Source organism: Sander vitreus, chromosome 7 (genome assembly GCF_031162955.1).
Source record: "Sander vitreus isolate 19-12246 chromosome 7, sanVit1, whole genome shotgun sequence".
Lineage (NCBI taxonomy): Eukaryota > Metazoa > Chordata > Actinopteri > Perciformes > Percidae > Sander > Sander vitreus.
In genome coordinates, this window is record NC_135861.1 from 21,041,544 (window position 1) to 21,100,934 (window position 59,391).

Below are 59,391 nucleotides of genomic sequence, written 5' to 3' on the forward strand. Positions count from 1 at the left end.
GCTTTCTTACCCACAAATTCTGCTTTTTTGTTAAACCTATTGTTGGTCATTATAAAGACAGATTTTTTTAAATATGAAAAACTATTATGATACATCTCATCTTATTTTGTGTCAGAGAGCAAATCAGCATATTACCCCAAAATGTTGGAGTATTCCTTTAAGTAGAATTGATTTGTTCCCTGTCAGCCATTAATCATTCACCTGAGAGAGAGAGAGAGAGAGAGAGAGAGAGAGAGAGAGAGAGAGAGAGAGAGAGAGAGCTGGCGCAACTCTGCTAAATAAAAAGCAATTTAGTCAAAACGATGCTGTTGGAACTGATTAGTTTCAGTAACATGCGCTGACTGATATATCCCACATACCCAGCCTGGGGGTCGGGACCCCCACTAAGGGTCAGAAGATAAATCTGAGGGGGTCATAAAATGATCAACAAGTTTATAGGAGAGCAGAAAGAAATAAACATATTTCTGCTACACAAAATTACATTTGTTGAGACTTTCTTATAATCTTTGATTTCATTCTTGTGTATTACTGGACAATTAGATAAAGTTAAGAGTGAGAGAGGGGCAGAGCTGTCAACCGATCACCATCTGGTGGTGAGTTGGGTCAGGGGGTGGGGGAAGACTCTGGACAGACCTGGTAAGCCCAAATGGGTAGTGCGGGTAAATTGAGAACGTCTGGAGGAGGCCCCTGTCTGACAGACTTTCAACTCACACCTCCGGCAGAGCTTTCGCGCATCCCTGTGGAGGCTGGGGGCATTGAATCCGAGTGGACGATGTTCAAAGTTTCCATTGCTGAAGCTGCGGTGAGGAGCTGTGGTTTTAGGGTCTTAGGTGCCTCAAGGGGCAATAACCCACGAACACCGGGGTGGACACCGGTGGTCAGGGAAGCCGTCCAACTGAAGGAGTCTTTCCAGGATATGTTATCCCGAAGGACTCCAGAGGCAGTTGCAGGGTACCAAAGGGCCCGAAGAGCTGCAGCCTCTGCCGTGAAAGAGGCAAAGCAGCGGGTGTGGGAGAAGTTCGGAGAAGAGAGGGAGAAGGACTTTTGGTTGGCACCAAGGTGCTTCTGGAAAACCGTTCGCCACCTCAGGAGGGGGAAGTGGTGAACAATCCAAGCTGTGTACAGTAAGGATGGGACGCTGTTGACCTCAACTGAGGAAGTAATAGGGCGGTGGAAGGAGCACTTTGAGGAACTCCTAAATCCGACTAATACGCCCTCTATGGTAGAGGCAGAGCTGGAGGATGATGGGGGATTGTCGTCAATTTCCCTCGTGGAAGTCGCTGAGGTAGTCAAACAACTCCACAGTGGCAAAGCCCCAGGGATTGATGAGATCCGTCCAGAAATGCTTAAAGCTCTGGGTGTGGAGGGGTTGTCTTGGTTGACACGCCTCTTCAACATTGCGTGGAAGTCTGGGACGGTGCCTAAGGAGTGGCAGACCGGGGTGGTGGTTCCCCTTTTTCAAAAAGGGGGGACCAGAGGGTGTGTGCCAATTACAGGGGTATCACACTTCTCAGCCTCCCCTGGTAAAGTCTACTCCAAGGTGCTGGAAAGGAGGGTTCGGTCGATAGTCGAACCTCAGGGTTGAAGAGGAACAATGCGGATTCCGTCCTGGTCGTGGAACAACGGACCAGATCTTTACTCTCGCAAGGATCCTGGAGGGAGCCTGGGAGTATGCCCAACCGGTCTACATGTGTTTTGTGGATCTGGAGAAAGGCGTATGACCGGGTCCCCCGGGAGATACTGTGGGAGGTGCTGCGGGAGTATGGGGTGAGGGGGGTCCCTTCTCAGGGCCATCCAATCTCTGTACGACCAAAGCGAGAGCTGTGTCCGGGTTCTCGGCAGTAAGTCGGACTCGTTTCAGGTGAGAGTTGGCCTCCGCCAGGGCTGCGCTTTGTCACCAATCCTGTTTGTAGTATTTATGGACAGGATATCGAGGCGTAGTCGGGGTGGGGAGGGGTTGCAGTTCGGTGGGCTGGGGATCTCATCGCTGCTTTTTGCAGATGATGTGGTCCTGATGGCATCATCGGCCTGTGACCTTCAGCACTCACTGGATCGGTCCGCAGCCGAGTGTGAAGCGGCTGGGATGAGGATCAGCACCTCTAAATCTGAGGCCATGGTTCTCAGCAGGAAACCGATGGAGTGCCTTCTCCAGGTAGGGAATGAGTCCTTACCCCAAGTGAAGGAGTTCAAGAACCTTGGGGTCTTGTTCGCGAGTGGGGGGACAATGGAACGGGAGATTGGTCGGAGAGTCGGCCCAGTGGGTGTGGTGTTACATTCCATTTATCCCACCGTTGTGATGAAAAGAGAGCTGAGCCAGAAGGCAAAGCTCTCGATCTACCGGTCAATTTTTGTTCCTACCCTCACCTATGGTCATGAAGGCTGAGTCATGACCGAAAGAACGAGATCCAGGGTACAAGTGGCCAAAATGGGTTTCCTCAGGAGGGTGGCTGGTGTCTCCCTTAGAGATAGGGTGAGAAGCTCAGTCATCCGTGAGGAGCTCGGAGTAGAGCCGCTACTCCTTTGTGTCGAAAGGAGCCAGTTGAGGTGGTTTGGGCATCTGGTAAGGATGCCCCCTGGGCGCCTCCCTAGGGAGGTGTGCCAGGCACGTCCAGCTGGGAGGAGGCCTCGGGGAAGACCCAGGACTAGGTGGAGGATTATATCTCAAACCTGGCATGGGAACCCCTCGGGATCCCCCAGTCAGAGCTGGTTAATGTGTCTCGGGAAAGGGAAGTTTGGGGTCCCCTGCTGGAGCTGCTGCCCCCGCGACCCAACCCTGGATAAGCGGACGAAGATGGATGGATAGATAAAGTTAATCCTGCTGACTATGGTGACCCCCTGACTTTTCCTCAGGTGTTATCATGAATTTGAAGTTGTTGATTATTGTTGTTTTTGTGTTGTTTATTTGCTAAACTGAAATTAACAAACTACACTACTTAACATTGACTGGCACATTTCTGTATCTCCTGGACGTTTGAAGCAGTTTGCGATAAGCACAGCCAAAAGCATATTCCTTTCTTGTTGAGTATTGTGAGTGTCTTATACTGTATGTGTGCATGCCCCTTCAACCAAGGTTTAATCTCTTCCAGTCTAAACAGCCAGAGGGCAATTCCAGACCATCTGCCCCCCAGAGCTCATATTAATTTATACAGTGTAAACACTGAAACACTGTTATCCGTCTAGCAGCTGAAAACAGAGAAATGTCTGGCTGAGTCGAATAGTGTGTAGAGGTCTGTATGATTATACTGTAGCAGCCTGGTGTCGTTTCAGGCGATTTAATGAAGGTAAACAGCGAACGGCCGTGTGTAACTGCGCTCTGGTGTGGTACTGGCTCCAGACTCAACCTCCCACGCCTCTTTTTTGGGGGATCAAGCAAAATAAGGGCTTTACCAGTAGCATGGTATAGTCAAAATTCATATAGAGCAAATTCATACTGGTGTACCTTCTATAGCGTTTATACCACCCACCCCTATGTTTTAATTAAAGATTTTTCTGCATGTCCAAAGCCACAAAGAAGTTGTTGATTTGGCTGCTTTAATATACACTTTTAATATTGCATGTCATCTGTTTTCTGTTTGCATCTTTCTGCATGTGTATTCATTTTGATCTATCAGCTCTAGTAATAAAATCCTAAACTCTGACCCTGTATGACTCACACATGGTGTCATTACATACTTTTATGTAAACGGCCACAAATTTGACATTGATATGATGATCAGCTACACCAGCTCCTCCAGATGATACAAGCAATATTTTGGTGGCTACAGTTCTATTGTGACAACAGTACTGTAAACATGAGGTGAATGACTACTGTTTCAGATACTTAACTGTTGGTTTGATGCCTTACTCAAGGACACTTTGACAACTAGGGTGAATTGAATTGTATTAAAATGTGTTCCTTCTGCATCCAATTATTTATACTTTCCTTGAGTATTTCCATCATGCAACTATATGTTTCACTCCACTAGATTTCAGGAGGTTGTATTGCACTTTTTTCTTCACTTCATTTATTTGACAGCTAAAGTTACTAGTTACTTTTCAGATTTGAATTGTCATAGATTCAACTAACTAACAGTATATAAAGTAGTTAACATTAGCCCCACTGACAGCACTAATATTACAATAATAAACATATGATAAATGGTGCCATTACAAGTACTTTAACTTTTGACACTTTGATACTTCTAATACTTAAATATGTTTATTTAAGTGACATTTTGAACTTGTAACGGGGTTTATTTATATTGCTATTTTCACTGCAGTAAAAGATGACAATTCAACTCCCACCAATTTGCAGTCCAACACAACAGCACCATTAACAGCCTCAGAAAAAACCAGAATGTTGACATAGTCTCAACAAAAACTGAATATAAGCTTCTCAACGAAAACTGAATATAAGTTTCACAAAGGTAGGACATATTTGTATTAAATTGCATTACACTGTAGAGATGTACCTGATAAACTGGTCAGCGGGCGGAAATGCCACTCTACCAGAAACATCTCTAAATGCACAGAAGGGCACAAATTCTAGAGATTAACATCTTCTGATATTAAATTAGTTAAAATTGCTTTAATATCAGCGTAGGAAAAAACAATTGTTGACTATCTTTCAATTGTTGATATACAGTGGGTATGGAAAGTATTCAGACCCCTTTACATTTTTCACTCTTTGTTTCATTGCAGCCATTTGCTAAAATCAAAAAAGTTCATTTTATTTCTCATTAATGTACACTCAGCACCCCATCTTGACAGAAAAAAACAGAAATGTAGAAAGTTTTGCAAATTTATTAAAAAAGAAAAACTGAAATATCACATGGTCATAAGTATTCAGACCCTTTGCTGTGACACTCATATTTAACTCACATGCTGTTCATTTCTTCTGCTCCTCCTTGAGATGGTTCTACTCCTTCATTGGAGTCCTGCTGTGTTTAATTAAACTGATTGGACTTGATTAGGAAAGGCACACACCTGTCTATATAAGACCTTACAGCTCACAGTGCATGTCAGCGCAAATGAGAATCATGAGGTCGAAGGAGCTGCCCAAGGAGCTCAGAGACAGAATTGTGGCAAGGCACAGATCTGACCAAGGTTACAAAAGAATTTCTGCAGCACTCAAGGTTCCTAAGAGCACAGTGGCCTCCATAATCCTTGCATGGAAGAAGTTTGGGATGACCAGAGCTCTTCCTAGACCTGGCCGTCCAGCCAAACTGAGCAATCGTGGGAGAAGAGCCTTGGTGAGAGAGGTAAAGAAGAACCCAAATATCACTGTGGCTGAGCTCCAGAGATGCAGTAGGGAGATGGGAGAAAGTTCCACAAAGTCAACTATCACTGCAGCCCTCCACCGGTCTGGGCTTTATGGCAGAGTGGCCCGACGGAAGCCTCTCCTCAGTGCAAGACATATGAACGCCCGCATAGAGTTTGCCAAAAAACACATGAAGGACTCCCAGACTATGAGAAATAAGATTCTCTGGTCTGATGAGACCAAGATTGAACTTTTTGGCGTTAATTCTAAGCGGTATGTGTGGAGAAAACCAGGCACTGCTCATCACCTGCCCAATACAATCCCAACAGTGAAACATGGTGGTGGCAGCATCATGCTATGGGGGTGTTTTCAGCTGCAGGGACAGGACGACTGGTTGCAATTGAAGGAAAGATGAATGTGGCCAAGTACAGAGATATCCTGGAAGAAAACCTCATCCAGAGTGCTCAGGACCTCAGACTGGGCCGAAGGTTCACCTTCCAACAAGACAATGACACTAAGCACACAGCTAAAATAACAAAGGAGTGGCTTCGGAACAACTCTGTGACCATTCTTGACTGGCCCAGCCAGAGCCCTGACCTAAACCCAATTGAGCATCTCTGGAGAGACCTGAGAATGGCTGTCCACCAACGTTCACCATCCAACCTGACGGAACTGGAGAGGATCTGCAAGGAAGAATGGCAGAGGATCCCCAAATCCAGGTGTGAAAAACTTGCATCATTCCCAAGAAGACTCATGGCTGTACTAGCTCAAAAGGGTGCTTCTACTCAATACTGAGCAAAGGGTCTGAATACTTATGACCATGTGATATTTCAGTTATTCTTTTTTAATACATTTGCAAACATTTAGACATTTCTGTTTGTTTTCTGTCAAGATGGGGTGCTGAGTGTACATTAATGAGAAACAAAATGAACTTTTTTGATTTTAGCAAATGGCTGCAATGAAACAGAGTGAAAAATTTAAAGGGGTCTGAATACTTTCCGTACCCACTGTACTATTCGATTGCCGCACAAGCCTACCTCAAAGATGAAGAAAAAAAAAGTTGACTGCTGTTTTTAGCGAAGGGACATCAATTTTTAAATTTAAATGATTAAACATGAGGAAGCCCCCACACATACTATACTGCTACTCATCAGTTTTTAAAGCCTTGACTGTATGTTGATAATTTTCTTTTCTAAATGGATAGTCCACAATTTTTGAAACATATAAAAAGGAATTTAAAATTTAAATTTTTAACAGAAAACAAAATGAAATGTTTTAAGAGCAAACCTGCACCAGGATTAAACCATCTGTGACAAATTCCTCTTTTCATGTCAGAATCACTCCTGCTGAGCATATTGATTAGATAACATCCATTTTTATTGCCAGTGGACAGCGTGCAGCCTCCAGGGATCTCATAAATCCATCATCTTGTCCATTCTCTTAAAACAGTCAGCGATATAATGAGATGGTATTTCCAGTCATTAGTACACTGTTCTTTGTACTCTGTTCTTAGCGAGATCACACTCCAGTGTACCATGAATGCCACCTCAGTATTCACCCCTGTGGTGTTATGGTGTAGCTCAAGCAAAAGGTCATTGTCCCTCTGTTGTGCAGTCTAATGCACACAAGGAGTAGAAATTCCTGGCACATACAGTATCTGCCTTACGCAACCGTACATGTATATTGTCGTAGTTGTACTTTGTGTTTAGTGCTTATTATTAGCAGATGTTAGCATGCTAACAAGCCAAACTAGGATAGTAAACATGCAAATACCTGCTAAACATCAGTATGATAGCATGATGATGTTAGCATTCAGTTCTATGTCTATTACAGCCTCACAGAGCCGCTAGGGTGATTGTTTATTTTTTTCTGACATCTCAAAGGGAGAGGGTAAATTATTATAAGTATAAGTATTCATGGGCAGTGATAAAAAAAATGTACATTAACAATGAATGATTGTTCTTGCAATAATTGTTATGTGTATTGTTAGTCTTTTGGAGATTGGTATGTAACAGTTGTGATTAATATATTTGGTACACAAAGAAATAACATGTGGCCCCAACCTGGCCCCCTCGTTAGAAATGGTCTAGAACCGCCACTAGAGGTACCCCAGGGACATTTACACGGACAATCTTGCAATGTCTTGATTAATGTGCACTTTTTTGTCTCAAATATGTTCTGCAGAGTTCAACTGAGTCAGGGTCACATGGATACACATTCTGGGATTTTTATGGAAGATAGAACACAGCTTTTATTAGACTATAATGGCAGCTAATGTTAGCAAACTGACTTACTGAGCCAGATTGCTGACTTTGACGCCAATCTACTTGTGTTATTGTTTCATTACATTTGATCAATTATCCAATTACCTCGCTTGATGCACACCTGTGCTTTATGACTGCTGTGAAAAGGGCCTATGCAACATTATCTTTTAGGGAGTGTGCAGGCTTTAGAAAAAACAAAAAACACTTCACCCTCTTACAGAAGGCTAAAGGTGAACAGCCTCAAACCTCTACTTTTAATGTGTAACATAATAAAATCTACTGAGAAATTATCACCAGGTAGATGGTAGACCATGCAAGATAATTAAATGTTTTCTGGGGCAACCATGTTTTTTGTTTTATTGTTATATTTCGCCTAAAACCAAACACTAGTGTGTGTGTGTGTGTGTGTGTGTATTGCCTACTAGTTTCAGTATACTTCCCCTTGAGACGGTGTGAATGTGTCAAAGCTAAGTGGCTCATTGAAGACAGATTTTCCACTCAATATAATGTAATTGTTTTTGTAATCCAATGTTCTGCTTTATTACATGTAGTTTTAAACAAAAGGCTTCGGGAGGGAATGCCAAGTCAGCCAGTTGATAAAATATAAACAGAATAAAATCCTCCAGTGGGAGAAAGAATTGTTTTGGTGCACATGTGTGGATTATCAAACGGATCCCATTCTGTAATGTGCGAAAAAAACAACAAAAAAAAACAAGCCAAAACCAGTCAAGATCTCAACAAACTCAAGGGATCTCACTATATGATGTTAAAATGTCTCACTTACAGTCACAAACAAGAACTAGCAATGGAGCAAGTTATTCTTTCCAACTTCTTTATCAAGATACACACAAGGACTGTGAAATGGTGTAAGCAGCATGGAAGTGTTATTTCGTACTACAAGTACAGAAACTGAGACAATATTTGGAGCAATATGTCTATGTGTGAGGTGAGGTGTCACAATTTAAAGGAAATCATCAACATAAGCTAACAACTGTATTTGGGAAGAAAGAAAATGGTCTTCAGAATTGATTTCAGAATCTCTTGTTAAGTGTGTGTACACAGACACAAACACACACACTGAAAAAAATTGTAATAACACGGGTATATTGATAATTCATCAAATAATTTGATGTCTCCAATTGGCTTTTTTTGTTCAAAATCTAAAGATATTTAAAATAAAAAGAGCATATCTTCAGTAAAGTGTAGGTAAACAGATTTAGGTGAAAAATGTTGTTCTGCATCCTAAACATATTACAATATATATGGAAAGGTGCCAGCCAAGACTTATCTGTATTCTTGTCTGGGCACACTCAGACTGTACACACACACACACACACACGCATGAATGCATGCACGCATGAATGCACGCACGCACGCACACACACACACACACACACACACACACACACACACACACACACACACACACACATCGTTATGAAAGGCAGCTATTGCCCCCGGTGAGATGTTCTTGATGGAGAGAGACATGAATGAGATTGAAGTAAAAGGTTGGTTTCCCCAGATGCTCTGCAGGGGCTGCACGCTGGAAACCTTTTTGTTGTGTGTGTTTGACATGGCCGTATGAATCTACAGTCACAGGATGAACCACACCTGAAACACATATACTACACCAAGATGTCAAATTCATCCATCCACCTGACCATAAACAGCTGATTTTGAAAAACCAGTAAAAGAGGAAAAAGTCACCCCAGTAGGTGCATGGCGTGGGAGCCAAGTGAAGGTGCTATGGAGCGGATGGATGTTTGACTGAAACACATCCACTTGTTGTTTCCATTCTCTCAACAGGTGAAACATTACAGTAATATTTGTGTCCAATCAACCTCATACATACAACCAGAGATGACAGAGTTTGCAAATTTCCTCTCTCCATCACTGTTCTTTTTAGCTCTTCACACACAAAAAGCCAGATGCAAGGACCAACACTTATTTCCCTTAAATTACATAATTTCGTTTCCCTAACTTTCCCTAACTCACACACATGCGCTTGCATATTCAGTAGCCCCCACAACACTCACACACGTACATGTATGCAAATTGATGCACCCACATCCACACACACTGTCACGCACTCCTGTCTCATCAGTCTGTGGCCAGGTTTCGTCACTCACCCTGGCTGTTGGGTCCCACCTCTCCCTCCTCGCAGTCCGTCATATTGTTCAGCATCCTCTATCCTCCTCAGGCTGTGCACACAGAGCACAGCTCCTGGTCTTGTTGCCTAGAAAAAAGCTGGACGCTGGGTGGGCTGAAGCCAACCACAAGATGCTGCTTTACTTATGTGTCTCAATTGCCTCTTTTCTCTTGCCTCTGGTAGCTCAGTTAAAAAAAAGAAGAAGCAATATTTCATCCTCTCATTAACTTGTCTTGTTTGTTGCGTGATGCCATGTGTCTCTCTTCAGGAGGAGGATAGAGAGACTGCGAGAGGCTGCAGGGGAGAGTTGATGATGGTGCTCAATGACACTCACATGCACACTCTCGGTCTCTGTGCAACACTCTCCCCCCAGTCAGTTTAAGCCCAATGACTACATTCATCATGTATTCAGGAGGTATTATCCCTCCCTTCTTCCCTCCCTCCCTCCCTCCCTCATGCACGTTCATCATCATCCATCTCATCATGAGAGAGGGATGGATGGAGAGGGATTGAGAGGGGATGCATGTCAGATGACAAAGTACTGCCTCCTGAGATTAAACATTTCCTTTGATGTTCTTTTGAGATGGAAGATGAGATTCCATTTTGTTAATGTGTATTCATCCCTCTTTTGGTATTTTTTCCCCTCATTCTGATTCTCTCTTTTATATTTTCCTACGTGATCATGGCCCATTATCTGTGGAAGGACTGCAGGCAGCACTTGTATAACTATTTGAACTTAAAATGCAAGCCTCTCACTGTTACCACACAGACTGGTTGAACTGCCTTGGTGATTGCATAATTTTGGTCTCTTGGATAAGTGTGTGCGAGAAACTATTTTCAAATTTTTTACTTTTGGTGCTGATGCTAAGACACAATTTTGAGTGCAAAGCAAATAAATTGATGCATGCCATGCTGTTCTCTTTCCTGAACTATTGCAATGAATAAAGGAATGAATGAACAACTGAATGGCTCAACAGACTTTATCTCATACAAATTGCAACTACCAGAATTTTTTGCAAAACAAGTAAAAGAGAGCAGAACAATAACACCCATTTTAGCATCTTTACATTGGCTTCCTGTCTCTTTTGAAATTAATTGTAAAATGTTGCTGCCTTATACGAGTATATACATACACATGCATGTATGCATGCATAACGTAAGAATGTCAATGAGAATGAGGGTATATAAGTGTGATATAAGTACATGCTTAGATGTATGTGTGCATGGGGGTCACCTAAAGGATCCTAAGATCCATAGAAATTTCAGTTATTAAGGAAGCAATCATGCAGCATCATGTAGCCTAAGGGGTGGCTTAATGAATAGAAATGATATACTGTGACGAATGTGGCAGAACTGGTTGATGGGACAAAGGAGACGAAATAGGAAGAAGTTTAGAGGAGGAAAGTGAGGAGAGGCTAAGATGAGGCAACCACGGAAAAGTTGGACGTAAAGGTGGCTGTTAAAGACTAAAAAGCTGCAGGCTTGTGGATTATACATTCTTGTGTGATGCATTTATCATACTGAAGTTTAGAGAGCATCCCTAATCACCACCTGCCTTGTGATGAAATGATAGCATGGCCAAAAACACAACTGGCATTTAATGGCTGAAAGGAAAGCTTGTTTTCAAACCATTAGTATTTGTATGCTTGATATTAAATCCCAGTGAACTGTGTGCCCATCTCTGGTTAGATGATCTCTGAGTTTTGGCAGATGTTCAGAGAGACTTTATCCTCACTGACCGAAACCAGGCCTCTCCGGCCTCTCTGATATTTTAAACATCATGAATTTGCTAGCTGCACTGTTATTACTGCAAGACATGAGAGAAAGACGTCAATAGCTGAGTGACAGGAAGATGGAGGAGAAAGGAATGATGTGCCCTGCGATGAACTGCACATCCAGGCTGCTAACAACACCAAACAGTGGTTAGCTTCCATTATTTACACGTTGTAGTAGCTTTTCCTTTGGTTTTGTTTATGTGATTAACTTACCAGTGACTGATGATCACTTCTTTGCAAATATCTGGTAAATATGGCATAAATATAAGACATTTACTGAATTAACAAGTTGGTAAGTTTTACCTGATCGGCAATTGAAAAAAGACTGTGTTTCAAAAAGATATTTAGAAGGACGGCAGAAGGAATCCAAGATGATCATTTGCGGGCTGTAAAACCAAAACAATGAGAAAAATAAGATTTATTGCTAGTTGGGGACCACTCCAGAGTCAGGTGGGTTTGTCACCCCTAGCAACCCCTTTTTACATACACTTAGTAATTTCATCCATTGTTTATATAAAAATATTGATTATAACAGCTTTATGTAAATGCAATTCCAAGTAGAGCTCTCACTCTTTGTCTCTATCCTTGTTATGCTCTGTTATTTTATGCACCATATGTCTGTAAACTGTAGGCTGCACATATATCAAGTATGCGTGTGGCCTAACTTACCGTATCGCTGCCCTGTCAGTGAGAGTGGGCTGTTGGCTGGGCTGTGATTGGCAGTGAGCCTGAGAGCCATATTCATCTGGGCCAAGCGGCTTTAGCTCTTAACCCATGGGCAACCTCCTCCCTGCCTCCCTCCCTCCCTGCCTTTCTCCCTCCCTGCCTTTTTTGTGTGTGTTGGGGGGTTATTAGTGGCCATGATCAGTGGTATTAAGGTTGACTGAGTGCAACATGCAAACATTCCTTTACTACCTACAGAGGCAGATTTGTCATTATTGTCAACGCTGTCCTGGGTTTAAGATTTATGACTGATATGGGACTCTGTGGGAAGTAGGGAGGAAGGATGAGGGATAGAGCTGTTCTAAATTTGACCTCAAGCTGGAGTCTGCAAATACATACAGTACACAAACAGAAATGATCTCTGGTTCTCCCCTCTAAAATATGCATATTTCTGTCACCTCAAACATTTTTATGAACAACAGGGAGAGAAATATATCAAGTATATGCTCGTCCTGATCCCACCACCTGCCAACCATCCTCCCTTCCCCTGGCCCTAAAATCACTGTCAGAGGAGGATTAAGCCTTGGTCAACATTTAAGGCCAAGCTGCATTCAAAGTGGCATTGGTTAAAAATGTCAACTGGTTTTGTTGTTCTTGTAAGTTATACAGTATGTCATCATTTTGAATTCATCCCATTTTAAAATGTTAACAAATAAAGATTTCTTGGACAAGTTATTATATTTAGTGCTGTCAAACGATTAAAATATTTAATCGAGATTAATCATATTAATGTCATAGTTAACTCAATTAATCACAATTAATCGCACATTTTTATTTATTCTAAATGTCCCTAGATTTCTTTTTGTCCAATTATTTTTTCTCATTTTAATGTGCCTGGCTTTGACGAGGGGGGCGGAGAATTTGCATCAGCTGTGTGCTTGTCCATCAAGTGGTATTTCAGACTGGACGTGCTGCGATGATAGCTCAGTTCAGAACGACAAAACACACAGATCAGTTTGGTCTTGTCAATGGAACCATTTGGCAACTTTTTAAAAGTAAGCTTTCCATTCAGAATCTTATTGGCATCCATTTCGTCGTCTCGCGCTCGCCATCCACTCAAAACGTAACGTTAGCCTACTACTCTTTGGCCGGCTTGCAAGCCCAAACAAGTGTGTGCACCATGCCTGTTGTTTTGTTTCCGGTCTAGCTAGATCCGGTGTGGTGTTGTAGTTTTTCTAACGTTACTAGTTGTTGCAACAGCATGTAAAAAAAACGACAAAATCTCGCGATAAAAAAATTGACAACGTTAAAATGGGTTTGCGTTAATGCCGTTAATAACGCGTTTAACTGACAGCACTAATTATATTATATTTAACATGTTGTTAAATATGAAGCTACAGCCACAAGATGGTTAGCTTAGCTTAGCATAAATACTGGAAGCAGGGGGAAACAGCTAGCCTGGCTCTGTTCGGAGGTGAAGAAATAATCCACCTAGCAGCACCTCTAAGCTCACTAAATAGCATGTTATATCTTGACTGATTAAAACTACAATTTGAGGGTTTTATGGGAGGTTATATGCCGGATAATATCTTTGGCCAGGAGCAGTAACTTCCTGAAATGTTGTCGTTTAATGAGCATATTTCCCAGATTACCTGCATTGCTATAATAATAGTGGATGAGGTGTTAACAACAAATGCTGCACAAACAATTAAGAAATTAGTTTTTTCCAACTTTAGTAGAAAAGCTGTAGCATCAAAGTGTCACTTTCTACATTTCTGCTGCACACACTATATCAGTTGTATGTTTTCTTCAGTTTCTAGTTGAGAGTAGAGCTTAGATCTGGCCCAAAAAATCAAGCCCGACCCAACCCGAGCCCGTGCACGTTGTGTCCGAGACCGGCCCAGCCCGACACATTAACTGGAATTATGAGCCTGAGCCCGATTTCAACCCGACACTTTTTAATACGTGGGCCGTTATAACTGACGTTCTCAACTACAATTCAGAGTTGTTTGAACTCAACGCATTTCTCTGTGAGGGCTTGCTTCGCCCTCATGCTTGGAGAAGTAACAAAAGAGGACGTTGAAGGCAGACTATCATCTTTTCTGCCACGGCGAGCCTGCTTCATGTGTCTGTTCATCATCCAAGTCCCCGTTTTATTTGCTGTCATAGGCGAACAGCGTGCCGCACTTAGCCTAATGCACTTGACAAAGCAGACACATATGTTATGTTATGTCACTTCCCACGACTTGTTTAAAATGGTTCCATACCTCCTACTTTCCTCCAAACTTGCTCAAAGGTAATTCTCCTGTTTTTCTTTTTTTCTTTACATCCTCAAGCTCCATGTTGCACTTAAGCTACACCATACAGCCCAGCAGCCCCGGTGTGATGTGTGCGAGAGGAGGAGACTCCGCGCATTGCAATTTGTTACTTTGGCCTAAATATAGCCTATATAGATAATATTTCTGATTATGGCGTAGCTTTCTCCCCACCCAATTAGGCTAATAAAGTAATGATTAAAAAAAACACAAATGCTTGATCAAGGGCCCAGCCCGGCCCGAGGATAGTGGCGGAAAATAACGGCCCGGCTCAGGTCGGGCTCGGGCAGAGAATCTAAACTCTAGTTGAGAGTGATTTTCTCGCTTAAGTGGACAGAAGGATGGTGATATTATAGTATAATGTGACTGTTATCATTTTATACCTTATTATCAGGGATAAATTATGATGTACTATATACTTTCGTGGTGTTGTTTCTATGTGAAGGTGTCTGGATGAAAAGAGGATACTTCATAAATTTCCAGGCGAGGTACAGAGTTCATCCGCTCCTCTGAGCTTCTGTTTCTACTTTCATGTGGAAGAATAAAGACAGAGTTCACATATGGAATCAATACAATGTCATGGAAAAATGTGTGCTAATCTAATTAAAGTAAGGTATTTGGTTGGAAGTTAGAAGGAGAGATTAATGTATACAAGCAGGTCTGACTAAGTATAAAATTAGAAGATGGATGACATACAATATATTGATGGAGCTGCCATGTGCAATAACTGATTTTAGCCACTTGGGGGCAGATAAAACAAGCTGTGAGCACAACACTGACATATAACCATTAAGGCTGCACACGTTGGACAGTCTGGCGAGGTCAGTGACTTGAGTCTGTTCGGTGTGTTCCGTGCCGCCGTCGTCCGTCCGAGGGGCTGTCGGCCTTCATTTTTTGACCAACTCGGGGAGACTGATCAGTCCAACGGTCTTTTCTGCCGAGGGTCGGCCGTCTGATTGGTGTGTAACTGCCTTTAAAGTTGATATAGTGAACTTGTTAGTGGACAGTTGCCTGTTTTTACACATCGAAAAGACAGAGCAACATTTATTTGGAGTTGTGTGGCTCTGAATTTGGTCTCCACTAACTACTGAGAAAAATCTGGCTTTTAGCTGCTAAATGCTCTGCTATGCTCACCAGATAACTGTATCTAACTGTGTCTCTCTGCAAAGAAAGTAGTGTACTGTACAAATTATCAACAATAACATCTTTACACTTTTATGACATACTAATTGTACTACCAAATTGAGCACAACCCCTGAACTTGCTCCCTCTCTCTGGGAATGCCACACATCACACATTCCCTGTCCGTAAAAGTCCTAAATAAAATTGAATGTTAATAAATGAAGACAGCTTTTTGTCTAACCAGAATTGCTTTAAATAAAAAAATAACCACAGTTGATGAATAATGCAAAAGAATAAGAGATAATGGGTCAATGTGTTTGCATGTGAGAAAGACAAACATTGGTCAAATTTCTTGCAATAGTTAAAAACTGCCACACAGACAAACTCGGTGAGACACATCCTGCCACTGAATCTTCCAGCTGCAGTTTAGTATGAGAATTTATACCATCTAGTCCACTAGATGTGATACCACATGGGCCCGCAATCCTCTGATATCAAATGTCTTTAGCCTTTATGTTTTTATGGTTTTGTCCCCTGAATGACCTCAGTTTGATCTTTGCCAACAGGATTCTATAATATTTGCCTGAGATGGGGTTCAATAAAGCCAGGGGTCACTCTATTGAACAGTATGGATTGCACATATAAGTTTCAAGTAGGCTGTAAAAAAAGGTGCTGGAAGAAAACCCTGCGTTTTGTGACTTCCAATGTAATACAGCAAGTCATTAGATGAATATGTTTGTAGAAAGCGAGCACGAGTAAAAGTCTCTACCTCAGGCAAATATATTATGTATATCACAACATAATAATTAAAGGGTAAAGAGTTTTTTTCAACCTGGACCCACTTTTCCTTTGTTTTTGTGTGTAAGTGACTGATAGAAACAACAATCTTTGAAATTGGTCCAGTATTAAGCGTGAACGTTGTAACCGGCAGCCACAGACCGGGCTGCAATGTAACCCTATGGGGCAAATGTTCAGCATCAGTTTGGTCCACTAAAGGTGCTGTTTGTCAGATTATTATTCTAAATGTCTGACAACATTATGGAAAGGATCCCTACAGAGATAGACCTTTTTAAAACCTATTTGAGACCTCTTTCTGTTTAACCAGAAACAGCTCTGAGGTCACTAGAGCTAAACCCACCAGAATCTATTTGAAAAAACAATACTTTTAGCATGTATAGAGCCAACATATTTTCACATGTAAATCAGTAAACTATGTGTTTATTTCAACCAAAACTAGAGTTGTGATCATTGGAAAAGTGGAAAGACGACTGAAAACGGCTTTTCATGCTTTTATTTTCTTTCTGTGACGACTTTGAATAAAGTGTATTTTACGATATGAAAATTACTGTTTATTTACATGGAGTCTGGTAGGTTTAGCGAACGCAATTTCGCGGATGTTTTTATGTTTAAAAAAAGGATCTTACTCTTTAACAGAAAGGTCGACCTCCTTAGAAATCCTTTCCATAATGTTGTCAGACAATATTAATCTGAGACTGTCAATGGCAAACAAGCACTTTTGTGAACGTAAATACAAGCTACATGATTGCCCTATTAACGTACATTGTAGCCTGTTTCGCCGCTGCCAACTACAGCGATCTTGCTTAATACTGGACCAACGTCAAAGACTGTTATTTCCATTAGTCACTTAGACACAAAAACATAGGAGAATAGGGTACAGGTTGAAAAGAACGGTAGTTACCCTTTAAGGGCATATAATAAAGCAATATAGTGTAATAGTGTTATCTTGCAATATGTTATGGATACACAAGATGGTGAAATGTTTACTTGTGACACTGAGGAAGAGATGTTTTATTTAGATGTTTGAACTGTTCTGACCTCTGGCAGTTTATGGCTGTTTTATCTTTGATTCATAGATACATACACTATACATTACACACCATATCTATACATTCCTCTTCAGCAACACAGCTAAAGTATTATGAATGATCCAAAAAATTCAAGTGAGATCAACTGAGGAGTTGGATGGCAAGGAACATCTGAAAAAAGAAAGATAGTAGGCAACATCTGCAACAGATCAACATACGTATACATGTTGTAAAACGCCAGATGGGTTTGGTTATATTTTGAGCCATTCAATTGCTGTTCAGGGATCTGTGTAAAGGCTCACTCTTAAGTAGCCCTTAATGAAGGGCACAATATATGGAGATTTAAAATGCCTAAATAAATACAAACAAATCAAACAAACAATAAAGTAAAATGCAATACACATTGTTATATGTATTGTCTTAATTAATTCATTTACTGTGTCATAAATAAAAGAAAATGGTTTTGTGACATGACTTTTCCATGACACCTTAAAATCAAATAACACAAAACAAACTGATGAGGTGTATTGCATTTCAGTGACAGCATAGATCTATCTATCTATCTATCTATCTATCTATCTATCTATCTATCTATCTATCTCTCTATCTCTCTATCTCTCTATCTATCTATCTATCTATCTATCTATCTATCCCACAAGAACATAATCAGCACCCCAGAATTATTCTAAATTGATCTGTCGTTTCGATAAATTCCATAAATGGATTTCTTCTTCTTTTTTTGGGTCTCTAATCAATGTAGCTGAGCAGTTTTGGTCAGGAAAAATGGTGTAATCCTTTTTTAGCAGTGCAATCCTCTCAGCATTATGACGTACTGTAGCATGTCTGATGGATCAGTGACTGGCAGCATAGAGTTCACTCTATGTATCCTAAAACTCAGGGGTTAGGGTTAGTTGAATAACATGCAGGTATTGCTAGCTCTATCTGAAGCGATGATACGCCTTGCTAACCTTTTATGCAGGCATTTAATGGAAAACCTTCTACTTGTTGATTTCTTATGCTTACATTAAAGGGCTGTTATTCATCACTGTGATGAACTAATGTGTTCAGTTAGCTTTATTTTTAAGGAATAGTTTGAGATTTTGTGAAAAAATGCTTATTTGCTTTGTTGCTGAGCATAAGATGAGGCTTCACAGCCTTAAATGTCAGCGATTCTCTGATAAAGTTCATTTTATGGCTTTAAAAGGCATTTCATTACAGGCAGGATACTAATGTCCAGGCCTTGTGGAATGTGACACTGTATGTCATGCTTTTATTAGTTCAAGGTTGGATTACTGTAATGCTCTTTATGTTGGTTTGAATCAAACCTCCATCTCATGCCTTCAACTTGTACAAAATGCTGCTGCTTGCTTTTTGACAAATACATCGAGACGTGCACACAACACTCCTGTTCTTTACACCCTAAATTGGCTCCCTGTGCGTTTTAGAATCGATTTCAAGATTTTATTGTTTGTTTTCAAGGCCTTAAATGGCCTGGCCCCGGAGTATTTGTCCAAGATTTTAACCCCGCGTGAGCACAACCAGTCCATGCGGTCTTCAAATCAACTGGTTTTAGAAGTCCCAAGGTCAAGGTATAAACGGTGGGTTGATCAGGCTTTTGCAGTTGCTGCCCTGAGACTCTGGAACAAGTTACCCCCTGATATTTGGACAATAACAGATGTAGCTCTTTTTAGGTCCAAACTCAAAACGTATTTGTTTAGAATGGCTTTTAATACCTAGTAGTGGTGTGACAATTTCCCTCTCCTGTTTCTATGTAACCTTTTCTGATTTTACTGTTTTCTATGTTTCATTCTTTTTATTGTATGCTATGTTGTATGATATGTGTTTTACTCTTGGTTTCTGATGTGAAGCACTTTGGATACCTGCTGGTTACTGTAAAGTGCTATATAAATAAATGTTAATTGATTGATGTCCAACGAATCCTCTGCTGCTCAGATTTGAAAGAGGTCCTGCTGTGCTGGCTGATGACCAACAGATGGCGACACAGACTGTGTCAGCTAATTCCCAGGCTAATCACTGTTGATTATTTGCATCTTTTTATTAATGTGAATTACCAGTACTCAGTACTGTGTTTAGTCGTAGTTAGTGCAGGCATGCATACTTATATTATATGTCAGTTCCTTTTCTTCTCGTCAAACTTCTTTTCAGGGTTTTATTCTGTCTTGTTTGACATCTGCTTCCTATGAGTTTCTGCCTTGAGGTTTTTACTGTTCTGCCCTCATGACAGCACACTGGAATTTTAATTTGAACACTCATCTTGGAGGATTGTTGGGATTCATAGCTAGGCTATCATACCCAAGTTGGCACGGTAAGATACATCTTTTCATCTCTGTATTGTTTCATGAAAAGCCACAAAAACCTCACCAAAGGGAAATAATATATAAAAAGAACACTGGTTTACTAGTTGTAGACTATGCCTTTTTGTCATTTGATGAACCACATTACAAACTCAAAACACTGTCAGTGAATTATTAGATACTATAAAAAAAACATGTTGCTGGTGCCAACAGACCAAAAACAGATGAACCAGATTTATATTTTCTATATCGACATCTAAATCATTTTTGAACTTCTCATCTTCTTACTTGTAAATGGGGCCGGCAGTGATACAGGACAACCTCAGTGATCTGGACGTAAGCACAAAAGAAGCATCGCCACACACCCATTATGCAATCAGCAAGTCTGTTATCTAAATTGAAACCGATGCAAGTGGAATCATTTGTTAAAAACACCCAACAGTGAGTTACATCTCAAAATGCATAGAAAGTGGACATCACTTTTAAAACATGGGAGGTAAATGGCAAAGCAATAAAACAAAAAGACAACGAAGGATTGATTTGTCACATAATTTGTATTGATTTTATAGGTAATACAATCTACAAGCCTCCATGGATTGGAAATGGACTGCAGGTGCATATCTCTGCAAATCTGCCCGATTTGGAAAAAAATGTACCTCTGTTTATCATTCCTAACGGCCTCAACATCCTACAAAACAATAGAAAGATTTATTTGTAATCAGTTAGTATGTGGTGCAGTTTGTGATGTTAAAGGAACAGATTAACATTTAGAAAAAAATATGCTTACTGGCTCTCTCTCGTTGTGAGTCAGATAAGATTAATACCACTTTCATGTCTGTCCATTTAGTGAAGCTAGAGACAGGCAATGTTATAAAAGGCTGTTTTTAAACTTGCAATTCTTTTTTACTTTATTTTAATTTTGACCTTTCAATTTCATTTAAAGGAACACATCGACTTATTGGGACTTCAGCTTACTCACCATAACCCCCAGAGTTAGATAAATCCATACCCTTCTCATCTCCGTGCATGTTCTAACTCTGTCCGACGGCTCCACCGGTAGCTTAGCCTAGCACGGATCTTGAAGGTAATCGGTTCTAACTAGCCTACTGCTCCGAATAAGTGACAAAATGACGCCAACATGTTCCTATTTACATGTTGTGATTTCTATAGTCACAGCGTGTACAAATAACAAGGTCACTTGAGACACAGCCATCTTCTAACCGTATATAAACTGGGAACTATATTCTCAGAAAGGCGAAGCATTTCTACTCTATGCTATTGGCTTCTCAGGTGCTGCAAGCATATCACTCCGCCTAAGTAGCAGAAGTAGCACTGCTTCGCCTTTCTGAGAATATAGTTTGTGGGGGGGTTACGGTGAATAAGCTAAAGTCCCAATAAGTCGTGTGTTCCTTTAAGTTTTATTTATTTCCCATAGTGTGTTTGCTATTTTGACTTTAGTTTCAGTTTTTCAGAAATGTTTAGTTTTAGTTGTTATATATTTAATTTTACAGTAGTTTTAGTTTGTTTTAGTTAGGGCCTGGTATAATGTCTCAAAAGTAGCCTATATACCTACATATACATGCAAAACATATGGTTGGAGAATGGCCTTAATGTTTAATTTTTAATCTTCATACTTAGTGACCGATGGGAAGCAATTGCGGCACAGAGGCATCTCCTGGAATGCCAATTCCATTTCATTTCAGTGGTTCAATATCATGAGAGTTGACTGAAATTCATGCTGCATGTCTCCTTTGTTCAGTAGTAAAATATATTACTATGTATTCTTTCTATTTTTTTGTTTCAGATTTGGATTACTATGATGATAATAATAATAATAATAATAATAATAATAATAATAATAATAATAATAATAATAATAATACCCTGTGGCCAGGATACAGTTATCTTAGCATATAAGAAGGGGGAAACAGCTAGCTTGGCTGTTTCCAAAGTATAAAAATAACCTGACAACACCTACAAAGCTCACTAATTAACAGGTTATTGTTTGTTTAATCTGTGCAAAAAATGTGTAAAAAGTGTAGAAATTGTGGATTCACAGGGGGTGTAGTGACTACGTGTTGTACTAAGCTAAGCTAATGCTCCTGGCTGTATAGCATCATATTTCATGTGTAGAAAGAATATGCTGTTGCTACTTCAGCAGCCAACTGCTCAAGTATCAAAGAACCAAATGAAAATAAACAACTTGGCAACACTAGCTGACTAACTGGAAGAGTCCTCTACTAAAAGATTCTTAGCCAACTAACGTTAGTGTAGCCGAGTTGTTGTTTAAATAAAATAAAATAATATTATATATATATATATATATATATATATATATATATATATTATATTTAATGGAAAGACACGACAGTGGTATCAATCTTTTCATCTAGTCTTCTGTGAGAAAATGAAGCGTATTGAATTTTGAACTATTGCTTTGAAAAAACTGAATTGTATTTTGAGAAAAAGTCTAGTTACCCCACAACTAATAATACTGACATCCATTCGATTAAGTGGATGTACTGACCTGAAATCAAAACATGCGATAGTTCAGACATTCCAAGTTGTTTGTAATTTAGCACTGTATTAATCATTATATGGATTGGACATGTTGAAAACAAAAAAACTGAAGTGCTTTTGTATGTCTTGATTTTAGATTAGACACATAGCATTTAGATTTTCTGCACATTTAATTCATTAGCCACAAGACACATAATTTTTTTTATCTCATGGAGAACGGCTAAAGAGCCTCTTCAGCATCAAAGCAGATGGGGCATCTGGAGAGAGAGAGCGCCTTGATTGTGAGCCTGAGGAGAGAGTTCCTCTTCCTCAAAAGAGTGTGCAAAGCGTGCATGCCGGTGCATAATGCACTGAATTGTAACAGCCTGTAACCAGTTTATGTCAAATCTATGTATTGTTCTACTCGTGACTGCTTAGTCTGGCTACTTCTAAAGTCAACAGTGTAAGAGATTTGGAGAGGTTTTTCAGCACCAGACAAACAGATGGTTTCAGAGAACATGATGTGCACAGACAGGAGGTAAAAAAAAAAAAACACCCCTTCACTGACTGGTGTTTTTTCCCCAAATGTCAACTGTTATTGCAGAGCTGATACAAATAAGATCCTCAGACATTTAAAAATCAACGTTTTGATAACGGGACATCTGACTCTAAAGTAGGCAGCCCTGTAATTAGGTTACATCAATTGGCCAAGACATTCATACTGTCAGACTTAATAATGTGAATAATATTCAAATGTACAGCTCATTGGCTGACTGTTGGCCTATATACAGAGTTTTAGCAAATTGGATAAGACAGGTTAGAGCCATTTTGGTTTGGGATAAACACACAGACCACAAACAATTTTCCTGTTTGCATGCTTGCATGCATGCGGATGACTGTAAGGGGGGCAGAATGGTTAAGCTGCATGCCATTTAACCGCAACGTCCCCATTTTAATTCTAGCCAGGGTTCTTTGTGGGATGCCTTACCCCTCTCTCTCCCCTCATTTCCTGTCTGTCTCAACTACCAACTACCATTTTCAAAAGATGATAGCGACTGTTATAGCGAAGAAAGACAGTGTTAGTATTAGAGGTGCTTTAACATTTTGCATATTATATGAATGGAGGGGCTTCTTACGTGAAAAAAGCTGAAGAGGGTGTGAAAGGAACTACTTGGCCAATAGCATTCCCCTTGGCCCAGAGATGGGGACTCAAGTCTGAAACTTGGACTCGAGTTGCACTTAAGTCGCACAAACAGCTGACTTCAGACTTGACTCGGACTCGACCCAAAAGACTTCAGACTTGACTTGCGACTCGACCCAAAAGACTTCAGACTCGAGCTTCGAGACTCGTCAACAACCTGTTTTCATGTAATTATTGCTTTTTAAATCTAAATTTATTCATGTATTTCTATTTTCTTTTATTGGCGCATATACGTTGGGGAAACGTATGACGAGCTGCATTTCCCCTGCCCTTTGCCATTATGTGCAACGTAACGTTATGCCTTATGTGCGCGCACTCACATACAGTGGGGCAAAAAAGTATTTAGTCAGCCACCAATTGTGCAAGTTCTCCCACTTAAAAAGATGAGAGAGGCCTGTAATTTTCATCATAGGTACACTTCAACTATGAAAGACAAAATGAGGAAAAAGAATCCAGAAAATCACATTGTAGGATTTTTAATGAATTTATTTGCAAATTCCTCGGGAAAATAAGTATTTGGTCACCTACAAGCAAGATTTCTGGCTCTCACAGACCTGTAACTTCTTCTTTAAGCGGCTCCTCTGTCCTCCACTCGTTACCTGTATTAATGGCACCTGTTTGAACTTGTTATTATAGTATAAAGTATAAAAGACACCTGTCCACAACCTCAAACAGTCACACTCCAAACTCCACTATGGCCAAGACCAAAGAGCTGTCAAAGTACAAAATTGTAGACCTGCACCAGGCTGGGAAGACTGAATATGCAATGGGTAAGCAGCTTGGTGTGAAGAAATCAACTGTGGGAGAAATTATAAGAAAATGGAAGACATACAAGACCACTAATAATCTCCCTCGATCTGGGGCTCCACGCAAGATCTCACCCCGTGGGGTCAAAATGATCACAAGAACGGTGAGCAAAAATCCCAGAACCACACGGGGGGACCTAGTGAATGACCTGCTGAGAGCTGGGACCAAAGTAACAAAGGCTACCATCAGTAACACACTACGCCGCCAGGGACTCAAATCCTGCAGTGCCAGACGTGTCCCCCTGCTTAAGCCAGTACATGTCCAGGCCCGTCTGGAGTTTGCTAGAGAGCATTTGGATGATCCAGAAGAGGATTGGGAGAATGTCATATGGTCAGATGAAACCAAAATAGAACCTTTTGGTAAAAACTCAACTCATCATGTTTGGAGGGGAAAGAATGCTAAGTTGCATCCAAAGAACACCATACTTACTGTGAAGCATGGTGGTGGAAAAATCATGCTTTGGGGCTGTTTTTCTGCAAAGGGACCAGGACAACTGATCCGTGTAAAGGAAAGAATGAATGGGGCCATGTATCGTGAGATTTTGAGTGAAAACCTCCTTCCATCAGCAAGGGCATTGAAGATGAAACGTGGCTGGGTCTTTCAGCATGACAATGATCCCAAACACACCGCCCGGGCAACGAAGGAGTGGCTTCGTAAGAAGCATTTCAAGGTCCTGGAGTGGCCTAGCCAGTCTCCAGAGCTCAACCCCATAGAAAATCTTTGGAGGGAGTTGAAAGTCTGTGTTGCCCAGCGACAGCCCCAAAACATCACTGCTCTAGAGTAGATCTGCATGGAGGAATGGGCCAAAATACCAGCAACAGTGTGTGAAAACCTTGTGAAGACTTAACAGAAAACATTTGACCTCTGTCATTGCCAACAAAGGGTATATAACAAAGTATTGAGATGAACTTTTGTTATTGACCAAATACTTATTTTCCACCATAATTTGCAAATAAATTCATTAAAAATCCTACAATGTGATTTTCAGGCCTCTCTCATCTTTTGAAGTGGGAGAACTTGCACAATTGGTGGCTGACTAAATACTGTTTTGCCCCACTGTATAAAAAAATGCATTGACGATGGCGACACCAAGTCCTCCCGGAGTTGTGCCTTTTGTCATTAGTTTTGCTTTCAATAACTTCGTAAACAGTGGCAGTAAGCGAACAGCTACATGCAAGGTGTCTGGCACGTGACCTGCCGGTGACAGGTGTTCAACAACGTCGAACTTCATCAGGCATCTCAAAACGCACCCAAATAGGTCAGTCACTTGCTAATGTGAAAGAGACGTTACATTTAGCATATATCGTCACAGGTAACAAGCTAACCATCGCAAAGTGTTGTGCTAATGCTGGGAACGGGCAAATTGTATCTTTATAGTTAGTAGTTGCTGAGGCTCAGACATCCATGGTGCACAGGAGGCGGGACACACGGATCCATCTCCCCAGGAACAAACGCTGTGTCGGTGTTGTGCGTAATTTGGACTGACACTGAGATGCATGTTGTTCTGTAACTGGTGTGGCGCTGCCACTATTCTCTTGATTTCCACTTCGACATTAGAAATTTTTTTCAGTGAAAGAGACGTTACATTTAGCATATATCGTCACAGGTAACAAGCTAACCATTGCAAAGTGTTGTGCTAATGCTGGGAACAGGCAAATTGTATCTTTATAGTTGCATCCATATGATTTGACAGACTTAGGTTAATATTTCACCAGGTCCGAGTGCTACAGGGATGTGTTAAGTAGACCCCATAAAGTTATCCTACAACTGATTTTGATACTGTACTGTACGGATGGTAGCTACAGAACATGCTTTGAATTCATAAGATTTAATAATACAGTGTTAGGGACAGATCAGATGGCCAGAGACTTGAGACTTGACTTGCACTCGTGGCAAAAGACTTGAGACTTGAGACTTGACTTGGACTCGAGCTCAAAGACTTGAGACTCGACTTGGACTTCCAAAAAATGACTTGTGAACATCTCTGCCTTGGCCTTAAAGGATCATTCACAATGCCAACCAATAACTCTTTATCTCCATCATTCCAATGAGACAATGACAGAGGAAGGCGGTTTCGATCACGGCGGTAGGGGTTTGAAGCAGTTGCTGCCCACGTAAACGTGCACAGATTTTGCTCTGAGAGTTCACTGTGCTGAACTTCTGCCAGTTTAAAAATGCTTTGCTTTTCTGAGCAACACTCTTGCAAGTAGATGGTTGTCAGGGCGGTTTCAGCAAGGCGGTGTGAGAGCAGCTTAAGTAAACTGCGAAGAAGCCATAGCTTATTGAGTTCTAACTCACTAAGATCTCATCTACTCCTCTGGACACACTCGATTGGCCCAAATCATGCAATGTGCTGTATTGAGAGAATGAGTGCATGGGCTGGTCAGCAGCCTGGAATAATCATTCAAAAAAGTTTTGAAGACTTTAAACCCTGGAAGCCAAGTGGCAATCCAACTGGAAAGAGCCTTAGAGGACTTGTCACAGCAAAGAAGTTTTATCTGGTAATTTATACAGAGCGATCCAGGCTTTTCTGCCATGAATGACCTCCAAACCAAAAAAAGCTTCACACCAGTCATTTAATATTAATACATCATGCTTGGACTAAGCCCTTTCTGTTGTCCAGACTCAAAGACAGAAACTGTGTTTTTTGTATTTTGAGGCAATGTGGGGGACCCTTTTTTGGAAACGCAATTCGAGCACTGGAGAGGATGTGCATGACTGCCAGTTTTATTATGTATATTATTGTTGGAGCTCTTTCCGGATTTAGGTTTTTGGAATTGGCATGTTTGATTTGAATTTCAGGACTGGCAAGTCTGCATTCCCTTTCATTTAATCAAGCTATTTTACTAAGTTCAAATGACCCAGTTTTCTAAGAATTAAATTTACATCAGAGATTAGATCAATGTGTGCAGACTTTTTTTATTTCATATTTGGAGTCATATCAAAGCAAAATAACAAAACATGCCTGCTGGGATTAATAAAGTACTCTATCCATCCATCCATCCATTCATCCGACCTGCTCATGGCAGACACAGTTATCAACAAGCTGAACATTGAGGAGCATTCAGCAGCGTAAGAACCAGATGTTTCCCTCAGGAGTATACAGACCAAAAACAGAGGTAAAGAGAGTTAATGTTGGAATTACATTCAGCTGGTGGCCAGAAACACAACTCTAAATAAATGATGATGTTGCTCTGCATCTGCTGGATGTGTAAACAAGCAACTGTTGCTAACAAGTTCACCATATCAACTTAAAAGGTGATAACATGTTAATGTTGTGTTCATAACTTTTGTCCGCTGACCCCAAGTGAACAAACAATTTCATTTGAATTTTAATACGCCATAGACAGATAAAAACACAATTTTATCAAATGAGGATTCCTGCTTTGTCATTAGCTGTTGTCACGCCGTCAAAAATCCCCTTTACTCATCAACACATATTACCAGGTTGTTGACACACTGTCATGGTTTGTATGTCAAGATGAGGTGGGAGTGACCATCTTGTGCTGAGCAATATATGCATACTGAGCTAAGAAGCTTCTAATGTCACTTTTGTCGTGGTGCCACCTGTGGCGCAAGAAGGATATGAGCCCTCAAAAGAAACATTGGATGGTGACACTTCAAGAGGTTTTCTACCCTGCTCTAGCCACTGTGGGTATCCCCTGTAAGTACATCAATGACAGAGTTAGAGCTGTTGGCTGATATCATACCAAAATGCATTACTGTTTTATGATGCTTTTAATTTAATTTAGTGGTGATAGTAAAGAGATGCCTTTATTTACACAAATCTTTTCTTCAGCCAATATCATCACCTTTATGATCATCTGGAGGAGGAAATGCAAGCTCTCCAGGTCCAGCACCTTCTACCTGATGGCCATTTCTGTGGCGGATAACCTCGTTTTGATCTTCGTTGTGGTTCTTGAGCTTTCTGTTAAGTACCACCAGCAGGAGCCGTTTTGGAGTTACGAGCCATGGTGCAGCCTGAGGGACATTTTTAACTACGGAGCATACAACGCCATGACGTGGCTGGTGGTTGTGTTTACAGTGGAACGTTTTGTTGCTATCCACACGTGGAAAATGAAAACTAAAATCTGCACTTTGAGATGTGCAGCATGGACTACAATGGCTGTTTTCTTTTTCAGTCATATTTTTGCCATTCCTTACTACTGGTCTAATGCCTCAGTCTATGCGAACAACCAGACCAGATGTATTTACAAACCGGAGGCCCCAACTCAGTTCATTCACGCCCTCGTTTGGCTTCAAACCCTGCAAGCCTACATATTACCCTTCATCATCATCCTCACACTTAACGGGTTGACCCTGCGTCTAATCTCTCTCAGCAATCGGGTTCATATCACAGCTGATTTAAATTCCAGGGTCAACAAAGTCATGCCCCTGCTGCGCTCCAGGATGAGAAAATCTGTAGTGCTTCTGGTGACTGTTTCCATGAGTTTCGTGCTGTTGTCTGTCACCCGTGCTATAACTCAGATCATCCTGCGCACAACTCACATGTACAGTTTGGATCGTAATGATTATAACCTCCAGATAAATATAGCAGCAGACACTGGCACCATGCTGAGCCTGAGCAATGCGGCTGCTAACATGTACCTGTATGTATGCACCCAGTCCAAGTTTCGCCAGGAGTTCTTTGCCTGTGCCAGACAGGTGTCCTTCTAATGCAAAACAAAACTCTAGCCAGAAGAAAAAACCTTAGTGTCTTTAATAAACACTATTACCAACATGTTGTCCTTGAGGAAGTTTGTACAGGTGCACTTTCAAGGAACAGAGGAAATTATCTCACGGCAGTCATAACCGGTTAATGACTTTGTTGCTCTCAGCAGACAATGCCTTTGACTTAACGACTCCATAAAACACAATTTAATTTTCTTTATTACTGTATTTTACTCATTCTGTCCATGTTAACAATCCTGACACACATCTCCACTGTTTGACATGGCAGTTCAAATTTCAGAATTAATTTCCTGCAATTGGATTCTAGACCCAGAGTAAACAAACAAGAAGGCATGACTTGACAGCCATTGTGGCAAGGCAGCTTTTAATAATCTAGTACAAATGTATCATGGCAAATCTGTAATATGCCTCAATATATTTAGCTTTGTGTTTATTTACTGTAGATACAAACATTACATATATTTTTTGTTGTCACTAACGTATGTAAAGCAATGATATTTTAATATTTAAATTTGATTTAGGACTATATATATATATATATATAGATATAGATATAGATGATATACCGCATATCTTTTTCTTATTGTTTTTTGACCATTTACTTCAGGACTGCAATAAAGGAGTCACTATCATATATAGTCAATACTCTCCAAATCAACACTGGTCAATAAAACAACATTTTTACAAAACTTTATTTTCCATTTCTAATTTTTTTCACGAAAACATACCATTTCTCCAAAGATAGCACTAACCAAGGCCCATTGTCTAAAAATCCTCAAACAACAATTTGTGCCAATCAAATCAATCTACCCTGAATTACTCTGAGAAATTTGTAAAATACAAAAATATTACCTAAGCTAGAATAGGTACAATACTGTGTTGTGCTACTTTCCCCTGCAGTACTGTAAATTAGTCCTAAGACATCTGAGAAAATTGTGCTGAAAGCTTTTGTGGGTATGTTTTAAGAAACTACAAAGCAAGAATGCCAGTATGGTTCACAGAATGCACTCCAGCTATTATTATTAATTCCTTATTCAAGTTTTGATTATTTAAAATAGGGGTGCTTGTACTAGCATGTAACAAGTACATGGTTGTCTTCTGTGGCAATACGCCTTTTTCCATTGGGGACATTTTGATTTGTCATAGTAGGAAAAGCACAGATGTTACTAATAACATTAACGATGGCTCTGCTTTATTCAAGTGTCCCTGTAATTCATGACCGTGTGACAGTGAGCCAGTATGAGCAATATAAGGACCCTGCACCTGAAGCAGCTAAATGGAATTCAGCCATCATTGATTTTATTGGCAGAATGTTTAATGGAGCAAAGTCCAAATTTCAGTTGGTATTACAAATCATGCCAGTCGAAAGCCTTCTGTAGATATACTGGATACTTATTTCCATCTTTACTACACTGTGCGCTACTGTCTGGTTAATTCTAGCGTCTTTTTAGGAGATTTTTTTAGGAGCCGAACCCTAAGTAGTATCGGCAGGTATTCCTTTCAGGCTGCATACACCCCTAACCTGACGCGCCAGATCTCACAACCATCTGATAAGCCGTCATTGGAAACTGTTTGGTAAAGCCAGGCACTTTCAAAATACACAAATCACCTGCCATTAAACTCTTGCCAAAGCCAGTTGGGAAAAGAGCAAAAACATCTTTTCCATCGAGAAAAGAACTATAATTAAATCTTGATTGCTTCCGGGGAAACAATTGCCGCAAATTCCATCTTTAAACACGACAACATCGTCAAAAACACCACGAACGTGATATAGACTTAAAAAGCAAATGTGCAGATGGAACACTAGATTGGTCACCACAGAGACCTGACCTCAACATAACTGAGGCTGTATAATTGCACACAGCCTCAGTTAAAGTTGAGTCCATCACTAAAAAAAAAAAAAACATAAAACCCTGACAACAACCAAAATCATGTGAAAAATAATGGCACAATTTGTGAGGAGATTGAAGGAATTTACCACAGGGGGAATATTAAAAAGATCTTGGTTGTGGTGATGTGAAATGTTGGTGCCTTGAATTTTAAGAAACACAGCAAAAAATAACAGGTTTATTTCTATTGTATCCATGTTTCTTTGTTTACTGCAGTGTTTTGAACAAACAAAAACTACATATCTTGAAATATACTAGTTAATGTGTTGAATGAGAACCATTTATGTGGACTTTAAGGTATCTACTTTAATTACAATCTACAGCGACTAACATGAGCTAAAAGGGGCGGGGGGAGAAGAGAGACACTTGCCCTGACCTTCCTCCTCATCTGTTCCAGTGGAGCTTCCAGGTGCAAACGTGGAAATACAGGTTAAGAATTGCTGTATGGAGGTGCCCTACTGACCCTGGAGTTAAAGCTCAGACCTGCAACAATGCCCCTGCAGCGTCCAGCTGGGGACCTTCTACATTCACTTCACTTCGTCTTTCACTCTCTTCCTGTCATCTCTCCACTGCTGGCTGTCTAAAAATGGCATAAAATGTAAAAAAAATTGTCAACATTGTCAGAACATGTGTGTGTGTATATACACATATATATATATATTTATATATAAACAATAGAAACCATTTAATCCATTAAAAACCATTTAATCCACAAACAACATTCAACAAAATGTTAAAAGCTGAAGCCTAAATACAGTCACATCAACAGGCAACACATTTTTAAGAAAGCACCATATGGTTTTAAAATAGATTACGGTTCTTAAAAATGAGTTATTTCCTTTTAAAAATGTGGCAAATATTTTGAAAACATCAACCTAACACTGGAGAAATTACGTCAAATTAATTGAAAAAAGTTGTTTTTGACAGCATTAAACTGGGTATACACATTTGATCTGTTTCACTGAATGTTTAATCTGATGGTTTTACACGTCTAAACCTGCTAGAAGAGTTTTCTCTAGGGTTGTACCCAACTGAGAATGTTGTCAGTCAAACCGGATTTGGCTGTTCAATACTAATATTCAATTAAAGCTGCAAGCAGCATTGGACGGGCCCTCTCACCTCCTTGTAATATTCTACATCAAACGGGTCATTAGTTATGAAAATGGGGCGTGGCTAAAGCACATTTTTGTGCGCCTATTCCCGAAACCCTTAAAATACATACATTTTCACCAGGCTTGATGTGACCGCCAATTTTGGTGAGTTTCTGAGTATGTTAAGACCCTCAAAAAGGCAATTCATTTGCAGAAAAGAAGGAATAATAATAATTCCTTCAATTTCAATAGGGCCTGCGCCGCTGTCGGCGCTTGGGCCCTAATTAAAGCTGCAAGCAGCGTTGGACGGGCCCTCGCACCTCCTTGTGTGTCAGGGTTACTGGCGGACACCGCTCCATGCGGCCGTGTATTTGCGCGACTGTTGGACATTGCAAACTGTCACCAATGAAAAAGGAACTCTCTGCTGAGTTCAATGATACCTCACAAGAGTCAACCTTAAACGGTTCGAAAGTCATAAAATGGGGCGTGGCCCAAGTACATGGGCGTTGTTAAAATACAGGGGCCGGCTCAGTATCACATGTAGACCACACATTATAAGTTTCATGTAAATCGGATGAGGTTTGTCATATAAGGCTGATTTCCTGTTGCCAGCAAGGTGTGCTATGACCAAAAGTCAATTTTTGCCTAAAGTTGTCCTCAGGCCTGGACCCTTGTCAATCGTGAGACATTATGGGCAGATATGACAATGTACACTAAAGTTACAACAACTTCTTCGTTCATCGATAAACGCTCAAAATGGCCGCCACGCCATGCCCACACCGTCCACACCAAAAGTTTAACTTTTAATAACTTTTCATCATTGAGGTCTTGAGATAGCAAACACCAAAGTTGAAGTCCATCGGATGAAATCTCTCAGAGTAGTTCGTTAAAGTATAGCACCTTGACTTTTAGGTCTACTTCCTGTTGCCACTAGGGGCGCTATGACTTTGAGTAACTATACGGCCTCTATATATGTCCTCAGGGTTGGACTCTTATGAATCCTGAAAATCTTTGAGCTGATTGGGCAATGTACACTCAAGTTACACCCACTTCTGTTTTGTTGGCGAAACACACAAAATAGCCACCCCGCCACGGCCAGGCCCCCATGATGAAAAATTTTTTTCTTTTAATAACTTTTCATCCTTAATGTCTTAAGATGGTACAGACACAATTTTAAGTCGATCGGATGAAATCTCTAGGAGGAGTTTGTTAAAGTACGACATGTTGAAATGGCCAAAATCACACTAATTTCGAACTTTCAATTCAAAATGGCGGACTTCCTGTTGCATTAAGGGTATGGGTACGGCTTGACATGCTACATATGTGTACCATGTTTTGTTAGTCTACGTTAAATGTACTGCAGGGGCTCAATTTCAACAATTTTGTAGGGGCGCTAGCGAGCCATTTTGTGCGCCTATTTCCGAAACCTTTAAAAAAGTAAATTTTCACCAGGCTTGATGCGACCGCCAATTTTGGTGAGTTTTTGAGTATGTTAAGCACCTCAAAAAGGCGATTCATTTGCCGGAAGAAAGAAGGAATAATAATTCCTTAAGTTTCAATAGGGCCTTTGCCGCTGTCGGTGCTCGGGCCCTAACTATCCTTTTTTCTTCATTTAGACTATCAAGCACAGTGTTATTGAACTGCCAGATTTTTGAAAAGGGTGACAGTGACGTTCACATAAAATTGTAAACAAGCCAAGAGCACCCTCCGAGCTAATGCAAGCTAATTACTAACAACGGATTGGAAAAGCCGTATATCGTGACAAGTTGCTGTGAGCTGTAAATGTACCACTTCTAAGCAAAAGGTAACATTAACTCAGAGTCTGACCGGACAAGGTCTCTCTTCCTCTGGGAAGCTGCATTCATCTCACACAGACTTACCCTGAAAGCGAGAAGCGCTCACTCTGCAGTTTCTTCTGGGGACTGAAATACCCCAGAAGTACACTGCATACTGACAACACTGACTGAAAAAAAAACAACCTGACTGCTCGACTTGAAGAACCTCAGTCGACTGAGGGGTCTCCGACTGATGATTCCAATCTTCAACTTTCAGGGGGCAGCCCTAGTTTTTTCCAAAAGCTCTTTTCATCATCAGGAATTAAGTAAAACAATACTGGTCTCATTTTTGAATGATCCTATCAGTAACTTACTAATATCTCTGGGAGCCGAATCAGTACAAAAGAACACAACAAAATTGCGACATTCATCAACCTTTAGAAGAGGACAGTAAATCACCTGTATTTATTATGAATGGCTGACAGTAAAGCAGCTTTAAAGACAGTAAATGGTTGGTTTAGCAGGTTGAAATGTTACTTCTTCTTTCCCCCTTTTGGAGCTTTGTCTAGTCCTTGGATGCACTTCCGAGGAATTTGATAATGATCTGAAATTGAAAATAAGGATTAGACAAACTGAATGTATTTGCACAATTAAAGCAATTGAGAGAAACTGTTAAGAGAAATTGTCAGATACTTCAAGTATTATTTCTTCCAAACCTTGTAGCAAATTGCCAACTTGATGAATCTGATTGCCTTGGATCTGGACCAGCACTTTGTCCTTGGACCCAGGGATGGGCTGTAAGACAGAGCTGGCCTGGACTCTACGCTGCAAAGCAGTGGCAACGACTGCAGGATCCAAACCGTATACTTCCAGGTTCTTTATTAGAGTCACCTACAGGTAGCATATGGAAACAATTGAACAATAAATCAATATTAGCTTACCGCTTATGTCGACTACAATATGTAACAAGATGCTAGAAATACACTGATGGATAGGCGACCAGAATCGGACGATTTTCAGCTTCATCGGCCATGACCGGGAACGGTACTGTGCCAGTTGGGAAAGTGAGCAAATACAAGAAGAAGAAGAGGAGGCAGAAAAGTGTAGAGGAGGAGAAGGCCGACAAGGGGCGAAAAGTGAAAAGGTCAGACCAGGTTCAGAGTGAACTTGATGAGCTGGAGTCCCGGCTTAAGTCCAAAGCTACCTCGCTTCAGTCCGTTTTCTGTTCATCCCTCTCTAAACCTGGTGGGGGCAGAGGCGCACGCAGAGGGAGAGGTGGAGATAGATTTAGGGGCCGAGGGACACCAAGGGGTGGGAGTAGTCAAAATAGAGATTTGAGTAAACAATCCAAGTTCCAAAAGCAAGAGAAAGGAGCAGAAAGAAATTCAGAGTCAAAGTACAGCAAGCCCCGCCCTTGGGCCGACATCCTGGGTCGTCAGAGAAGGGCTTTCCCTCTGTCGGCAGAGGGAAGGGGCGAGGCAGAGGTGACGGTGCAAGGCAAAATGATCGCAGGGGTGGGGGTGTCTTTTCCCATCAGGTACCACAGCAGGCACTGCATCCATCCTGGGAGGCCAGTAAGAAAAGGATGGAGCAGCAAGGACAAATCCTGGCTTTCCAGGGAAAGAAGATCAAGTTTGACAATGATGACTGAAAGTGTTTTTTTGTGTGTTTAACTAATGCTGAATACACATCTTGGGTTGAGTGTCTTACATGCCATATTATTTGGGTTATCTGGCCCACTAGGGATGTGTAAAGGTTGTCACTTATTCTGTCTAGTTCAGCGATGATGTGTTCTGGGGTAAACTGCTTTTTCATCCTTATGGCTGGTAAAAGACCACAAACCTGGAGATTTTTGTACAAAACATCAAGAGAAATGTGTTGTTAAACTATTTTTATTCCTGAACATGATTTAATTCTAAATTGGGACTCATTTTTCATAAAATAGGTTTACCAGTTAACAACAGTTTGAGGAAAAACTCATTTGTAAAAATGGCAGTCCTGCGAGAAATGTGTAGGTGGGGATTTGGGAAGTAATATTGTTAGTTTTTGTTTTTTATATTTATAAACCTGTACGCAATTTCACGGCTTTGTCCAAAATGGTAATTAGGGCCCCGTTATGATATAGTACACCATCTCTGAAATTGATGTATGATGATACACATGATTATCTTTAGCGGCAAGATCTTTAACCAAATAACTTCTCCCTGTTTTTGGTACTTGTCCCTCACACCAATGTATGTGTTTTAACAGCATACAGTTTATATACTATTATAGTTTAATGTACTTAGCGGTCTTATTTCTTTTCTCCAAGAAAACTTCATTACATGTCCAATGTAATCTAAAATGTCATTTCAATCATAAAAACAGTACTGTGCCAGTTTAAATGTACGTATGGGGCGGACAATGGTTCACGACAGGCGCACAGTGGCACAGACAGTAACCGACTGTTGTCACAGACACACAAATAAAACACACACACACACACACACGCACGCACGCACGCACGCTAATTAGGGGTCCAAGCCCGAGTCTGCAAGAACCGGCAAGAGCTACACCGTTCGCACAGCAGGGCTGTGGAACCCTATTGTTTTTGTAAGGATTAATATTTTTCTTCTCCGCCTAAAAATCCGACTACAGCCTAAACCATATATGTTGGGGGGGGGTGCCATTTTCAGGACTGGTCCAAAACTCTGCAAGGACCTCAGACAAAAACACTTCCACCACTAGGTGGCACTATAGCAGAGATACACGTTTGGCCCTATAACTCCCAAACTGTACATCACACATTAAAAATACACATATCCACGCGTTCCCTGGATCCAGCTGAATCACGTGATATAGGCCACGCCCATTTCCGCCCAGATTTTTATGCGTGAAATCAAAAAACTACTTTTTCCAACTCCTCCTAGACCGTGCGACCGATTGGAAATGTACAGGGTAGATAGACAATGGGTCATGGACCACACCTACCAAAAATTACACGTGGACCACTATGTGGCGCTATAATGATTTTGCCTTTAACTACACATCGCACATTAGAAAACCTTACATCCACGTGTTCCTTAAATTAAGCTGAATCACATGATATAGGCCACGCCCATTTCTGCACAAACGTTTTCCGCAATATCGCCTAAGTAAGTAAGTAGCATCTCCAGAAGGACCTGACCAAAAGTTACTCAAGGAAGTTTGCTACGTTAAAGTATGCCCATTTGACGACCAAACTAATTTTCCTAGATAGCTACCACACACGTATCATATCATACCTCGGCCAAATTAAATGCTATCAGCAAAGACCTTGAGATCATTGTTCAACATCCCACTAAAATGCTCCGTACCAAATTTGGCGAAGATCAGCCTTTAGGGGGGCGCTATAAGCAACATTTATTTGTTTTGGCCAATAACTCAATGCATTTTAATGGGAAATTTGCAATTGCAATATCTCTGCCACAGTAAATACAATCAACACGAAACTGATGCTCGTTTGGCATGCCGCTCTAAGGCTCTGTACCAAATTTGGCAAAGATCGGCCATTAGGGGGTGCTATAATGAACGCAGACGAGTTTTGGCTGAAATGCAAAGAATGTTTGACTACTTTTTCTTAAAAAGGGCATGCGCCTGTGAGCACCCACGGAGGAAAACATAAATCGGCGCCTATGACGCCATTTACAACAACTTGACCACCTCCCCTGCTCCTTCAACCACCACACCTGCCTCCACCCTCTCGGTCACTCTCTCATTTCTCTCTGCTGTTTGTTGTAGAGCATTCTTAAAGGTGGTCTGTATATGCATGGAGATTAACTGTTGACCGCTACGTTAACTCTGGATATTTACCGACGTTTGCCTCCCCGCCACCAGGCTTTGGGTTCCGCTTTCGCGTGCTCCCCGGGGCGTCGGGGGCGACTGGCGTGGGTGGCTTGGGCCCCGTCATAACTGCCTTTCATCTTCTTCACCATCCCGCTTTTATCTCTAATGAGCTATGTATTGAGTGTCATACTGTAGTTTGTGCTGTGTATGTTCAAAGTAAATAATTAAATTATAATATATATAAAATTAAAATAAAATTAAATCTTTTCTAATAAAAAATTGTTGATCACAAAAAAAAACTGACATCCCCTTTTGCCTCAGTTGTACTTTGTGTTCAGTTCTATTTAGCAAACGTTAGCATGCTGACACACTTAAGTGAGATTGTGAACATGGTATTCTTATATCTGCTAAACACCAGCATGGGTTAGCATTGTCAGTGTGACTATGCTAAAGTTAGCATTTAGCTCAAAACACCACTATGCATGGCCCCAGACTCTTGTTAAACTCACATACTGTATCTCACTATTGGTAGAAACCATTTTAAAGAACTCCCTGCTGATGTACAGCTGGCAATTTAAGAGTGTGTAGTAAAAGCTGTCACCTTCTTATTGGAGCCTCGAGAAGCCACAGAGATGTCTATGGGGTCAATGTGGCCCTTCTTCTTTATGGGTGCTTGTCCGGGGAACACAACTTGATAGCACTCCTGCATTCTTTCCAATGTCCTGTGAAAATGAGGTGGCATTGTTTAACCTACACCAAAATGGGAAGATAGAGAAATGGGGACTGGCAGTGATACTGTTGAATTAGGTTGTAATGTAGAGCATATGATCACCAAAAACTCCATGTCCACGTAAGCTGATTTTTTTTATACTTTGTTCATTTACTTTCACGTAGACAGCAAATGTGAAGGTTTGCACTGGGAATCCATCAAATTAAAAAGAAACACCTGAGGTGGTCAATGCTAATCCTTATTTCATGAACTCACCATTAAATATTCAAATAGATAAAGATGCCTGTAATTCTAATAACTTCCATGGGTTGAAAAAGCAATGCGAGGAAGCCCAGAACCACAAACCAGAACCACAAACTCCCCCTGAGATTCTGATTACTCCCAGCAAAACCATTTTCTAATTAAAGCCTGCCTCAACATTAAGCAAAGTGGATTTCTCTTAAGGCAAAAGCAACTAAAAATGTTATGGGCTGTCTTTGGTTCTTAAAAAGTGTATCTTGTTCATTTATAGCAGTGGTTACAAAGCAGATGTTGTGAGTGGAAGACTTCAGAGCAGCTGTATTATTGTTGTATACAGATCACATTTGGATTACAGATTTGCATTAGGATAATTATTTCATCCTGCGTCCATCCTGTAATGATGATGCTGACTGTCTCCCCCTGCCTGCAGTACAGTATATCACATGTTGGTATAAAGGATGTTGCAACTAATGATTATTTTCATGATCACTTCATCTATTTTTTTTATCAATTGTTAATCTATAAAATTCTAAAGTATATACTGTATGTACTCTTGCTAAAGAAGTGTATCAGTGCCAAATCTGGTACGACAACATTTATATTTGATACTGCACATGGTCCTTTAAAAAAAACAAATAAGAAAAAAAAAATAAGTCTTTACCTGCTAAAGAGGTCATCCCACTTGAGAGACTCAACCTCCTGGTACTCTGATTTATCCAGCAAGCAGTCACACAGAGTAGGGTTTATGGTCACATAACTGTTAGAGGGCAGAAAAGTATTGAAAAAAAACACATTATACAGTGGACGAATGGCAGTCAATAGGAAACATGATGCCGTATTATGCTATGCCAGTTGCATGGCAGATGTTATTTCATTTTTCCCATCGCTCATTTTCAATTAGTTTCACATCAGGAGATGCCTGATTGTCATGACTTAAAAGGGAACATGAGATGTCTGTTTCAGAGTCACATTTTTAGCATTTTAGTCAATTATAACAACATCACATGGTCTGGGGTCAGCTCTGTATAGGTTCAGTGGCCATTAGGGCAGCCCTTTTACCACTGCACCCAGTTACAAAACAACTGGCAGGGTGGTTATGTTTAAACTCAAACTGAGCTTGCCTTCAGTGTTGTTTGATTAAATAGGTTCTTGCTCCTGTCTTTTAAGCTGTGCCTTTCAGTAGTCTGGTTTGCCGGTCTTAATTATTATTTAATTTAACTTATTTTACTTATTTTATTGGTTTTAACTCACATGTCGTATTATTCCATTAATCCATTAATATATTCTTGAGATACCTTCACAGACAAACCTTTACCAAACTTTCTTGGTGGTGGTAACAATGACAATATGTGCTGATATCTGTAGATTTTAAGCATCTACTTACTTCTTATTATTTTCATCCACCAGTTCATTCTTCTTCACATACTCTGTGACAATATGTCTCACTTCAGCAGGCTGCAGTATTGTTCCTTTCCTGTAGGGGCATTTAAGCACACATAAGTACAATAATAAATGTGCATGTGTGAGAAATGTACCAATGTGTCTTCAGCTTACATAGTTTTTAAAGACCTCTGTAATGCTACTGAATTTTACACCAATTTAAAAACAAAGACAGAGTTGGCAAAAACACACTTTTGTATTCATTTATTTTATGTATTTAATATTTATTTCTATAGGGACTAGTACCGGTATATAGCATAGACCAATGTCCACACATACCACAGCATTTATAGCTTACGCTAGTTTGCAATCCCTGTCCCTACATGGAGCTTTAAAATACACAAAACTAAACAAGAAAATACATCCAGTACTAAACAGCCCAAAAGATGAACATAGCTATTTAAAAAGGTCCTTTCTAGACATTGTTTTAAGACATATAAAACACTTTGCTTGGAGTAACACTTAATTTTACACATATATTACATATACACCTTCTCCCTTGTTTAAAAATCCAGAACATATGAATATGCAAATATGTTTCATTTGAAAAGCTTCAACTAGATGTCTGCTACTTGGCTATAAAGGGGGGTAGAGTATATAATAGGAAATTAGCAGCCTAACTGTGTTTAGTAAGGCAGGTATGTACGACACAGCTATAGATGTATTGATTGGAAAATTCACCAGTGACAAAAATTACCTCTTATAACTATATCATTGTATATTGCATTTTCTTAGTGTGAAATGTATACACTATATTGTGGCCTCAAACATTTCCACATAGGCATGTTTTCACTAAAGACATCTTGACATGTCACAGTAGGAAAATCACAGGTGTAAAAAATTTAATTAATAATAGCTTGAATGCATTTTTCCGCTTCAGTTTGAGGGTCCTGGTATTTTGCATGCTGGCTCACTGTCACAGCCTACTGGGACACTGACATTGTTAATGTTATGTCTGTGCTTTTTCTACTATGACGAGTCAAAATGCCTGCTGTGAAAATAAGCCATAAAGAACAAAACAATAGTCTCCATGACATGTACACTACTTTCTGATACCACTCCCACAATGCAACCGACCATTTATTATATTGGAGTAGTAAATAGGTGAACAAGGGAGTGATTTTAGACATGGCCTAAGATTAATAGTTGTCGGACCTGTGTCATGAGAAAACTGCCTTATCTTATCTGACCACGCAGGGAGGTCAGAGGTTGAGATCATTTACAGAACAACCCTCCTGGAGTTGGTAGGGATTCAGTGTTGCACTCAAGTAAACATGAGACTAATGGATGCTTGTTGATACACAAGCTTGAACTCTCCCTGCTATGTCCCCCTGCTGTCTGAACCATGCAAAAAATGTGGATGCAACAAGAGTCGGGGTTAAAAAAACACAGACACACCTCTTCTTTGCATCTAGAAAGAGAGGCTCCAGTCGAGCTGACACAGAGTACAGAGTTGTGATCTCAGGGGGATGGTACGGAGGTTCTCCTACCCCTCCATCCTGCACCGGAGTTGCTTCAACATCTGTCTCCTCGGGAACTTTGATGGAACGCAGTCTATAAAGTGTTAATGTAATAAAACGGAAAAACAAAAGGGCTAGTCAGTTTTAAAATGTGGGCGGGCTGTGAGTTTGAATCTCAACCAAGAATTTCTTTAAGTTGAGGAAGGGCTTGGCTCACTCTGGATTTTTCCAGTCCACCTCCACAATGCTCTCCACACCCTTGGTCAGTTCTTTTACTCGCACAAGGTTGTGCTGCTTCTGCATGGCCTGTAGAAACTTGGACAGCTGTTGGAAGAAACACTGAATAAATGCCTACAGATGGGGTTATACGATAGTTTACTTACGTGTGTAAAATGGACATCTAAAATACCTTTTTATAGCTGGATTTCTTGATATCAAGTTGCTTTCCACTTGGGCTGAAATAATACAAGATGTTTTCAGAACTAAATGTAATTCTTCCTCAACAAGTCTTAAAAGATGAACAGTACTTTACCAGCAGGCGAACATGTGATTGCGGAGAAATGTACTGGTCAGCAGGGGGAGATCTGTCTTCTTCACTTTGCTCTTGAGAGCATGGAGAAAACACTGCAACAGCAAGGCGTCCATTATCTCTGTGAAATCAGGGTATGATGACCCGGGTCACATCCTTTTCCCTCTAAACAGGCTCCCATTTTGGCACATTAGAAAATGTTATTCTCTACTTGTATCTACAAAACACAACCATATGGTCACTAAATTAACTTGGTGAGCCCTCAAGCCTGCCCTGCAATCATTAAGAAGTACATGTTTCAATTTGATTTGAATCTGGGAATATGGTACTTTTGAGTCTTATTAAAAGAAGTGTGGTGGTAAGTACTTTAATATTTTAAAATAGTTCCTTTTTAACAAAAATGGTGGGAGGCGTGACTAAGTCTGGTACCTTGTGGCATTTTCTGGTCATCCTGGTTCCCCTCCTCTTCCTCATTGCCCTTATCACCTTTCTCTTCCTCCTGCTCAGTCAGACTCAGCTCCTCAATACCAGAGCAGGCTTGATCTGTGACTGTTTGACAGGGACTCTGCTCCTCCTCCACACACTTCTCAGCCTCCTCCTCAACCTCCTCCTCCATCTCATCGACCTCATATTCCTCTCCCTTCACCCCTTGTCCTTCACTCTCTGCATCCGGTAAAGGAGGAGCTGACTTGTCTCCAAAAGCCCTAAAACACGTGCAAAGTTTACTCGACTGTAGAGCTGCATGGTTAATCCTGAAAATGTAATCACAATTTTGGATACAATTAAACAGTTAAAACTTACAAAATTAATTTTTAAGAGGGGTTATTGAGCATAATACTAATTGAAGGAAAAAAAATGGGTGGATGATTTCGATCAATACTGTGATCTCAATATTAAAAGGAATAGTTCAACAAATTGGGGAAATTACTTTTTAGCTTTCTTGCTGAGAGTGAAAATGGATTTATTCCACTCTTAGACATGAGAGCGGTTTCAATCTTCTCACCTAATGCTCTGCAAGAAGTCAAACTATCCATTTTAACAAAAACGTTCACAAAAATGAATTATTGAAATCTGCAGGAAAATGGAAGCTACTCACCAGAGATTATCCATGTACGCATGGAGAACACACACTCCTCTCCCTTTCATACCCAAACTGTGCATCTCGTCTCTGGACATTGTAGCAGTGCCAACTGCAACAGGAGCTCTGCAATCAACCAGGAGAACAGTGTCACGCTTAAATCTGTGAAGAACATGTTAAGACGTGTTTCCATATCTTTTATCAACCTACCTATTGTTCACTAACGTAACAGAACAGCAGTCGCCCTGTTTCACATCTGGGAGACCGCTTGAAGGCACCACCACACCTGGCAGCATGAGATCTTTGGGAAAACACAGTATTTTGTTACTTAATTTCAATCTAAATGTACAATATTAAACATCTGTTCAGGTCTTGATCTTAGAAAAAGAAATGTACCTGCCCCTCCAATCAACTTTTGAAGCACAGGAGGCCATGTCCTAAATGTTGGCAGGATAGTAGGGTAGCGCCAAAGCACATATACTGAAAAATAGAATATGACAATGCATATTATAGTTAATTATCCAGTTAATTATTTTAATGTAACTTAACAGCCAGGTCATTACCTGTGGGATAAAGTCGTTTCTCCAATTCAAAGAACAGTGGATTTTTGTGAAGAACATAAAGTGTCACAGAATCTCCCTTATGTACATAAATCTTCACCACATTTAATTCCTCTTTGTTGGGGACCAGCTCAGACAGTTCGTCAGCAGACAGTGAAGGAAAGGCTGAAGATATGTCAGCTTTGAGCTTTCTCCTAAAGGTAAAAACAAAAGTCTCAGTCACTGGGTAATGTCAAACTAGTAATTGCAACAGATACATATTGTACATCTTTTACAGATGCAACATCTTGAAAACTTTTCATTAGACATTTTTTTCCTCTTCAACTGAACACACATCATAATCATGCCATAACCCATACTTTTCTCAGAATTCGCTTACTTAAGAGGTTTTCTAATACAGGGCCTGCTTGTCAAAGAAATACTATTTTCCATTGTGGTGTTGTTTGTGCATTTTGAGACTGGTGGGTAAATATTCTGTCTCAGTGCACTGCCATTTCCAGCAATATAATAACTAGAAGTTTTTAGTAACATTAGACTGAATAAGAAGAAGCACGACTGTAACTGACATATGTACAGTATCTCACAAAAGTGAGTACACCCCTCACATTTTAGTAAATATTTCATTATATCTTCTAATGGGACACACTGAAGAAATTACACTTTGCTACAATGTAAAGTATTATGTGTACAGCTTGTATAACAGTGTAAATGTGCTGTCCCCTCAAAATAACTCAACACACAGCCATTGATGTCTAAACCGCTGGCAACAAAAGTGAGTACACCCCTATGTTAAATTCCCATAGAGGCAGGCAGATTTTTATTTTTTAAAGGCCAGTTATTTCTTTATCAGGCTACTATGCATCCTGATATAGTTCCCTTGGCCTTTGGAATTAAAATAGCCCCACATCATCACATACCCTTCACCATACCTAGAGATTGGCATGGGGTACTTTCCATAAAATCATCTCTCAATGCAAATCAAACCAGCTATTAGGCTAACTGACATAAGACCATGCTAATCTCTAGGTATGGTGAAGGGTATGTGATGATGTGGGGCTATTTTAATTCCAAAGGCCAATGGAACTTTATCAGGATGCATAGTATCTGTACACTTAATACTTTACATTGTAGCAAAGTGTAATTTCTTCAGTGTTGTCCCATTAAAAGATATAATGAAATATTTACTAAAATGTGAGGGGTGTACTATAGACACTGTATGTATGTATAAAGTATTTCAGGGATCATTCTGGATATTGGCATTGACTTGTATTAAATTACAACGTGAACAAAAATCCTAAGATTATATTGGATTCAGAATAACTAACTACAACTAACAACTAAAAAATAAAGCTTAAAACAAGAACTACTCTAGTTCTGACGTGATCCAGCAACGGCAGGTGAGGTCTAATATCTGGGCAGCCTTCTGATACCTTTAAAGTTGAGCTTTTTGAGTACACTTACACTACATAAATAAAATGACATACACTGTAGATAGAAATAATAGGGCGAGAAGCACTGTGAGTTGAGCTGACAATGCATGCTGCTGTCAGCTATCAGAGACTCACCTGTCTGATCCTTTAATTGCGGTGTTGGATTTGACACGAAACGGTCTGACAAACATCTTTTCAGGAAATTATCAACTTCTCTCAGATAATGTAACTGTTTTCATTATATCAGCACACAAACTCTCAAACGAAGCCGCTGCACCAGCGAAATAGTCTTATATTGGCTTAACAGCCTATATGAGCCTAGGGTATGATGGTCCGACACATATTTAAGTCCGACGTGAAACTGTACCGCGGCAACGTTACGGGAACGTTAGTTCCGCAGGCTGAATGAAGCATATGGATGTATGATGAGAGAATGACAGTGATAGTGACTGCATATGATTGATTGATATGTAACTATTTTTAATCAAAGGATGCCAGCTTCACCTTTCTTTGGTCGACTTTGGTAACGGTGCAATAACCTGCCCAATAACCTGACTAATTAGTGTCTCTTAGACAATGAGACAAAAAAATTCATGAAATCTCTATTAAAATGACAATGCTAGCCATTGTATAGTGATGGAGTCCTGGCTTGCATTGCCCCCTGAGAAAGCCCCTCTTTACTTGTATTTGCTTAACAATGACAAAACATAGGGCCACTGAGACTACAATGTTCAAGCCATCAGTCATCAGTGAAGAATTGGAAGAAGAAAAAAAAACATAAACATTGGTGGCATGTGATGCATGTCAAAACCACTACCGAGCACACAGCAGTATAAGAATTAAGGAAAATCAAAGTGTCTAGATATATATTTTCCAGCGTGTATCATCTCTCCAAAAATAAAACATATTTTAAAAATTATTTATCACATCCTGTCCCGGGTTCAGGATATCCTGGTTATTGTACCAGGACTAACTTTGTCATTTATCTTTTTCATTTAGGTGCACCAGCACATAATTTAGGTGCACTCACAATTTTTCACCATGCCTTTTGACGCCGCAGTAATACATTTTAAGTGTTACCTTTTTTATCAGTTCCCATAGGTAATTCTAAACACATTATGTAAATGACTTTAAACAGGAATTAAGGCTGGGAATGCCTCCACACAGCTCTCACAGACCCCAATACTTTGAATACCTATGTTTTTTTTCACGCCACATGCGCTAACATGCATGCGCGGGCCAGACCAGCTATCCAAACAAAGACCAGAGATGCTCGTGTTAGGCTACAACACACACAGAGGGAGTGTGACTTAGGACACCATTACTCCACTATATCTTTACATATAGCAAATTGTTGTTTGCTGCTATATTAATGTCTTGAATATTATATATATTATAAGCAGTGTTACATTTTATTATAATACCAGCCATGCTTTGGCTGCACTCTTTGCAATAAATGCAAAGCATAATGTTGGCAGGTTTATCCTATCTGAGTCATGCAAATTAGATACGCTAGATTTGGCCAGCTCTGCCAAAGATGTTGGGTCCAGATTAGGCAATTTACCGGGGACATGGAAGACAGGTGGTGGAGCAGATACCTCCCCCGATGATGTCAGGTCTGGGTGGGGCCTTTCAGGGCCAAGGACAGATGTAACAGGCACTGCATCATTACGGGTATGTTTTGAGGTTGTGATGTCACTCAAGGAGGAGTACAGGATGTGGTTTTACACATGCGGTTGGTAAAAAGAACACTACACAGATACACGCACATGGACAGACCTGCTAAATGTCAGGTGCACTGGTGTGACTGTGTTTAGTCGCGTTGACAGATTTTCGGTCACATCTTTGGCACATCTGGTGTGCTCTAACGTTACTGGTGTCAACTGACGGTGGCTGTCAAGGTGGCCAGTCGTGTTGCACGTAACATTATTTCTTGATTATATCTTCAGGAGCATGGAGGATTCAGCCTTGTCCATAATCTGTTTGTCAGACAGTAGTTATTGTTTGTCACACCAAATAGCCTAATTATTGTTTCATTCTTTCCTCTGCTTAACTGGTACATAGGCCTATCATTTTTCAGAAAAATGTGCTGCTTTGATAGCCTTGCCTCTATTATGGCCATCAACCAAATATAACTGAGGATTTTGAGGTGGTAATTGAGTGGTAGTTAGGGGACCCCCTGTAACCCTCCTTTCCCAGGCACGCCCCTGTTAGTGAGATGCTGCTTTAACGTCCACCATTTCAGCCCGGAAGTTTGGTCATTTGTTTTTCCATTGATGTATGTAAGTTTATTTATTAAGTGGTATTACACTGCTTGCCAACTGCCAACTTGTTAAACTGTCTGGCAGTCTGTCAAGAATCTCCGTTGAAATTTGATTTCCTGACAGTCACCGCTGCTTGTGGAGGACAAGAGTGAGCTGTCTAGCTATCCTGGCTAGCGGTGGGACAACATGAGCTAACGCTAGGTGTTACAACAAGAAAGTTAACCAGCTACTTGTTGCAGTGAGAAGACGAGAAAGGCACCTGTCGGACGGTTATCACTCATGTGTTTCCGATAGTTAACATGTCGAATCAGCTCCAGCCGGCTTTCCCGATCCAACAGCAGCCTAATCTGAACTCTGCTCCTTTCCCACAATGTTTTGTGAAACCTTTTAACAGTCCTCTTCAAATCAAAAGGAATGTAATAACAGACGATTACAGTGTAACAAGTCAGGTGCTCGGGATGGGAATAAATGGCAGAGTGTTGGAAATATTCCACAAAGAGAGTGGAGAAAAGTATGCACTAAAGGTAAACACACTGTTATCTTTAATCTTTTTACTGAAATGTAGCTATATATTACAGTAGATAAACGTTGATCAAATGATATTGAGGGGAGAGTGCACACTTCTGTGCTCGTGTTTTTACAGCTGTTACGAACTCATTTTACGCTTCTTTTTTCTTTGTGGCTATATTAAATACAAATATAACGTCCATTGGCCTAGTGCAAAATAGCTGGAGAGTTTAAAGCTTGCACCACTATCATTTCCTATTTGCTAATAAAATAAATAAATTTGCAGAGCATGTTATCTATAGTCTTTACTAGACAAACTATAGTTACAGTGATAGATATTTGATATTGGTTTGGACATGGAGCGTGTTTAGACGTGTTTTGGATGTTTTTGTATGTAGCTCTCAGGATGTGTCAGAGGGGAGCACAGTTTTGACACTTGAACCAGCCATGTCACCTCTGGCAAGTTCCTTTGCAGTCTTGCACATTATGCAGCCCCTAGAACAACTCTTTATAACTAACAGTAAGTCTGTCTGCCCTAATGTGGTTTAAGTTTGACCTTTTTGACCAAAAAACATTATGGCCACAAATTACTACTGGTCTGTGGAATATGGTTCGATAGAATTTGTGTTATGTCTGTGAATTCTGCAGCTTAACTGTTAGCCTACTCAGTTTAGCTGTCTCCCAAGCAGCGGAGGTGAAGCTTAAGATGGATTTTGGAGTGTGTTGTGATACTTTTTGTTTCAAGGTCCTTGCGAAGTAAAACCCAGCAGTTTGGAATAGATTATACAGACTTGAATATAATCTGCATTTAAATTGTTTTGATTAACAAAACAGCATTGTGCATTCAATCAATTTAATACACATGTATTCAACTCTTCGACTTGTACTTGATCTACATTTCCGTGATTAGATAAATATTTTATTTGTTTCCTGGAAACTTGTTTTTCATTACCATGTGCAGTGAACAGGATCAAAGCCTGGCTAATGATGACAATCATGCAATGAGGATGTCTGTCATTTGTCACATTATCAGTCAAAGAAAGTGCAGTTAAGTACTGCTCAAGCTGAGCCGGTTGAAAGTTATGATTTTCTCTTATCTTTGAGTTGAGAAAATCTGCTTCTCCTACACTGTTTTTTTCTTTCCTCACCTCAGGACAGTAGGGACAGTTAAATAAATATGTCACCCGAATGCACTCTCTGGATCAGTTAGTCACTCCTAAGGCATGCGTGTGATATGTATCCAACTATAGAGTACCCTTTGTGATTTGTGTATTTGGAGTGACAGGCAATATTTAGAGCTGAGCACTGCCAGAGTTTAAGGTGGGTCACTGTTGGCATCAGATATGAGTTATAGGTTTGTACACAAGAGACGGCTTTGTAAAGTTCTAATTTCTGTTCCACAGTTTTAAATTATATGTTGTCCTGCAGCTCTTGCCTCTGGCCTATACCATGTTGAGGTATCTGTTTTGAAAAAGGGAGTGTTGACTTTCCTATCCAAATGCTGCCAGCCAGAAAGAGAGAGGGGAACATGTCTGTGTCTAAAAGTAGCCTATGCAAGAGGCCTGAGATGGCTGAGAGATTATGACGTCTGGTGGGGTACAGCAGGACCAGGTGTCATGCAGATATCACACGCTCAGCTTTCATTAGGCAGTGAAGGAGTTTTGAGATGAACTAAATGGAGAAACTAGCAAATGACCAATCTTTATCCTGACATTTGTTTGTTTTATACAAATATGTTATTCTTTGCAGAGCCGCATATTTGTGTAGACTTCACTATTTATTTTTTTTTGATGAGAAACAAATGTCCCTTTTCTCCCATTTCTGTTTGTGTACTTTCTAATTTGCATTTGTCAGATAGTATTTCTCTCAAGAGATCCAACCAAGCTGTAGTGTTTTAGTCAGGATCAGTGCAGTATTTTAGAGACTTTTTGCCAAATTTACATGCTGAATTTGACTTAAAGTAGCCAGACAAACAATGCCAGTGTCCAAATCATAAATATGGAGTTTAACATCCAGTTATCCTGATTCTTTGAACATCTGTAATCATCATCATCTTCCACAGGATTAATGTGGTAGATCATAAATAAGTCATTGCGCAGACATTTTTTAGTTCTTGTGAAAGCGGTGCATCTCAGAAAATGAGGAACATTTTTATCATGATAAACAGTGACAGACTAATCCAGCAAAGGGAATGTACAACAGTAAATCATAGTTTGAGGTTCTTCTAACAAAATCTGATAAAGAAGTCTGTAAAACCGACATCCTGCAAATGTATATGTAATGAAAATATCACTGAGGAATGCAACTCAAATTCAGCACACTTTTTTTTTTTTTTTACATTTTGTTATCACTATTAATAGTATTCAGATTGTTCTACACCCAAAAATAACATATATACCTATTAAATCTAGAGCAGGTTCACATAACTGTTTGTGACTTAAATCTTGTCGTGCTTTTTGTTTTGTGTGTGTGTGTGTGTGTGTGTGTGTGTGTGTGTGTGTGTGTGTGTGTGTGTGTGCGTGCGTGCGTGCGTGCGTGCGTGCGTGCGTCAGATGCTGCAGGATTGTCCAGAGGCCAGACGGGAGGTGGAGATCCACTGGAGGGTGTCATCCTGCCCCCATATTGTACCCATCGTAGATGTTTATGAGAATCTCTACCAGAACAGGAAATGCCTCCTCATCGTGATGGAGTGGTGTGTTCTTCTGCACACGCACGCACGCACGCACACACACACACACACACACACACACACACACACACACACACACACACACACACACACACACACACACACACACACACACACACACACACACATAATTTGAACCAATAATGTATGTGTGGTAAAAAACATGATCACATATGTTGACAAAAATAGATTTCCTTCCTGGGACATTGTTCCATCTTTGAATGGCTCCTTGGAGTTGTGGCTTGTATTAGTTGCTCAGTGTACTGATGGAGCCAGCTTTTTTAATGCACACCAACTGAGATGAGTAGTTTCCAGAACACTTCAGGGCACAAAGTAATAAAAAGCAGTCAGGCTGCTTTGTCTAGAATATAATAAGGCAGGCGTCTACCTGATCTACAGCCATCTCATATGTGACAAAAGAATAGAAAAATGTGTTGTCATAATTTGATCATGCTGACTGAAAAATAAAAGTGAGAAGTGTGAGAATTCACAGCAAGCAAGTGGGCGTGGTGATGACGTTCCGTGCAGCTCGCACAAAACTGAAAAAAAAAACAACATCTGAGGGTGAGGAAGAAGACGTATGACACACAAAGACGACAACAAAATGTCTAACTGGAGATACAAGATTCGGGAACTTCTCTCAGTAAGGCACTTGTATGTATTAATGTATAAGGCCATTCTGTGCAGATTACCCATGCTTTTAATTTGTACTTGTACTTGAACATAATACATACAACCTGTGCAGACTGAATAAAGGAGTCTATTTTATTACTGCCCTTGGTCTTAGAATGACCTGCACGCTCCACTCAAACTAGACTCCCTCATCTCTCTAATCAGTTTAAAAAAAAGAAGAAAAAAAGATAACCGCAACGTTTTTATCACAAATTGTTCTTGCTACAATGCATACAAATGTTGTCATGTCTTGATGTCTTTTTTTTAGATGCATTTTGTCTGTATGTGTTTGATACTGTGTGTACATTTAACCTCTACCGTCTACCATTTGTCATATGTTGTTTTGTTGTTTGTATGTAACCAACATGTAACTGATGTGTAACGTTGCTGCCCACTTGGCCAGGTCACCATTGAACCCTTTTTTATCTGGTTAAATAAAGGTTAAATAAAACAAGGACAATGCCAAAATTGTCAGACAAATTCAAGGAATGACAAGAGACTCTGTAGTTTATGACCAAATTACGAACCGGCTCCTTGACGCGGTGTAATCTGCGTCATGTCCTGTCTGCTACATGCTCATCTTAGCCCCACTCCTCGTCTAAACCAAAAAGAGTACTTCCAGTAAGTGAGAATGCATCTGACACGGACAATCTCCTGTTATGTGCTACATTACATGTGTGAACGGGAAACTCTGGACTTTGTCGGGACCTGATTCCTTGGACATTGTCTGGAGGTCATACATGAAAACAGGTTTAGTAATATGTAGACCTTGGATAGCCTTCTGCTTCTGCTGTTACATTGTGACCATCCTGGGTGAACTAGGAACACGTATAGGTTGTTTTTCATTGAGGAGTGAAATAATGAAATGCCCTAATGCCTTTACAGACTCATTATACTGCACTTCTGTCCATTTTGCTGTTTTTGTTTTCAGTATGGATGGAGGTGAATTATTCAGTCATATCCAAGACAGAGGGGATCATGCATTTACAGAAAGAGGTAAAAGGATTATTATTGCTCAAGCAAGTTGAAGTTACAATCCTTAAGATATCAGTCCTGGTTGATTTGGTGCACTTGTGTTTACTAGTGGTAACAGCAAGTGCGGTTTGATACAACAGGTCCCAGGATTCTGGGTTCTGGGGGCAGCAAACACTCCTCGAGCAGCTATTTTGTCAGAAATACTTTGTACAACAGAAGACCAACTGGTGTGTCTGTTTACAGTGTAAACCTATGCTGTTTTGATAAAGAAGTCAGTCAATAATGGGCTTTTTTCCCATCATCACATGAGCAACCACGTTCTGATTTCTTGCTGTGCACAGTGTGAGTACTTTTCCACATAACAGCAAAGCCAAGTAAAAGGAGTTGGTCACCTTGCTGAGAAGTTGGAGGTGTGCAGCCTGTAGCCTGTAAGCGCTAACTGTGGCTGCTCCCTCTCGTTACATTACTTCCCTGCAATCTTACAAACTGATCTGCTGATGAATAAATGCCCAAAATGACAGTTGTCTTGATATGTAGTCATTGCTAACCACTGTTACAAATACACAGTGTTTCCTACAGTGTGGCTGCTTCACAATAAAAGTAATCTGTGTTTTTCCAATTGAATGCTTTTAATGTGAAGCAGCAACATACAGTTCTGATACAAGTGTGAAGAATAAACAGTAAAGCTGTTATCAGTGAGGTAAAATGACTAGAACGGAAACGCTCAGTTAATCGATCATCAGGAAATTAATTGGCATCTTTTTTAATAATCAATTCATTGTTTCAGTCATGGCAAACAAAAATGACAAAAGTCATTCATGTCATTTTTTATTTCAAGAATATTTTTAGCTTTGGTTTGTTGTTCAAAAAATTATACGTTTTATTTTTATTTATTTATTTTTTTACAATTTTCAGACATTTTATAGACACAATAATTGAGTAAGATAAGTAATCAAGAAAATTGATCGAGAACAGAGACACTGGATTATATGCATGCCTTGTTTTCTGTGAAGGATGGTGGACTCTGCTACTAGTAACCTGAAAAAATGCAATCAAAAGCAGGTGCTGATTTCATGAAAACCTAACGGATTATAACTTTAACAACCTCAAAATGTGCTGGTCAATGTATAATTTAAAATGCATCTTTCTGTTTGAACCCCATCATGTCAATGTCATCTCTCTTCACGTCCTTTTTACTCAGAGGCCTCGGACATCATGAAAAGTATTGGAGAAGCCATACATTTCTTGCATTCCATCAACATTGCTCACAGAGACATCAAGGTAATAGCTCACTGTAAATATTTGTGACAAATAGCATGAAAGCACATATAAAATGCAGTTTTACAAAAACATTTAATATATATATAGTGCTTAGGAAAATGGGACAAGGTATTTATTTACACAATTGGACTATGTATGTTTATTTTATTTGATTAAAAACTGAACAAATTAATGCACATTATATTGCATATTGCCATTTGATATTTAGTATTAGTAGTATTATTGCAGTGAAGATTAATTACATTAATGGTATAAATCCAGTATTCGTAATCCAGTTGAGTGAAGTCACCAGGTGAGATCTTAAAAATTACTTATATGGCATACTTACGGAAGCTAAGACCGGCTGTGCTTTTTTAAAGCAGTTATCTTGTGATAACAAGGGAAAAACAATGTATTCAGAGAAAAGAAAAGATTGTTTCCTCTTATTATTTATAATGTTTATCAGAGATTAGGAGTGCCATGCTGTCATGCACTGCAGTCAACCAGCTGTCACTCGCATTGCCGGCCCTACATCTGTTGTCCACCCATATATATATATATATATATATATATTTCTGTAAAATGCATTCAATAGGTCCAGATCGAGCTGACAGGAATTTTACTTTGGAATATCTCTAAATTGATACAGTAAAATGCTTGATTTTGTGGCTGTATGTAGTCAGAGATTTCCTTGACTCAAATGTATCAGTCATTGTCAGAAATTATTAATTCAAGTTTTTTTTCCAGCAACCCAAATATTGAAGCTATTTCCCTCACAATTTAGTGGTCATGTGATGTTTTATTCTGACGTTTTATACTTATTATAAGTAATCTTATTTCCATATATGTATGTACCATAGTATGTACCCATTGTTAACACTTTATTTTAAAAACAGGACATAGTCATACTTTATCCTTTCACTACCTTCACCAAGTACATCACCGTCAACTCGATCTGAGCCATTTGAACTTCTTATCTCTGATAATAGCATTAAAAAAAACTGTTCTAGGGCTTCCATACATATTTGCCTTTAGTTAATAGTTAAGAGGGACAGGAACCATGGGGAGACAGAGAAGGGAATTGAGTTTCCTGGACAGACTAAACTGCAGACCTCATAATTACAAAGTATACCTGGTTTTGCCACCAGCTAACCTGCATAATGAGAGAACTGAGCATTAAATCAGTATATTTGCAGCATCTGTTAGTTGTTATCCTACCTAATGTTTTATGTCACTTATGTGTTTATTCTTATGACATGGACAGACATGTACATTTACATTAGTTCTTTATTTTATTTTTGTTTTTATTTTCTTGTGGTCGATCAAAATCCTTCAGTTATCTGAATTCTGTTCTCCAGACGCTTGATTGCTGTTGCTGTCTCTTTCAGCCAGAGAACCTGCTGTACACTTCCAAAAGGCCAGATGCCCTCCTCAAGCTGACAGATTTTGGGTTTGCCAAAGAAATCACCACTTTAAACTCTCTAGCAACACCATGTTTCACCCCTTACTATGTTGGTAAGACGCCAGAACCTGTGATCTACATCAAATAATTGTATCAGGTTGAAGATACACGAGAGGATTTGCCCATGCAAACAAACTGACATTTGCAGCTGTGAACATGTATTTTTGTTTCAATGAATGTCTCATTGAATTATGCGAGTTCCTATGAGATGAGACCAATTGTGTCAGCAGGATGATCACATTTTCGTATCTGCAAAACAACGTACATGCCTTGGGACAGCTTTTCTCTGAGGGGATTTAACAGTTTGCTTCCTGTGGAAAGTCACTAGACTGAAGTGGGTTATGAAAAATGACATCCTGTGAACTGGTTGGAAAATCCTACCTTAATGGCCTTTTTTGCAGTCATCTGTCTTTTATTTTCAAATTATCAAAGGCATTAAATGGCAAGTAGAAGTGATTCCTCTAATTTAAATAATTTCCTTTGACATTGTGATAGCTCCAGAAGTTCTTGGTCCAGAGAAGTATGACAGATCCTGTGACATGTGGTCTCTGGGTGTCATTATGTATATTCTGTAAGTCAATCTGTGTGATGTGTTCTTAGTGATTTTACTATTTTCATCTTGCAATGAGAACATTGTTTACTTTGACGCTTCTCTATATTGCTCCTAATTATATGATTAATGTTGTCATCAGGCTTTTTTTATTTCTGTCTTACACACAGACTTTGTGGATATCCTCCTTTTTTCTCACATCATGGTCTGGCAATATCCCCAGGAATGAAAAGACGGATCTGTAATGGACAATATGAGTTCCCCAACTCCGAGTGGTGCGATGTATCTGAGGAAGGTAAGTGGGAGGCGTGACGGAAATTAAAATGAGCGTTTTATCGGATTGCAAATTTGTCATGCTAAATGCTCCTTCCCTTCTCTGTTTTACTTTCCGTGCATGCTCATCCACTTGAAATAAGTGTTTCTCCTGGGTTGACCCACTATACCCTTTTCTTAACTTCCAGTAATGGTATTATTCTGTGGCTTCAATACAAAAGCACGGCAGCAAAGCAATAATAGTGCTTTTTCACTGTCTTCCTAAAATGTTTTTTGGATTCTTTGAAGTACACATTGCAACATTCAGATTTAATATTTTTGTGTCATGTTGTCATCAGAATTGAGCCTAATGACATTTGAAAAAAAAACTGTATCCTCAGAATTGCAGTTACTGTATGACTGTGAAAGATGTCTTCCATATGGTAGCGGGGGACACATACAGTATGAACACTAAATGATGATAATGATTTCCTGTTTCAGCCAAACAGCTAATCTGTCACTTACTGAAAACCGAGCCCACCCAGAGAATGAACATCACCGAGTTCATAAACCATCCCTGGATTAATGTGAGCAGCTCCCTGTAGGCTTGAATCTGTGTCAGCAACTGTTGCCTTTCAGAGATGTTTCTGAGATTTGAACACTTATCCATATTCTCTCACCAATGCAGCAGTCAGTGGAGGTCCCACAAACGCCTCTTCACACCAGCCGAGTGCTGCACGAGGAACAAGATGTCTGGGAGAAGGTTAAGGTAAGTGTTGGTCACTTTGCTGCTGCTTCTTTAGACGCACAGAAACTGCTCTCGATTTTTTTTTTTTATTGAAAAACTAGGAGTATGGTTGAGCATGGGTTTGTGTTTGATAATATAGTTAATTTTCAAATATTTCATGCTAATATTTTATGCTTTACACATACTCGTCATCCATTTATTATTAACTAAAAACCTGATGTGTATTGTGCATACTGTTTACATCTTGGTTATGTTTGATAAAAGTGCTATTTGTATTGTTATCATCAGGAGGAAATGACAAATGCCCTGCAAACCATGAGAGTGGACTATGATCAAATTAAAATCAAAACCATTGAAGACTCTACTAATCCTCTACTCTTGAAGAGAAGAAAGAAAAGTAAAAACTCAGCCACACAATCTCCAGGCTAGTTTTAAGAGGTGTTAACCTCAAATGATTTGAATGATTTTAGGCATTTTGGTAAATGTGCTTTAAGGACTTTTGAACTATGCATTAAAAAATATGCTGTGTGTGCAGTAAGGCTTATTCATGACTCCTCTCACTAGAGGAAACAAAAATCTACTATATGTGTTGTATATCCGGACAGTTGTAATAATTTTAATGTACATATTTGAGTGAACTTTGTTGGCGTCAGCTGACAGTTATTAGGTTGTTTTCTGTCTCAAGTTTTTCTGTTCTCAGTGTTGAAAAACATTTAGACTGACTTTTTGCCTTGAGGGTATTGTTTAAGATATTTTGCCAGCATCATTCACATGTGTCTTTTGCATGACCGTTACCAGAAACCACAGCTTTTGTTTTGTATGCGTACGTGATGTCAGAAGTATTTCTCCTTACCACAATAGAGAGGATTTCTTGCCACATTGTGGTTGTGTAGTATCTAAAATTCTTTTACCATGTGTAGCAATAATGAAACTTGCTATGCTCATGAGACGGGTGATAATTGCATTTGATTGACGAAACAGTGCTATCCACTGGACAACTGGTGCTCCTGTAGCATTTATTTTCTCCAAAGCAGTAATATAAAAGTAGTTGTATGAGGTCTGTGTGAGGCATGGAAAGAAAAGTGGACGGCTGTAAACTTTTAGATGGTGACAAGATTTACAGTGGAAGATGTTGCACATCACTATTATCATGTGTCTTTTAGTCTGGATTAAATCTCTCTTAATATTCTCTGTGGTTTTGCGTGTTGTTTGATCCGTTAGCTGCCCACCGTTACCATGAAGTCAAATAAATGTCCAGAAGCTCAAAAAAATAAAGGATGTTTTTGCTTGCATGTTAACGCAAATCACATTTCCATTAAATGAAGTGTTCTGTAGACAGGGAAACAGAATGAATCAGTTACTGTAAAAGTTATTTAGTTTTCACTTTGCATAAAAGCCCCACATGTTGTCATTAGCACCACTGCATTTTGTCACATAGATCTCTTTCACCTGTAACTAGTGAATTTTCTGTGGACAGACAGAATGTCGTAAGGTTTCAGAAAAACAGCTGTTCACAAAATGTATGATGATGTAATGGGCTAAAGATCTAACACATTTCTAGTTGTGGCTATGTAAGAATAATCAGAGAGTAACTTCTGCTGAATTCAATGTAATGATCCTTTTAATGTCCAGTACATTTTTTTATATGTAGAGGGAAAGGTAGATACAGGATTTACCTCCTAAAATTGATCATCAACTAAGTTACAAAATAAAATTAAAAAAACACTAAAAAGTCTTAAGGTGTCATCAAAGGGGGACCTGAGAATTGAGTGGCAATCTGCAATCTTTTTTAATGCAGGAAACATTAGCTGAAGGCTAAATGTCATGCATCATAATATGATTACAAAAAAAACTGTGATCTAAAATGATCTAAAAAACTGGTATTGGAAATTACCAGCACTATTGTGTGGCTGCTGCTAGGGGTCTCTCAATGAAAACAATAACAAAAGACGGAGTCATTGCAGTCAGTTTTTCCCGGATAGGATTCCTTCAGGGTTCATGGTCCAGGAGGTTTTTATCGGGAGCTGAATTATCCGCAGAGGCCTCCTTTCCCAAACAAACAGACCTGGTTACTGGTTAAAGTACTTAATAAAGCAGTTTAACATTAAAAATCAGTGTTTCTCCGACGCTGTTCGGCTCATCGGCGGAGAGGCTGCCGCTAACATTTGCTCAGCTCACATTTGCTCAGTTTTTTCCGACAACTTTAGATCCAGGTGTCCGATTACTAAAATCCTTCATCCGGTTAAAATGTATAGTTATAAAGGACCAAGCTCTAAAAAGTATATCGTAAAAATGTAGCTTAAAACTGGATACAAAGTACATTTATGACAGACATGGTTAGATACCCACAATGCCTGATGCATACACAAAGGGGATATGATGCCATTGACAGGCGACGTAGACTAAATGACACGGACCGTGTCCTTGAATAAAATTAAAGGTTTCTTTGGGTTTGGACATTGTTGGAAACATTTGGGATAGTGTAAGTACACAACTCAACAAAATATATAACATGGGTCTAGTCGTTTTTAGACGGAAAAGTTACATATATCTTTAAGATTGGATACATACACATACTTGAAATATCACGCCCACATAGAATGTTTTGGATTAAGCATGTTGCTCTAATTACAAGACAATATTTCCAGCTTTTGCATCCTGTTTTAATTCAGACTGTCTTTGTGGCGCAGTCAGAGACACACACAAAAACAAAGCTGTCTTGCCAAATACAGAATTTGAATGCCTATTGTAATAAGTGGATTATAGGGGGATTGTTTGATCATAACTGAATGATAAATCCAACATCAAAGTTTTCCTGAAAACTTTTTTATTTCCCCTACCAATTACTGCTACTTTGGATACATTTGTGAGGAAGGATTTCTATTTATAAGTAATGGTATCACAGTTGTAACAGAATGATAAGCAACACTTATAAAATATGATCATGTAACATCATTTAGGAAAAAAAGAGTATTGTTTTAGACTTAAGGTAGTTTCAAAGAATGTCATGCTGTGACTAAAAACCGTCCAAGTCCTTTGTGCAAAAGAGTCCCATCTGTATATCTTCATATCATCTCTCCTCTCATGTAATTGTTTGGTGATTAAAGTCTGAACAACTT

At 39.8% G+C, this 59,391-nt stretch overlaps 3 protein-coding genes across 8 annotated transcripts; 2 read left to right on the plus strand and 1 right to left on the minus strand.

Moving 5' to 3' along the window:
- Positions 1 to 27,136: 27,136 nt before the first annotated feature.
- Positions 27,137 to 45,243, minus strand: eif2d (eukaryotic translation initiation factor 2D). 2 transcript variants are annotated; one of them, XR_013502281.1, is made up of 16 exons: positions 45,029 to 45,243; positions 43,467 to 43,657; positions 43,300 to 43,383; positions 43,114 to 43,204; positions 42,922 to 43,029; positions 42,255 to 42,529; positions 41,829 to 41,946; positions 41,706 to 41,751; positions 41,514 to 41,620; positions 41,235 to 41,390; positions 39,781 to 39,870; positions 39,058 to 39,153; positions 38,028 to 38,148; positions 34,339 to 34,513; positions 34,082 to 34,226; positions 27,137 to 31,336 (listed from the first exon to the last, which is right to left on the minus strand). XR_013502281.1 is itself a non-coding variant. In XM_078255267.1 (15 exons), the coding sequence occupies exons 1-15, from the start codon at positions 45,082 to 45,084 to the stop codon at positions 34,156 to 34,158; spliced, it is 1,785 nt and encodes a 594-aa protein (XP_078111393.1). In that variant the 5' UTR covers positions 45,085 to 45,243; the 3' UTR covers positions 31,441 to 34,155. The 2 variants fall into 2 exon arrangements, 1 of the variants encoding a protein (XP_078111393.1); XM_078255267.1 differs by lacking the exon at positions 27,137 to 31,336 and having other exon boundaries at positions 31,441 to 34,226.
- On the plus strand, positions 27,992 to 28,852 carry LOC144520208 (putative G-protein coupled receptor 139). Its single transcript, XM_078253877.1, has one exon. The coding sequence runs from the start codon at positions 27,992 to 27,994 to the stop codon at positions 28,850 to 28,852; it is 861 nt and encodes a 286-aa protein (XP_078110003.1).
- Positions 45,244 to 46,572: 1,329 nt separating the features above from the next.
- Positions 46,573 to 57,463, plus strand: mapkapk2b (MAPK activated protein kinase 2b). Of its 5 annotated transcripts, none has more exons than XM_078255272.1 (10): positions 46,573 to 46,628; positions 50,217 to 50,356; positions 51,957 to 52,021; positions 53,202 to 53,281; positions 54,649 to 54,775; positions 55,218 to 55,293; positions 55,443 to 55,567; positions 56,026 to 56,111; positions 56,213 to 56,293; positions 56,561 to 57,463. In XM_078255272.1, exons 2-10 carry the CDS (start codon positions 50,217 to 50,219, stop codon positions 56,699 to 56,701), a joined length of 921 nt encoding a protein of 306 aa, XP_078111398.1. In that variant the 5' UTR covers positions 46,573 to 46,628; the 3' UTR covers positions 56,702 to 57,463. The 5 variants fall into 5 exon arrangements, with proteins under 5 accessions (XP_078111398.1, XP_078111396.1, XP_078111397.1 ...); XM_078255270.1 differs by lacking the exon at positions 46,573 to 46,628 and adding an exon at positions 46,869 to 47,175; XM_078255271.1 differs by lacking the exon at positions 46,573 to 46,628 and adding an exon at positions 46,869 to 47,171.
- Positions 57,464 to 59,391: the final 1,928 nt, after the last annotated feature.

What these genes read in the sequence shown, in the direction of transcription:
- LOC144520208 (XM_078253877.1), top strand. Translation starts at nt 27,992, where the DNA reads ATGATCATCTGGAGGAGGAAATGCAAGCTCTCCAGGTCCAGCACCTTC.
- eif2d (XM_078255267.1), bottom strand. Translation starts at nt 45,084, where the DNA reads ATGTTTGTCAGACCGTTTCGTGTCAAATCCAACACCGCAATTAAAGGA. An exon ending in AATCACATGTTCGCCTGCTG is followed by an intron (nt 41,752 to 41,828) that starts GTAAAGTACTGT and finishes GTATTATTTCAG; the next exon opens with CCCAAGTGGAAAGCAACTTG. An exon ending in AGAAATCCAGCTATAAAAAG is followed by an intron (nt 41,621 to 41,705) that starts GTATTTTAGATG and finishes TTCTTCCAACAG; the next exon opens with CTGTCCAAGTTTCTACAGGC.
- mapkapk2b (XM_078255268.1), top strand. Translation starts at nt 47,457, where the DNA reads ATGTCGAATCAGCTCCAGCCGGCTTTCCCGATCCAACAGCAGCCTAAT. An exon ending in TCATGCATTTACAGAAAGAG is followed by an intron (nt 52,022 to 53,201) that starts GTAAAAGGATTA and finishes CTTTTTACTCAG; the next exon opens with AGGCCTCGGACATCATGAAA. An exon ending in GGTGTCATTATGTATATTCT is followed by an intron (nt 55,294 to 55,442) that starts GTAAGTCAATCT and finishes TCTTACACACAG; the next exon opens with ACTTTGTGGATATCCTCCTT.